The 70036-nt window shown below is 45.2% G+C and overlaps 4 protein-coding genes across 5 annotated transcripts; 1 reads left to right on the top strand and 3 right to left on the bottom strand.

The window, feature by feature from the left end:
- The first annotated feature begins 17623 nt into the window (after positions 1-17623).
- Ilvbl (ilvB acetolactate synthase like) lies at positions 17624-27519 on the top strand. Of its 2 annotated transcripts, none has more exons than XM_051177484.1 (16): positions 17624-17736; positions 18228-18372; positions 19719-19920; positions 20051-20178; positions 20262-20400; positions 20496-20607; positions 22200-22299; positions 22626-22723; positions 22822-22958; positions 24294-24428; positions 26045-26159; positions 26250-26419; positions 26494-26564; positions 26643-26714; positions 26888-26993; positions 27084-27519. In XM_051177484.1, the coding sequence occupies exons 2-16, from the start codon at positions 18238-18240 to the stop codon at positions 27260-27262; spliced, it is 1899 nt and encodes a 632-aa protein (XP_051033441.1). In that variant the 5' UTR covers positions 17624-17736; positions 18228-18237; the 3' UTR covers positions 27263-27519. The 2 variants fall into 2 exon arrangements, with proteins under 2 accessions (XP_051033441.1, XP_051033440.1); XM_051177483.1 differs by having other exon boundaries at positions 17647-17838.
- Positions 27517-34419, bottom strand: Syde1 (synapse defective Rho GTPase homolog 1). Its single transcript, XM_051177479.1, has 8 exons — positions 34245-34419; positions 32362-32703; positions 31593-32237; positions 31184-31398; positions 30349-30475; positions 29978-30138; positions 29096-29321; positions 27517-28896 (listed from the first exon to the last, which is right to left on the bottom strand). The coding sequence occupies exons 1-8, from the start codon at positions 34330-34332 to the stop codon at positions 28493-28495; spliced, it is 2208 nt and encodes a 735-aa protein (XP_051033436.1). The 5' UTR covers positions 34333-34419; the 3' UTR covers positions 27517-28492.
- A 30512-nt stretch (positions 34420-64931) lies between these two features.
- On the bottom strand, positions 64932-66410 carry LOC127216527 (olfactory receptor 1I1). The gene is given in 3 exon segments (XM_051177229.1): positions 64932-65518; positions 65521-65882; positions 66352-66410. Coding segments are annotated over 3 exon segments (1008 nt in total).
- A 479-nt stretch (positions 66411-66889) lies between these two features.
- On the bottom strand, positions 66890-67739 carry LOC127216689 (ribosome biogenesis protein NSA2 homolog). Its single transcript, XM_051177496.1, has one exon. It carries the CDS (start codon positions 67705-67707, stop codon positions 66928-66930), a length of 780 nt encoding a protein of 259 aa, XP_051033453.1. The 5' UTR covers positions 67708-67739; the 3' UTR covers positions 66890-66927.
- Between the last annotated feature and the right edge of the window lie 2297 nt (positions 67740-70036).

Raw genomic sequence — 70036 nt, 5'->3', positions numbered from 1 at the left:
AAGACTCTGAAAAACACAAGTAATCCTCAATTATAATAGCAAAGCTCCAGTCGTCGAAATGCTTGATTCCATTTGGACTAAGAAACCATAGTTACTGCTTGGAATGAGGAAATTAGATGCAAGGTCCACAAATGAAGTTGAACTGTGATGGCCATTAGATCTCAACACATGTACCAAAAGCAAACAAGACGAACTTGTAAGATAAATGGTGCTGGGGAAAACAGGTGGCGACTTGCACAGACCGAAACCAAATTCTTCTCAATTACCCCCATAAAAAGTCAATTTGTAATGGATTAAGGGTTTTCATGGAAGACTGGGAAGTTTGAAATAGCTGGAGTGGGGGGGCACTTTATTATGTCAGCACTAAAGAGGGTTTCCTTAGAGGAGGCCAATAGCTTAAGACATAATAGGAAGAATTGATGAGATTACATGAAATTCAGAAGCTTTGTCCCATCAAGGGGAACTATCAATGGCCAACCAACAAACTACAAAATGAGTAACAAATTTCCTACTGCATACCAGGAAGGGGGTAATATCCTGGGTCTATAATGAGTTAAAATTATAAACATTGGACAATAAATTATTCAACTATTAATTGAGTTAACAAAAAGGTCTCAACAGAGCAAACACCAATGGCGGGTGAACAGTGAAAAAGGTGTAGAACAACCTTAGCTGTCAAAGGAATGCAAACTAAATCTTTTCAAATTCTATCCCAGCCCAGTCAGAGTAGCTAGGAGAACATAATGGGGGCTAGAATGACTATATCTGCCTGCAGATGAGGAGTACAGATAAACACTGTATACTTAACAAATAAATTAAAAAAAAGTAAGTGACTTCAAGTGATAAACCATATATTAGAAATCTATATCAATGCATCCCTACCCCTGGATCAGAGAACATCTCAAATTTGGAGCAGAAAGAAGAGCTAGAGGAGTGGGAAGAATGCTGTGGAATGGAGCAGAACTCTCAACATAATGAAGGCTTAACATAATAAAACAGTAGAGCCGGGCATTTGTGGTGCACGCCTTTAATCCCAGTACTTGGGAGGCAGAGGCACACAGACCTTTGTGAGTTCGAGGCCTGCCTGGTCTACAGAGTTTGTTCTAGGACAGGCCCCAAAGCAATCAGAGAAACCCTGTCTCAAAAAGCCAAAACTAAATAAATAAAATAAAAATAAAACAGTAGAGATGATTCTATATAGGTAACAACTACCCACAACCTCTCTCTAATCTGAAATGAGACAAGAGTTTCCTATTCTACTCTTACTCAATATAGTATTCAAAGACTTACTTAGAACAAAAAGAGAAGAAAAGATCTAAAAGTGACAAAATTTGTAAAGGAAGAAATATTTGCAGGTGCTATGATTCTTTACTTCATTGTCTCTACCAGAAAAGTTTGTATGTGATACATTATTCATTACATTTGCAGAATAAAAAATCAACTAAAAAAGTCCAGTTCTTTATATAAAACGATTGAACTTGCTAAAAAAGAAATTAGCAAAGCCATCTCATTCCTAAAGCCTCTAATAAAAACAGCAAACTACCTAGGATCAAAACTCTCTACAAAGTGAGGCAGTGGTGGCACACGCCTTTAATCCCAGCACTGGGGAGGCAGAGGTTGGTGGATCTTGTGAGTTAGAGGCTAGCCTGGTCTACAGAGTGAGTTCCAGGACAGCCAGAGCTACACAGAGAAACACTATCTTGAAAACTAAACAAAACAAATTGTAGACAATTAAAACCCTTTTTAAAACAGACATGAAGTTGGGGCTAGAAAAGTGAGGGGTGGATATTGGAGGAGCTGGCAGTAAATATTAATGAAATGTATTGCATGATATTCTCAAATAATTAATAAAATCATTTACATTTAAAATGCATGGCCAATGTTGAGTAACAAAAGTAGCTTCATTGTTTCTTTTAAATTATTAGTAGTAAGTTCATATGATTGTTTAAGACAAAAACAAAAGTTAAAAGAAAAAATAATACTCCATAGACAATGACAAAAACAGACCATATTGTCCAATGAAATATAGCAGAAGTCCAAGAAATATACACACACAGGGATGGAAATGTAATATTTGATAAAGATGTCAAAATATTACAATGGGGAAAATAGTCTATTGAACAAATTGTTCTGCCAAATCTGGATAATCATTCATGAGAGAATAGAATTTGATTAATTTCTCTTACACACTGTTCAAATCAATTTAATGAAATGGATCAAAGAGCTTAGTATAAAATATGATATTCTGAAATTGATAAAGGAAAAGTTATGGGGGATAATTAAGAATAAAGGCCACAGTATGAATTTTCTACATAGAACTTCAACAGCACAAGAATTGACAAAAAAAGATTACATGGAATTTAAAGGCTTTTTGCACAGGAAATGACACTTTTGGCAGAGTAGGCAGACAGACCGTAGAATGGGGTATCATTTTTTGCCAGATATTCTTCAGTGAAGAGTTAATATCTAATATAAAGGCTTGCAAAAATTAATACTAAAAATACAAACTACCAACCCATAATTATATCAATAAACTAAAAGACATTTCAAAAGAATTCCAGATATATATATATATGTATATGTATATGTATATGTATGTGTATGTGTATATATATACATATATACATGTACATATATATATATGTTAGTGTCTTCTGTCATCAGGAAATGTAAGTTAAACTCAGTCTCAGATTCTGGGGAGATGACTCTGTTGATAGAGTGTTTTTAAATAAAAAATAGTTAATTGAAAAAGGGTTTAGCTATGCAAGCCTGCCTGAGTTAAAATCCCTTTAATCCTCACAGTAACCTGGCTATCGATCGTTATGAACAAATGTGTGTCCCCCTCACTATGGAGGCAAGGACAAAAAGACTCACAGGGTCATCTAGGATGCCAGTCTCAGTGAAAGGCTGTCTCAAGGGAAAATGGCTAAGTGATAGAGCAGGACACCTGATGTCTTACTGGACATCTGTACTTATGGGTGTGCATATGCACACTTGGACACACACACACACACACACACACACACACACACACACACACAGAGCAATTAAAAGTAAAATCTTATTTTGAGAAATCATCTCACCCAGACACAATGGCTACAACTGTTGTTCTTTTGCTGCACAGCTAATGCCTAAGAAACACAAACATGAGACTCAGCACCCACGTGGAGTTTATTGAGAGAGGGGAGAGAAAGAGGGGGTAGCTGGTGGCCAACTGAAAGCAGGAGAGAGAGAGAGAGAAAGAGAGAGAGAGAGAGAGAGAGAGAGAGAGAGAGAGAGAGAAGCACTTGGCGCACTTGCTTTAAAAGAGGCTGAGTCCTTTGGCCACCAGGTAAAGCTGATGTAGAGATGACACGGCCATGAGCGTCCCGCCCATTGTCGGGGCGGGGGGGGGGGGTCAGCTGGCTGCTGGTTCCTAACAACAACCAAGAATAAATGAAAAGAAATATTGGTGAAGATGCAGAGAAAGGGATCCTGACTCAGGGTTGATGATACAGATGGCAGCAGTGTGGAGGATTCTAAAACTCTCAGAGCTGCCTTCAGAGGCCCCACCACATGAACACAGTTACATACAAAGACACACAGCACGAGAGAGAGAGAGAGAGAGAGAGAGAGAGAGAGAGAGAGAGAGAGAATAAAAGAATGAACAAATAAGCAAAAACCTTTACATGTTTGTTTTTCCATACCATATTCTGTGCATATACCCATTAGACTCTGTATTTGCTGACAAAGGCACTTGCACAATCATGTTTTTAAATTTACTTATTTTTTATTATATATATAAAATGTTCTGTCTGCATATCTGCCTGCAAGCCAGAAGAGGGCACCAGATCTCATGACAGATAGTTGTGAGCCACCATGTGGTTGCTGGGAATTGAACTCAGGACCTCTGGAAGAGCAGCTGGTGTTTTTAACTGCTGAGCCATCTCTGCAGCCCCTCACAACCATGTTTTTTGTTACACTTTTCACAAGAAGAAGGAATCAGTTGAATTACCGTCAAGTGATAAATGGATTGTGAAAACATAGTTTTATACACACTGGGATTGTATTCAGTGGAAAGAGAAAAGACAATAGGAAAATGAAAGGAAAATTAGGAGAACTGTAAAATATTATACTATTTAATAAAGGCTCAGAAAGACAACTTCCAAATATTCTTTCCCAAGCACAGATCCCAGCTTCTAAGTATTGTGTGGGAGCGTGGTGGGAGTGTCGGGGTGGGTAGTGGCCAGGACACAAAGCAGGGACTCACCAGATTGAATGAGATGCTGAAGAGAATGAGAGTGGATAGTAAAACACAAGGCATATGAGAAAGAAATGGGAAGTTATGTAGGAATAAGGAACAGTCAGGGAGCCTGCATGGGACCAGCCTAGGCCCTCTGCATATGTGTGACAGTTGTATAGCTTGGTCTGTTTATAAGGCTCCTAGCAGTGAGACCAGGACCTTTCCCTGGTGCTTAGTTGGCTTTTGGGAACTTGTTTATTCCCCATGCTGGATTACCTCACCCAGCCTTTATGTGGTGGTGGGGGGAGGGGAGAAGCTTGGTCCTACCTCAACTTGCCTGCCCCTTTCTGAATGGAGATGGAAGAGGAGTGAATGAGGAGAAGGGGGGGAGTCAAAAGGAGAGAACTAGAAGAGAGGAGGGAGGGGGAATTGTGGTCAGTATGTAAAATAAATGAAAAGACTGTTAATTAAATAAAGTAAAAATTTTTTAGAATTGCTCTTACCCAATCCCTGAAATAAATAAATAAATAAATAAATAAATAAATAAATAAATAAAATAAAGATAGCCTGGACTACATAGTGAAACTGTGTCTCAAAAAACAAAACAAAACAGCAACAAAATAACTCAGGGGCCTAGAGAGATATTCAGCAGTTAAGAATGCTATCTGTTCTTACAGAGGACCCAGATTTGAGTCCCAATACCCACATGGTGGCTAGCAACCATTTGTAATTACAGTTCCAGGGGATCCAATGAGTTCTTCTGGTCTCTGTGAGCACTGCACACATACAGTGAGCAGACAGACATGCAGATATCACACATATGCATCATAATACTTTTCTAAAATCTTCAAAATAGAAGCCCAGCTCAGTTGATAAGCTGCTTGCTATACGAGCATAAGATCTGAGTCTTAGGCTCAGAATTCAGAATCCGTGAAGAAAAACACAGGTGTAGTGGTATGTGTGCTTAATCCTGTTTCTGTAGAAACAAGAGAAGGGGATTCCTGGGTCTTGCTGGTTAGCCAGCTTCACCTAACTGGCCAATGAAAGACCCTGTCTCAAACCAAAACCAAAACCAAGGTAGATGGTCCCTGAGAAATGACACCAGAAGTTGACCTTTAACCTTCTCTGTCACTTCTGTACTAAGTTAGTGTGCAGTACAAGCTGCTAAAACCAAGAGATCTGTCCTAGTCTCCTTTTTGCTGCTGGGATAAAATACTCAAGAGCAACTAAGCAGAGGTGTCTTAGGCACTGTTGTAACAGGTATGGTCAGCTCCCAAATAATGACACAAAGACTTCTTATTGATTATGAAAGCTCGGCCTTAGCTTAACACTTGTTCCCAACTAGCTCTTATACCATACATACTGCTGTCAAGGATGTTGTTGCTGCATGCATCAGACCCTTGTAGCCTCGACAATCATTATGATTATGAACTTCTGAATTAACTTACTCTGTGAGTTTGAGGCCAGGGTGATCTACATGGCAAGTTCCAGACCTGGTGGAGTTACATAATAAGACCCTTTCTAATAATAATAATAATAATAATAATAATAATAATAATAATAATAAGGAATTATTTAAGAGCACAGATGACTTTGGGCTGACTATCAGCTTAATCTTGCAGGAGTGGTGTCACACTGGACAGGTTTCTAAACTCTCTGAGCCCTAAGGTTTCTCACCAATAAAATGGCAACAGTGATCTTGTTTGAGAGGTGAACAGAAGTGAGGGATTGGCAGCTGTTCACCAGAACCCATTTTGCTCTTCTTTCCTTAGTGATAGAACCCTGGTCTGGGAGTGCATCTCTGCAGTAGAGCACTTGAACAATCAATGTTCAGAAGCAAAAGGTGTCTCTGGGGGGTAGCGTCAGGTGCCTGTGGTTCCAAGGAGGCTGATATAAGGGGGTTATTTTGCCCAGGAGTTCCCTGGCCTGAGCAACACAGAGAGACTGTCAAAACCCAAACAATCAGAAGTTATGTTGAAGGGTTAAAGTAGTGCCTTTACTCAAGATGGTTAGAAAATAATGGAGTCAGCCCTTCCCTGGAAGGCTTCGCAGGACCACTGACCTAGAGAAGCAAACACAAAACCATTTCTAAGAGGTCTTTAGTTTGTTCTCCAGTATCCTTTTCTTTCTGTGTCCTGGCCACTTAGTGACAAGACTGTTACTTTGTAGCTACTGCCGACAACATTGTATCAAACCGCTGTAACTAAAACATCTAGTTACAACCATTGTAACTAAAACCACTGCAATGCCCTTAAGACCACCAGGAAACCCCCTTGGGCTGTGAGCCTGTTCTCAGGGCTGTTTCAAAGGTGGAAGTATATGACGAATACAAAGATGTTGTCATTACTTGTAAAGTGCTTTGTGAAATACACATTTACAGAGTAATAAAGTCAATTCAACACCCTTCTACTCCAATCAACCAATCACACTGACCCACAGGCACTTCATACATGCCTCAGGGCCTGAGTTAGGAGATGGGTATGGTGCCAATGCTGAATCACTGAACTAGACAAGGGGAGCTCTTTCCTTTCTGCCTGTCGTATTGTTTGCTTGATTTCATCATCATCATTTGGTAATTTAGGGAGTGCACCTCACACACATTAGACAGATGCTCATTTTTGTTTTCTGGTTGAGACACCAAGCTGCCCAAGGCTGGCCTTGATTTTACTCTGCAGCCTTGGTTGTCCTTCAACTTGTAATTCTCCTGTCTCAACCTTCTGTGTACTGGGAATGCAAGCAAGCACCACTATATACCCAGGCTGTCTCACTAGTTCCAGAAAGGCAGAATCAGCTTTGACTCTTCCATTCTTTTGAACAGTTTTCAGATCCCATGCTTTCTTGGAAGTTCATAAACATAATGACAGTGTGGCATCAAAAAAGCTTCAGAACTACAAAAAGTTATTCCCATCTCTGGGTCTCCTTCAAGCTATTTCCAGTGGTTGCAGTCTGTTGTTTTCAGGTTCTTGGCTTCTTGGTCAAGGCAGTGAAATAAAAACAAGAAAAAATGTTGAGGAAACTTCACTGAAGCCAAGCTGTAGCACTCGGGAAGCAGAGGAACGACAATCTCTGAGTTGGAGGCCAGACTGGTCTACATAGTTCCAGGACAGACAGGGCTATGCAGAGACCCTGTCTTAAACAAACAAACAAAAATTAAAACAAACAAGCAAACAAACAAACAACCAAAAACCCTTCAAGAGCAATGGGTTACATGAGTGAAGATATTCATGGGTCCCAATTCATGTTTGAGATTCAAGAGAAGTTTGGTCATTAAGAGGGATAGTGAGAGTAGTTCTGTTTATGTTTCTGTTTTTGTTTTTAATCTAAGCAATAGTGCAGAGGCTAACTTAACTGCACTTCCTCTATAATGAGATTGATGACTATCTTAAGTGCCATCATAGAGCCTTCATCCAGTATCTGATGGAAGCAGAAGCAGACACCAACAGTTAAACACTGAGCCAAACTCCTGGAATCCAGTTGTAGAGAGGGAGGAGTGATGAGCAAATGGATCAAGACCATGCTGGGGAAACCCACAGAAACAGCTGATCCAGAAGTGGGAGCCCATTGACTCCAGACTGACAGCTGGGGAACCTGCGTAAGACTGAACTAGAACCCCTGAATGTGGGTGACAGTTGGGGGACTTGGGTAGTTTATAGGGCCGCTGGCAGTGGAACCAGTTTTTATCCCTAGTGCATGAACTGGCTTTTTGGAGCCCATTCCCTATGGAGGGATACCTTGCTCAGCCTAGATACCAGGGGTGGTGGTGGGGTGGGGTGGGGGTGTGGGGGGTTGGTCCTGCCCCAAATGATGTGACAGACTTTGATGATTCCCCATAGGAGGCCTCACCCTCTCTGAGGAGTGGATGGGAGGTGGGGTGGGAAGTTGGTGGAGGGAATGGAAGGATGGGAGGCAGAGGGAACTAGGATTGGCATGTACAATAAGATTGTTTTAAAAATGTGTATTTTATGTGTATGAGTGTTTTACCAGCAGGTATGATTATACACTTCCTGAATGTCTGGTGCTTGAAGAGTCATGAAGATGTCAGATTCCCTGGAAGTAGAATTACAAACGGGTTCAAGTTGTAGAACTATACCCCAGTCCTCTGAAAGAACAGAAGTACCCTTAACCATTAAGCCATCTCTTCAACCCCAAGACTGTCTGCTTTGAATAATATCTACAACCATTTTTTATGATACCATCTCTTCCTACAATTCTGTTGAGTTTAATCATATGCACAGGCACAAGATGGTAAATGGTGGATTCTCCGTAAAAGTTCTCTTGAGGATACAATTTTGCCTTTTTGAGCATGCACCCAAAACCAATTCATACTGGAATCAACTCTTCTGCCATGGGAGACCAGGGTGCATTGGAAGTATGCTTGAGTAGAAACTGCATAAGTTTGGTGATCATTAAGGGTAGGAGAGGGACAGAAGAGGTGGCTCAGAGGTTAAGAGCTCTGGATCATCTTCCAGATGACCAAAGATCTATTCCCAGCACCCACATGGTGGCTCACTATTATCTCTTATTCCAGTTCCAAGGGATCTGACATCCTTTTCTGGCCTTCCAGGGCACTTGGCACACATGTGCTGTATAGACAGACATACATGCAGACAAAACACCCATGCACATGAAATTAAAATAAGTGGAGGAGAAATATATTCAGGTATCCAGGAAGGACCTATATGTCACTCTCAATGGATGAATGCCTAAATACAGGGTTGTAAAAGTGGTAAATAGGAGCTGAGTATGGTGGCACATGCCTTTAGTCCTGCACTTGGGAGGTAGAGGCAGGCAGATTTGTATGAATTTGGAGACCAGCCTGGACTACAAAGAGAGTTCCTGGACAGCTGGGACTGTTACACAGAGAAAGCCCGTCTGGAAAAACAAAATCAAACAAAAAGTAGTAAATAGGGGAAGTCCTTTGCAATCTGCATTAGCGCTGGCAGGAACTGCAACCGGACCACTGTCATATTAACTGCAGGCACCGAAACTGTGAGAACAATGGAAGAGTGCTCATCTGTGGCTTCTGCAACTGAAACTGTGGAGGGCATTTCATCCACAATTTTATAGGCAGAGAAAGAAGGGACTCGAATCAGATACCTGTAACTCACAAGGCAGAAGGAGAGAACTGACTGTCAAATGTTGCTCTCTGTGTGCTATGGCATGTGCTGTGGCATGGGCATGCATGCATGTCCGTGGGCATGTGCCTGTGAATGCTTACATGGGTGTATCTGTATGTGGTCCAGAGGTCACATTGGGTGTCTTTCTTTATTATCGCTCTACTTCTTCCTTATTGTTTAAAACAGTGTCTCTCACTGAACTATTCATGTATTGATCAATTAGTTAGTCTGGCCAGTCAGCCAGCTCTAGGGATCCAAGTGTTACTGTGCTCCAAAGGGGGTATACTCACTCAGTGAAGGCTACATGGAATTTCTTTTTTCTTTTTCTTTTTATTATTATTTATCTATTTTTCTTATTTTACATATTGATCCCAGTTCCCTCTCCCTCCCTCCCTTCCACTCTCCCTAGCCTTCCTCCCTCTCATGCCCCCTGACCACCCTCCCATCCCATTCCCCCTCCCCCACTCCACAGGGAGAGTGATGCCTTCCAGGAGGGATCAACAAAATCTGTCAAGTCATTTGGAGTAGCAACTAGGCCCTCCCTACTGCCTCTAGGCTAAGGGAGTATCCCTCCATGGGGAACGTGCTCCCAAAGTCCTTTTGTGCACCAGGGATACATCCTGGTTCCATTGTCAGAGGTCCCTTAGTCTGCCCAGGCCTTTTAACTGAGACCCATGTTCAGGGGGGTCTGAGTCGGTCCTATGCTGGATTCCCAGCTATCAGTCTGGGGCTACTTGTTCAGGGGCTACATGGAATTTCTAATTACTATCTTTACATTGTTTTCCTGTAAGCCTGAAATCATGCTAGCACAGGAAGTGTTCTATTTTGCTTTCTGTTGCTTTGGGAAACACCATGACCAGGAATGCCCGATGAGAAGAAAGGCTTTACTTTCGCTTATAGATTACACTCCACCATCAAGGGAAACCCAGGCGGGAACCTAGAGACAGGAACTGAAGCAGAAGGCATGGAGGAGCACTGCTCAATGGTTTGCTTCCCATGGCTTGCTCAGCCTGCTTTCTTATACAGCCCAGGACCACCCGTTTAAAAATGTCACCTCTCGAAGTGGGCTGGGCCCAGTACGTTTACCAGCTATCAAGAAAACAGCCCTCCACCCCTGGCTTACCCACAGACCATGATGGTAGCAATTTTTCAATTAAATTAGTTAGACAGAAACTTATTAGCATAGAAAGTTCATGAGAAACAAAAAGAAAGGGAAAACAAGATTTTTTTTTCTTCATGGCTAAGGTTGTGTGTAAAATTCCAACAAGTGATATTTGGGAAATGATGTAGTGGCATGATCTTTGTAGCCCCAGCTACACTGGAGGCTAAAGTGGGAGGCTTATTTGAATCTAGAACTTGAGGCATTTGTGCCCAAATTCTGAACCCCCAAATCACCAAGAGACCAGATCTGATGCAAAAGCAAGGAGTTTTTAATCAATTTATGAGCCAACTGTATTAACTTGAGTCCTCTGTCTGTCTGACACAGTGGGTAGAGCAAGAAGAACCCAGAAGGACTGCGGGACAGTGAATTTATTGGGGTAGAGCAAGAGACGTGACTGGGGTCCATAACAGTCTCAGGATTGGCATACTTTTAGATTTGGGTGACCTAGCACATGTTGATTGGACAACTGGTTGCTATGGCCTATAGGCCCTCCCAGGGTGGTTGCTATGCTCTGCATGCCAGCTAACTTCTGATTGGTTCCTTGCCACATGAAGGGTATCTGGCTTCCTAGTGACTAGAAGGTCGGGCAAGGTCAGTAAAGGTCTTGCTGGGTCATTTGTGCAGCCTGTCATGGCCACTAAAGCAGGGTGTTGGGTGAGGGTCTGGTCTCTTCAAGGCTATCCCTGCAATATAATGAGACCTTGACACATCCATCCACCCAGACAGACAGGCAGAAACAGAAAGGCATAGAAAAATAGAAGAGAGCCACCCAGCCACACAAATGTGCACTCTGCACTCGAGTGTGTGTGCACGAATACACACACACACACACACACACACACACAGAGAGAGAGAGAGAGAGAGAGAGAAAGAGAGAGAGAGAGAGAGAGAGAGAGAGAGAGAGAGAGAGAGAGAGAGAGAGAGAGAGAACTAGCTACTTGGCCAAAAAACTTTCGGGTGTGTGTGTGTGTGTGTGTGGTGGAGGGGTTGTACCTGTGTTGAGGCCAACCTGAGTGGCTTGTCACCTTGCTTCAGTGAGGCTGAAATGGAAACGAGTTACAAATAAGTGTGAACTGAAGGCTTATGACTACAACAGCAAAGTTAGCAGCCTTGCCTTGGATCAAAGAATTTTGCTGGAGAAACATCAGCCATTGTTTGAAAATGCAGTTCTCTGGTTAACAGGCAATGTTTCTGTGCAAGAGGGAGCAGGAAGGGTCAGGAGTTTCCATCCACATCTTTCTTTTGCCACATGCTGGCTGATCCTTGTTGCTGTTTGTGTGGGAGGGCAGGGCAGTTACTCATCTATTCATAGAACCCTATGAATGTGCCTTTGTATTGAGCTCTGTTTTTAAGACAGAGTCTCCCAGATGTTGAGTGAGAAAGTAGCTTGTTTGAAATTCCTATCCCAAATTTGAGGAACCTTGACTGGGGTGCCACAGGTTACCAGTGACATTTAGGTACCCACTTTATGTTCTTGGTGTCATTAGTGAAACAATTTAAGAAGGAAGGTTGAAGACTGTTTATAAGAATCTAAAAGAAAAACAACGGGGTAGGCAAGCTGCCAGGAAGGAGGGAGCAGAGGAAGAGAAGCAGACATGCCTTTTGAATTAGGCTGGCTTGTGTGGAAATGGAGGTCAGCAAACAGCCATAGGCAAATAAGCAGCTGCATGGCAGCAGATGAGGAACTTCAGAGGAAGAGTGAAGAAGCCCAAAGTGTCAGAGAGAATGTGTTCAAGCCACATGGAAGCCAAAACAATAAGATTAATGTTAGAGGGGCCAGTGAAATGGATAGCCGACTCAGTGGTAAAAGTGCCTGCTGTTAAGCCTTGAAGACCTGAGTTCAGTCCCCAGGTCATACATTATGGGGAGTGAGAACAATAGAATTGTCCTCTGACCTCCACTCAAATATAGTGCAATAAAAAAATCTAATGCTTAACAGAAGAAAGAAGTGAGTTTGCAGAGCAAGTCTGGCATGGTGGGCTGCTTATAATTCCAGCCTCAGAGGATCAAGACAGGATTCCCAGAGCAAGACAACGAAGGAGACCAGTTATATTGACAAGCTCTGGGTTTGACTGGGAGATACTACCTCACTGAATAAAGTAGAAGAAAAAGGGAAGATGATTCTGGACCTCAGCCTTGTACCTCCATATGAATGTGCACCCCCACATGCACACCACACACATATAATTGAGAACCTCCAAGTTCCAGCCTCAGGATTTCCTCAGGGTTCAGGCCAGAAGTTAAACAGCAAGTGGGTGGGGATGACTAAAAGAGTCTGAGGGTGAATGAATTAGTACATTTGAGTGTCATTTTCACAGTGAAGTTCTTCCCAACTAGGAAAAAAAAAAAAAAAAAAAAAAAAAAAAAAAAAAAAAAAAAAAAAAAAAACATCCTGAGTGAGGTAACTCAGACTCAGAAGGACAAACAGAGTATGCATCCCCCTATAAGTGGATATTGGATGTAAAGTAAAGGATAATGAGCTTGCAATCCATAGCTCCAGAGAAGCTAGGTAAGAAGGAGAACCCTAAGAGGGACATGTGGATTGACCTGGGAAGGGAAATTAGACCTAGTGGGTAAACTAGGGGGAAGGTGGTAATGGAGAGGGGAGTAGGGATGAGAATATGAGGGAACAAGAGAGTCATTGGGGGAGAGATGCAGTGGGAAGAGCAGTGAAAGAGATATATCAAGAGAGTCACCATGGAGTTAGTTAGGAAGAAACTTGGTACCAGGCAAATTCCCAAGAATCCACAAGGATGAACCCAGCTAAGACTCATAGCAATAATGGAGAGGATGCCTGAACTGGCCTTCTCCTTTTTATCAGATTGGTGAATATACCAACTGTCATCATAGAGCCTTCATCTAGTAATTGATGGAACCAGATGCAGAGATACACAACCAAGCATCAAGCTGAGCTCTGATAATCCAGTTGAACTGAGGGAGGATGGAATGTATGAGCAAGGGAGGTCAAGATTATGATGGAAAAATCTGCTGAGACAGCTGAACCAAGCTAGTGGAAACTTATGAACTCTAGACCAACAGAGACTCCAGGGGACTGAACTAGGTCCTCTGTATGTGGAAGACAGTTGTGAAGCTTGAGGGGTCCCTGATAGTGGGACCATGGTACAAATCTGGTACATGATCTGGCTTGTTGGAGCCCATTTCCTATGGTGAGATGCCATGCTCAGACATGATGCATGGGAGAGGGCTTGGCCTTGCCCCCATCTCTTGTGCCAGATTTTGTTGACTCCTCATGGAAGCCCTTACCCATGAAGAGAAGTGGACTGGGGATGGGCTGGGGGAAGGTAAAGGGGGACAGGAGGAGGGATGGGAGGGAGAACTGTAGTTGGAATGTAAAATGAAATTTAAACAAATAAATTTAAAAAAAATCTTTCCAGTTCTGTCAGATCCCACTAGGTTTCCAGTTTATATACCCACACAGACACAATTAGCAATTCTCTGGCAATAGCAAGGGTACCAGGTATGCATTTCTTAAGGGCAAGAAAACAGATATGATCTGACAAAGTAAGCACCTTAAGTTTCAGAGGGGACATGATTTGTAAAATGTCCCGGCACAGTTTAAGAGGTGGTGAGGTTTAAGGGGCTATGATTTCTAAGATGGGAGATGGGGTTTTAGTATGTAAAACTACATTTGTATGGTTAGTTAAGCTAGAAGTTTCATATATATATATATATATATATATATATATATATATATATATATGAGAAGAGGGGAAGAGATGCACTGGCTTTTGCTTTCACAGCAGCTGGGAACACAGCATTACAGTGGCCATGGCAACCTGCATAAACTGTGGAAGGAAAGCATTTGATCTGCATTAGCATTTTCACCAAATGTTAGCTGATTAAAGGGAACTTCTTAGTGCTATATCAAAGGGAAAAGCTAAAGTTATGTAGTGTGAGGTCCTGATGTTGCTGCTTTCAGCCTGAGGGTAAGCAGTGGGGTGATCTTACCATTGCAGAGTGAGAAGAAATTCCTTTCTCTGGGGGCCTTTTGTAAGAATACAAAGCACCCAGTTATTCTATATATCAAGAGTATACAGCCAAATGAAGTCATCCTCTTGACTTCCACTAGGTACAGACATATGTACCTAGTAGATGGAATGTTTTCATGAGACAAACACACTGAAGCAGTGGGAGTCACCCAAAGCTATCCTTAGGGAGGAGATGAAGTGACTCCATGGCCTTGCCAGGTGGAGCTCCCTTACCATGCATGTGGTGGCTCCACCTGTTGCATATTATTTATCCTGCTGGATTTCTCATGGCCCCTGACAACATATGAAAACGGAAAAAGAAAAGAAGCAAGGAAGAAAGAGAGAGACCAGAGGCCTTTATTTACTTGGGTCTGTTTTAATAGAATGTTCTTGAGAAAAGCCTATGACGTACAAACTGGAATGGCAAGGACTCTAAAGGGCCATATTTCTTGAGCCTGATGTTGGGGCTCTTTCCTCAGCTCTCGGTCCAAATCCCACTTTTGGCAGTGCTCTTTTTCTTTCTTTATAATCTGCCTCCTTTTTGCCTGAGGACATAAAAGTTGGAGCTCAAGTTCAGGACTTAGCACTCCTAGGCATGTGTTGCCCAACACTCTGGCCTTTCTCCCTATTTCTCTTACCTCTATGACCGGCTTAAAAGACATGACTTTTGGCACCTCTCCTGCCAGGATTTTTTTTTTAGCTTGCCTCTGCTGTTTTTTTTTTTTTTTTTTCTCTTCAGTGCTTAATAAAATTATCCTTGGGCTTCCTTTTGAGTCAATCTTAACTCGTTAATGAGACTAAGAACCCTCAAAGGGAAACTAAGTAACTAGTATGTGCCTGGAAAGGCTGTGGGCATAGTAAGTTGACACAGTAACTACTAGTGCCCCCCCCCGTGTGTGTGTGTGTGTGTGTGTGTGTGTGTGTGTGTGTGTGTGTGTTTTACTGGAGATGGAACTCAGGGCCTCAATCTTGAGAAGCAAGGGTCTTGCCATTGAACTGCATTATCCGCCCAAATACTGTCTTCTTATTGGCTCCAGAAAGTAACTGAACCTAGAAATTCCTTTCAGGAAGTATGCAGCCAATCCTTTCAGTTAAAGGCTCTCTAAACAGAGAGGAGTGGCTTCCTATGCTGCACCTAGAAGGAGAGTGGAATTAAGACAGAAGGGAGAAGGACCAATTTAGAGAGAGAATAATCCCAAACACTCTTATAGAGTGGCAGGGAAGACCCTGCTTTGTTTGGTTCAAGAGGATATTGAAGGCATGTTATGATAGTTTGAATGTAATTGGCCACCATAAGGAGTAGGTTATTGGGAGGTGTGGCTTTGTTGGAGTAGGTGTAGCCTTGTTGGAGGAAGTGTGGCACTGGGAGTGGGCTTTGAGGTCTCTTTTGCTTCAACTTTGCTCAGTGTGACACTCAGTCAACTTCCATTTGCCTGTAGGATGTAGGACTCTCATCTACTACTCCAGCCCCATGTCTGCCTGCACCCCACCATGCTCCCAATCATGATGATACAATGAACTGAACCTCTGAGACTCTAAGAGAGCCACCCCAACTAAATGTTTGCTTTATAAGAGTTTCTGTGGTTATGCTGTCTCTTCACAGCAATAAAAACCCTAAAGGAGACACATGCTCACAGTCATAAATAATTCATAGGGTAATTTGGCTAAAAATAGTTTTGTAGCTTTTGTGTGTAAGTGTCTGGGGGAGGGGATTGTAACCATGGCTTTGCCTGTGCTAGGCAAATATTGTATCTTTGAACTATACTTCCAGCTCTGAAAACGGTTTTTAAAATGATGGATAATGAAGGAAAAAAAAAAAAAAAAAGAAAGTAAGAAATGAAAAGGAAAGGACTGCTCCCAGGTTTGGTAGAGGAGAAAGTTTATTGTAGCTATTTGGGACAGTATAGCCAGAGGCAGGGATTATCTGGGACAGTCCAGAGTGGACATGACCAGACTAAGCAGGAGACAGAGGAACCAGGTACAGCAGCCAGGAGACCAAAAGTACAAAAAGGGTTGGGTAACCAAAATGTCTGGATTTTATAGGAAAGAGCCTCTGGGGGACGGGCAGCTCAGCCCCTGGGCTGAAGAGTTCAGGGTAGAGGGTGGAGTATGCCAGCCTTAACCCTGTAACAGGTAGGGACTGAGGGATGACGACAGCCAGGTCCGTTGATATGTTAGTCATGTCAACTGTTTGTCACAGGTCTGAAACTGCTAACATTTGAATATAAGGATGACCAAGAAGATGGTAAGATAATTTCTCCATAAGGAAGAATTCTTAGAGGGAAACCTTGGAAATTGATGGATAGCTCTTTATACTTGTAGACAAATGCTGCTCTCAGCTTTAATTGGAGAAGTTTTCTTTGCAATAAACGGGTAAAAACAGAGCCTATGGTTGCTGATAAGGGATGGCTGAACGCTAAGCTCTAGACAGGGTGTTCATGCCATGGTCTGCAAAGGCCTGAGAACCCTGAAAAAAATAATGGAAGAACCAAAAAAGATGGGGGAAAGGGCTATGGAATCCTATCGAGTGGACGTGACACAGTCAATGCAATTATGATTTTTGCTTGGTCCCTATGCAGTCCTGCCTGTCCTGGAACTTGCTATGTAGACCACACTGGTCTAGGTGTGTTTGTGTATTTACACACGCATGCAGGAACTCAGAGATCCGCCTGTCTCTGCCTTTGGAGTGGTGGAATTAAAGGCATGTGCCAACACATGCAGTTTTACTTTGTTTCTTGTTAAATATCCATTGATAAGCCCAGGCTCCAGGAGATGCTGGTCACACAGATGGCCTTGATTAAACTCGTTAAGTCACAGAAGAAAAAGAGGAAAGGGACTTGTGGGGGAGATCGTAGTGTATAAAAGATGCTGGATATCTGGGTGGCCGAATGAGGCTGGCGTCAAATACTAGGGATTTCTGTAAACATCATGCAAAGCTATTATGGATCAGGCAGGGCCAGGCCGATGGTCCGGGACTGTGCTTGAGTGTGTGTGTGTGTGTGGGGGGGTAGGGGTGGGGGAGCAGTCAGCCAATTGGAAACGAGGGGAGAGAAGCGACCAATGATAACCGGCTCTTACGGGGTGATTCTTCCAGCGAGACTACACTGGGGCGCACGCGCGTCTCTCTGGACTACGGAGTGCTGCTGAACCAAATGGGCGAAAGGGGCATCATCGCGCGCGCCCGAATCACGTGACCCAGAGGTGTCTTAGTTCCTCTGGAGTCAGTGACGTTTCCTATAGGCAAAGGTCATAGGGCCTGGCGGGCAGGGGATGTGTGTTTAGTGGAGTTGGCGGAGCTACCTACTGCAGTGTGGTGACCTCGGCCGAAGGCCAAAGGTCAAGAATTAGGTGGGGGCGTGTCCTGGGCTGCGCGATGCGGTGGGGGTGTGGCCTTACGGCTCCATGAAGTAAGCGTGGGCGGGCTCTTCGCTGAGGCCGAGTGCTGTGATGAGGAGGGCGGGGATCCCCACGGGTTTACTAATAAGTAGTAAGTAGGGACCACAACTCTGTGTCTGTGCTGCTGCGATCGCCTTGGCCTGAGCGGGCATACTTTAGATTGGAGGTGGTGACGTCATGGGGCGGAATTTGCCTCTCTAGGGGCGTGGCCTCAACCCAGACTAGATGCGTCTATGGGCGTGGCGTGGCAGGTCGGGGGCGTGGTTCAGGATGGGACGGACGATCTTGCTTCCGGATTAGATTATAGTGCTCAGGTTCTGGCTGTGCGCTTTCTTACTTAGGTTCCACCTCATGGAGACTCCCGCGGCCGCCGCACCTGCCGGGGGTTTCTTCCCCTCGTTCCTGCTCCTGGCGTTTGGGACACTCGTGGCTGCTGTGCTGGGCACCGCTCACAGACTGGGGCTCTTCTATCAGCTGATGCACAAGGTGCTTAGGGCAGGAGGAGGGCTAGGGGTTAGGAGGAGGGGACTGAAGGCGCTCCTCCAGTTCATCGAAGGTGCAGGTGGAGAAAGCGAGCCCCAACTAGTCCAGAGAGGTTGGGAGATTCTTTACAGAGCCTTGTACCTTTGCCACATAGTATATGGGCCCTGAACTTTATCTAGTACGAGAAAACGGGGAAACTGGCTGTCTGGACAGCACACATTCCGCCTACCTCAGGGGCCTGAATAATTTTAACAGAACAGGCTTTTTAAGCATAATGGGATTGGTGGGCTGAAGGTAGGCAGGGGAGGGCTGAACTCTGATACTAGGTTACACAAAAGGTTCAAAGTTCTTCTGAAGGAGGGGCCTTCTTAACATACCTCTTATCACCTTCACCAAAATAGTTATCTTGTCTGCCCTTGTGCCCACAAGAGGAAACTGATCCACAGAAAACTTTAGTATTTGTTCTAGATGACCAATTTGGAAAGAGCTGAACCCAAAAGTCATTCTCTAAACCATTTGTTCTATTTGAGAAGTTCTTGCCCCCAACCCAGCCCTTTCTCTTGCAGTAGAGCTGACACTGACCTTGAGGTGTGTGGCCATTGGAAGCTGTGAGGCTGCTGAAGCTTGGATGCTCAGGGCAGTCTGTGCCAGGAAGCACTTCCGTGCTAGGCATGTGGCTGCTGGCAGCCTGTCAACTGGACATGAGCCTCATGAGCAGAGAGGGAGGCACTAGGCTGGAATTAGCACTCCAGGTGTGGGGCTCTGCAGGGTTACCAGAAAAAAAAGCAGGCAGGAGGTCAAGCTCGGACCTTCTCCTCTTGCCAAGCTCTCCCAGGTTCTGTAGATCTGCCTTCCTTTCCTCCTCACTGGCTGAGTACCTCTGGAGCAGGCAGTAACATCTACCCAGGCACTTAACCCTGAACATAGGCCCTATGTTAGTCTGCTACTTGGTAGGCTGGGAAAAGATGATCACAGGTTCAAGCTCTGCTTAGGCTACACAAGGGGTTCAAAGGCATTCTGGGAAGCCTAGTGAGGCCTTGTTTCAAACTAAAAAGTAAAAAGACTAATGATGCAGCTCTAACATGTTTAACATGGTCTATGCCTTGGGTTCAATCCCCAGTGCTGTTGCAAAAAGAACGTGGAATCTGTCAGACTCTATCACTTGAGCAAGTTTTGATGTCCTTAGCTTTAGGGAAAGGACAATGGTAAGATTTGCTAAGACAGTGTGCTCTGCTCTGAATATTGGGTATTGTGTGGTATGTCTCTAACCAACATCTAAGTTCTCTGGTCTCCGTCTCTGCTCCTGGGCTGGCCTGTGACTGTCTTGTTCCTCATCTCCCCTGGCCCAGGTGGACAAGACAAGCACCCGGCATGGTGGGGAGAGTGTGGCGGCTGTGCTCAGGGCCCATGGTGTACGCTTTGTCTTCACACTGGTTGGTGGGCACATTTCCCCACTGCTGGTGGCCTGTGAGAAGCTGGGCATCCGTGTGGTAGACACACGACATGAGGTCACTGCTGTGTTTGCTGCTGATGCTGTGGCCCGCCTGACTGGTAAGGGTGCTGTAGAGAGAGACTGGGGGCTGGCAGGACAGTGATATGGGACCTGTGAATGAGAGGCAGGGGGTGGAGATAGGGTGATGGCTGGAAGGGTGGCATCGTTGTCATCAACTCTGTATTCCAGGGACAGTGGGCGTGGCTGCAGTGACAGCTGGCCCTGGTCTCACCAACACAGTGACTGCAGTGAAGAATGCTCAGGTGGCGCAGTCCCCGGTCCTGCTCCTGGGTGGGGCTGCCAGCACCCTGCTGCAGGTGCCTAGTCCTTAAGGGTGGGCAGGGTCCCCAGGAAAGCTTCTTAAACTTGCCTGATAACTGTCCCACCACTTCTCTGCCAGAAACGGGGAGCACTCCAGGCCATTGATCAGATGTCTCTGTTCAGGCCGCTCTGCAAGTTTTGCGCTTCTGTGCGGACAGTACGAGACATTGTACCTACGCTGAGGGCTGCGATGGCTGCTGCCCAGTCAGGCACCCCAGGTAGGTGGAGGAGGGGGCTCAGCAGTAATAATGCCCTGAGGTCCAGCAGTTGCCGCAGCAGGTGCCACAGGCCTGAAGTCTTCCTATCCACACAGGTCCCGTGTTTGTGGAGCTGCCTCTTGACGTGCTGTACCCCTACTTCATGGTCGAGAAGGAGATGGTTCCAGCCAAGTTGCCCAAGGGCCTCATGGGTAGAGTTGTCTTCTGGTGAGTACTGCCACCGCCACTATACACCTCTTCCATCTTCTGCCTCTTTTGTGGTCTTCCCTCCACATGCACCCCTCCTTCTTGGACTCATTCATTGAGTACACTTGAACTCAGAGGAGCCAGTGGTGGGGAGAAATTCCATATAAAAACAGGGCCTGTGTAAAGGTCCTGAGGCAGGAGGGACCTTAGTAGGTTTGGGAGAGCAAGGCATGGCCTCTGTGACCAGGAAGAGAGGGGCAGGCACAGGCTGTGAGATTTTCCTTTTGTGCCCTTTCTGTCTCCTGTTTCTCCACCTCCGTCACCTCCTCATTCTTGAGCTTCTCTGTCTTCATCCTTTGCTTGTTCCTGCCCCTCCTCTCCCAGATACATAGTGGGCCAGATCTCTGTGCAAGATAACAGGATAGGCATTGGATGTCATCATTGGACAAGACATTCAGGTTCCTGTGCTCTGGTGTGTGAGAATTGCTTTGAGGACCAGATCAAGCAAAAGTAATGTTGTTGCTGTTGCTTGCTATGTAACTCATTCTGGCCCAGAGCTCTGTGTAGCTCAGGCTGTTTAATAACCTGAAAATCCTCCCCTCTCAGCCTCCTGAATGCTGGGATCACAGACTAGTGCTCTGTGCCTGTCAGTAGTCTCGTTCTTCAGGCTCCCCGGCCTCCCAGTCATCTTGTCATCTTCTCTCCCTGTCCTTTCTCGGTGTCCCCTGAAAGGCTGGCTCTTTCCCTGCCTCCCCTTTTTATGTATTTGAATTGGTTTTTATGAGATGGAGGAGTTAGCTTTGTGGTCCACGCTGGCTCTCAGGGGTGTCAGCCTTCTTGCTGCAGTACCTCTGTTGCTGGATTGTCTTTCCTTTTTAAACTGTGTCCCCATGGCTTCCCATATTCTTGGCCTCATCTTCACCCCTTGTAGCCTTGGCTCTAGCAGACAAGGCAGGCTTTGGCTCTGCACTCTGAGTGCTTCCTGCAGACGCATGTGTTTGTCCTTAGTGAGATGGAGTGTTCCTTGAGGGCAAGGCCTAAGCAGGATTTCTTTTTGTGTCACAGGGCCTTAGAAACTCATAGCCTGGGGCCCAATTAGTTGGAAGGCAAAGAGGCGCTGTAAGAAGTGAGTGAGTGACAATAACTCCCATGCATTTCGCAAAGTGTTTACCTCCTTCCCTTTTGGTGGTGCTGGAGATGGAACATAAGGCTTCACATACATTAGGCAAGGGATTTACCATTGAGCCACACTCCCAGACCACAACATACTTCATAACCTAAGAGGGCAGCTATAGAAACCTTCCCATTTTACAGAGGAGGAAGCTCAAAATGGTGAAGGAACTGGCCCAAGTCACATAGCTGGAATACTGTGGAGGCAGGGTCTAACCCACAGCTCATTTCTGTGCTGGCATTCTCTGCTCTTGTTACAGGTCTGAGGGCTGTGTCAGATTAGGGTGACTACCTGAAGGGACAAATAAGCAGCTGGTGACACGGCCATCTAGAGTCCCTGTGTCATGATTTATCCTCCCCTATTCCTTTCCTGGCCCCTTGCTTACCTCAGCCTCCAGAATCCTGTATTAACCTTGGTAACTGGTTCCTCCATGTTCTCACAGGTACTTGCAGAACTGCCTGACCAACCTTTTTGTTGGGGCTTGGGAGCCTCGTCCTGAGGGGCCTCTGCCCTTGAACATTCCCCAGGCGTCTCCCCAGCAGGTGAGTCAACTCTTTCCTGGCTTAAGACTCCTACTTGGCAAAGGCCTTCCAGATCTTCTCTCTGGGCCAGTGCTGGGGCCTAAAACTTGTGGGCTGGTGGGGACCCCAAGATGGCCCTTTAAATTTTTTAAAGCAACCGATGTGTGTTTGTGCATTGTGTGTATGTACCACTGCTTGCATGTGGAGATCAGAGTACAACTTTGTGGAGTTGATTTTCTCCACATGAGATCTGGGGACTCAACTCAGGCTTTCCAGGCAAGTGCTATGACCTGTTGGCTGTCCTGGCAGACTGTGGGACAGCCCTTTGACCTCTACCTGTCACCCAGATCCAGCGCTGTGTGGAGATCCTGAGCCGGGCCAAGAGACCCCTGCTGGTGCTTGGGAGCCAGGCCCTGCTGCCTCCAACCCCTGCCACCAAGCTTAGGTGAGGAGTTCCCACCCTGTCTTAGAAGCATGGTCTTGGTCCCTGGTGTTCCAGTGGCCTTGGTCATACTAATATCTGCTCTACCTGGGTGCCCTCAGGGCTGCTGTGGAGACCCTAGGTGTCCCCTGCTTCCTAGGGGGGATGTCTCGGGGGCTGCTGGGCCGCAACCACCCTCTCCACATCCGGCAGAACCGCAGTGCTGCGCTGAAGAAGGCAGATGTTGTTGTCCTTGCAGGTGGGCTCAGGCTCTTAGCCTTCCTTTTGTCTCCAACCTTGCCCATCCTCATCTCTAGCACTCTTCCATCATGATTGTAGTGAGATATCCCCCACCCCCTGCACCTGTAGTGCTGACCACGCCCATTTGGGCATGGTCACAGGTACAGAGTGATTGATGATAAGGATTAGGTTTGTGGCTCGGAGCTCTCTCTTGCTTCCTGCCCCAGTTGCAAAGAGCATCTGGGTGGCAGGGTTGGCGTCCTTGGAGCAGGAACCCATGGCAGTTAATCTGTTTCCTGAGTAAGTACATTTTCCCAGAATAAACTTCATCTCACCTGTACAGAGTCTAGTAATCTTGATTCCCACACCCATATTTGGCACCCAACGCCTAGACTTCTTCCTCTGCACCTACCCCTTTCCCTTCTAAAGGCCTTTGAACAAGCCTGGATACACAAGTCAGCAAACTTACCCCAGGCTGCAGCTTTGTGCTGTGACCTGGCTTCCCCCCAGAGGAAGCATATGCTGTGGGCACTTGATATGTCTTACACAAACGATTTTGTATCCCATCAGTCATGGGACAGGTATACCCTGTTGGGTCTTGCTCTGTACTGCTTGGTGACAGAATGCATTCAGGGAAATGTGTCACTGAGTGGTTTCCTTGTGTGGATTTTGAGTGTGCACACACAGTTCAATAGATGGCTGGGAAACTATTGGGCCATTGTCATTCACAAGACCATAGTTGTGTGTGTGACCTGTCACTGACTGAAACATTGATTGGGTTACCATGCACTATAATGGTAACCTATAAGTAACCATGTCTCACCAGCAGGTTAGGTAGGAATTCTCTGATTGGCTGGGCTCATACATGAGCCAAGGGACGGTGAGGAGTGGGAGGTCTTTTCAGTGGCTGATCTAGGTCTCAGGTTGGGTAATTGAGTCTCCACCTGTGCCCCTCACACCACTCCTCAGGGATCCTCAACCCTCATGACCTCTTGAACCCTTGTCTCACTGTGGCATACTGTTGCTTTTGCCATAGTTTCTTGATCAGAGCCATTCAAAAGGCCTGCCCAGAATCAAGAACTGCCAAGTCATACTGGCTAGATGGCTTAGTGGGTAAAAGTGCTTGTTGCTAAGCCTGATAACCTGAGTTTGATTTCTGGAGAAAACCCACCGCCGCAAGTTGTCTTTTGTCATGGTGTGTGTAACTCTCTGCACCCTGCCCCAGTAAATGTAAACAGCTGTGGGTCCCTGCAAGCTGCACAGATGTAGGGGCAGTGAGGAATGGGAACTGTTGTACATTCGGTGTGCCACAGGAGTGAGATAGTGTCCACTGATGCCATGCCTATCATCCCAGGAGCCGTGTGTGATTTCCGCCTGTCATATGGTCGTGTCCTTAACCGCAAGAGCAAAATCATCATTGTCAATCGGAATCGGGATGATATGTTGCTCAACTCAGATGTCTTCTGGAAGCCCCAGGAGGCGGTGCAGGGTAAGCATACCTCAAGAGTCCCCACCATGTGCATGGCCTGTTTTCATCTTGCTTGTCTTGGAGCTGGCTTGAACTGAATGTCAGGTCTGGACCCTGCACCAGAGGACACTTGGGCAACCTGAAGCACATCTGGCTTGAGACTGATGGGTATTTCTGAAGGAACAGAGGGAGGGTGGGTGCAGAGGGAGGTTTTGCATATGATCAACTCCTGAGCTTTCAGCTGACCCTCTCTGTTACTCTAATAACCCTCCTGATTTTTGCCCCGTTCCCATGCCATATTCTTGCCCACTGTTCTAAGGACACAGCCTGTCCTGTAGCATAAGCAACAGAATCCTTTGGATTTAGCCAGAGAATTGGTGTCACCCTGTGTTGGGCAAGTTCCCTCCCAGAAGTTGGTGAGGAGCAGGCAGAAGTGGGCATGCTGAGGCAGGGAGGCACTGAAAAAGGAGCTGCACAATCTGGGGATGATTCTGCATGCCTGTGATTCCAGCTGCTTGGTGGGAGGGAGTTGAGACCTGTGTAACTACTTAGCAAGACCTATCTCAAAATAAGGTCACACATGGTAGTGCACACTTGGGTTTTGTTTGTTTGTTTGGAAACAGGTCTTACTATGTAGCTCTGCTGTCTTGGAACTTACTATGTAGATCAGGCTGGACTTGAACTCAGAGGGCGGATCTCTGTGAGTTCAAGACCAACCTGATCTACAAGAATGAGTTCCAGGACAGGCTCCAAAGCTACACAGAGAAACCCTGTCTCGAAAAACCAAAAGAAACAACCCCCCCAAACAAACAAACAAACAAACAAAAAACCCACAACAAACAAAAAAACAAAAAAGCAAAGCAAAATAAACAAGGAAATAAGAAATCTCCACCAAAATAGGACTGACAAGCTGTTAAGAAGGTAAAGGCACTTACTGCCAACCTGATGCCCTGAATTTGAGCCCCACAACCCACACAGTAGAAAGAAAGACCTCCACACTCTCAATGTTGCTTCCTCATTCCCCAATATACATACACAGTAAGTAAATAATGTAACACTTTTTTTTTTTTTTTTAAAGTGCTGGAGTGTTTACCTGGGATGCTGTAGACCCTGGGTTTGGTTCCTGGTATTACAAATGTAATAGGCTGGGTTTGGAGGCAGGACAAATTACATGACCATTGGTATGGGGACAGGCTAGGTGAGAAGCCACATCTCTGAATGCATGTCTGCTCATTTCTCGAGAGAGATGGTGTGAACAAATGCCATCACCCATCCAGTGCTTGTGTGAGCACCCATGTGCTTCGGGTAACATATTTTGGAGGCAGACTTCACAGGATTTTGTACCTCTTGGGTATGAGGGGCAGGGAGATAACAAGGCCAGCTTAGTTTGCAACTTCCTTACATCTCATTTCCAAGGTCTTGCCTTCCATCTTGCCAAGACACCCTTGCCAGTTCTTAAAGGCTCTTGGAGCACTTTATTACCGGCTTTGTCCTAAACACCTCTGGTCCATTTTCCCGCTTTTCTCCAAGATGCTGCTGTTGGCTTCTTGTTATATTTGGCTCTCTGGTGCTGGAAGGACAGGAGGAAGCTGCCGCCCTGCAGCTGGTCCTACAGCTGTGCTTTCTTCCTTTTCTAGGAGATGTGGGTTCCTTCATACTCAAGCTGGTGGAAGGCCTTCAGGGCCAGATGTGGGCCTCAGATTGGGGTGAGGAGCTTCGGAAAGCTGACCAGCAGAAAGAGCAAACTTATCGGTCAGTCTGGGTAGAGTGGACATGGCAAGTGTAACGAGTGGAGGGGGCTGTTGCCAGCCAGCTGTATTGACTTCCACTGTTCTGTTGCAGGGACAAGGCTGGAATGCCTGTATCTCAGCACCTGAACCCAGTATGGGTGTTACAGCAGGTGGAGGAAATGCTGCCTGACAATGCTCTCCTTGTGGTTGATGGTGGGGACTTTGTGGCCACTGCCGCCTATTTGGTACAGCCCCGAGGGCCCCTGCGCTGGCTTGATCCTGGTAAGGAAAGGCCCACACCTGAGGCGGCTTGCACTGCATGAAACCTTCACAGCAATTTGCTCTTATCTTCCTAGGAGCCTTTGGGACTCTGGGAGTTGGTGCAGGTTTTGCACTTGGGGCTAAGCTGTGTCAGCCGGATGCCGAGGTGAGGCATTTGATGTGGGAGACTAGCTGCTTTCTTGGCTGTGAACTACCCTAACTGCCCTGGGTCCCCCCTTACCAGGTCTGGTGCCTGTTTGGGGATGGAGCCTTTGGCTACAGCCTCATCGAGTTTGACACGTTCGTCAGACACAAGGTGACTGGGTTGCCCTGAGGGAAGCTTATGCCCAGGATTCTGGGATATGTCAATGGGGGGATGTTAAGGGGTGGAGGGCATTTCCTCAGTGGGTCACAGGCCCTGTCTTGTGGCTGGACAGACCTTTGGACTGATGGCTGTTGCATGGCTTTTTTTTTTTTTTTTTTCCCTAGATACCAGTAATGGCCTTGATAGGAAATGATGCAGGTTGGACCCAGATTTCCCGGGAACAGGTGCCCAGGTTGGGCAGTGACATAGCCTGTGGCCTGGCTTACACTGGTAAGGGATCAGAATTTTCTAGGCCCAGTTGGGCTTCTGTTATTCTCCTTGGTGGGCCCTCGGCTACTGTCTTGACTTATTTTCTTTTAGATTATCACAAGGCAGCCATAGGCCTGGGGGCCCAGGGATTGATGCTGTCACGAGACAATGAGGATCAAGTAGTCAAAGTACTTCATGAAGGCCAGCAGCTGTGCCAGGCGGGCCATGCAGTCGTGGTCAACATCCTGATCGGGAGGACAGATTTCAGAGATGGCTCCATTTCTGTATAGGGCCTATGTGTGGGTTCGTGTGCTTGCCTCTCTCCTTGGACTATGCCCAGCCTGTCTAGTTTCCTCCTCATCCTCTCTGAGCTCAGTCTCACAAGGTCCAACAACTGTACAACCTTCCGATCAGGGAATGAAGAGATCAAAGCTCTAAAGAGGCACCCAAGTGGCAGCTCACTCCATAGCCCAGCTGTATACCTTTCTCCCTCTTACAGACTGAATAAACCTCTTGGCTGCATGAGCCCAAGGACTCAGTCACATAACGTGTATACTGGTTTATTTATTGTCCACAAAGATGGAAGGAGTGGAAAGAAGCGCGAGACCACAAGGGGACCTACTTCTCCCATTTGATCACTGGGGACTGGGGGCACCTGGGAATGGCAAACGCTGTCCCCTCTATGGTCCCTGAAAGAGTTCCACATGCCCACTCCAGACAGGCCAGTGCACACGAGTCCTCACACAGACACACACATGCATGGAAACAATAAATATTTTCCGTACCAAAAGTGCCCCCAGCCTGATACCTCAGGTGGGGCCCCTCCAAAGGGGAGGGGTTAAGTGCTCAGTTTTTCAGGGGTGGGAATGGGCTTCTGGGGAAAGGAAGGGTCAGACTGTCTCCATTTGCTGGTTGGAGGTTCATCTTGGGGGTCTTCCCCAGAAGAGAGGGTTGGGGAAAATCCCAAGCTGCCCTTTCACAGATGGAGGCCAAATCTGGCAGAATCTCATGATTGTCCTTAGATACTTCAATGGAGGGGGAGACAGAGTGTAGTGCTCAATGCTAATACTGGTTTGGTTGGCAGCAGCAAGGGGGTTGACTAGGGATGTCTCAATACCCCAGGGTGATGCTCACAGTAATTGGTGTTCCCCGACAAAGGGGAGGCAAGAGAGGCCAGCCTAGCAAGCAGTACTGTCTCTGACAGCAAAGAGAAGCCCTGGGTGCTCAGGAGAGGGGCCATGGCATCAGTGCTTAGAATGCCAAGAGCCTGATCTTCGCAGCTAGGGCCCAAACAATGGCACTAGAAGCTGGGAATGATTCTTAGCACAGGAGACTGGTCCCTTGGCAACTCCTTAGCAACCAGGAGCTCAGCCTGAGTAACTCTGGTCAGGTCCTTTTAGGTAGTCAGGGAACTCACTGCCTTAGCGAGTTGGGACCCAGTCACCAATAACCAGAGCCTGGTCCTTAGCAACCAGGAATTAATTCCTTATTAACCAGAGTCCAGCACCTGCTTCGAGGGCTCAGAGACACACATTGATCTGCTTGGAGAGTTCTCTCTCCAGATCCAGGATGAGGGCATCAAAGTCTTTGAGATTCAGGTGTGGGTTGAAGGGTGCATCAAACTCATCTTCAAAGTCAGTGGTGCCCCTCTGCTCTCCGGTCTCATCATCATCTTCCTCACTGTCACTGCCTGTCACGTGGTCATAGTCAGGCCCGGACAGGAAGTCCCGCCCACGCGGTAGTAAGTCTCTTCCACACACTGTCCAGTCTCCCGCATAGCGGTTGCTTGGGGGACTTTCGGGGCCTCCGCGACCTCGGGGCCGAGTCACTACTTCAGGGCCTGCCAGTGGCAAGTGCAGCGGCGGCTGTCGCTTGGGCCGCAAATAAGGAGCGACGTCCGGGGCCTCTGGGGGCCGACGGGTATCTGCGGGGTTCACAGGGACAGCTATGAGATGTGGTGCACGGAAGTGGCACCTAGGCCCCCGATTGGCCTTCTAAGAGGCAAGCTTACAAATTTAGCCCCCCCCAATGGGTGTGGCTTTCCTTGGATTCCGGCCAATGATTGGCCAGTAGGGAAATAAATACAACGTCAGGGAGGCTGACAAGGATGGGCGGGTGTTCACCTGGCCAAGACTGTAGTAGGTAATGCAGGACTTCGATGTGGCGCTTGAAGTCCACGGCGCTGGAGACGCCTGGGCCTGAGCTACGGAGCCGCGGTCGAGCGGGGGTCTGTCTCGCTGGCAGCAGCACCGGGCCGAAGCACACTGCCAAGTTCTGCGGGGTCATGCGGTTGTGGGTGTGGAAGGAGGAAACGAGGCGCAGGTGGTCCAGGAGAAGCGTCAGTGTGGCCTGTGGAGAGGGTTGCCAGAGTGTGCACAAGCCGGGCAAACCTGAGCCCGTTGTACTTAGGGACACTTAGGGGTGGCTTAGAGTGGAGAAACTTCCGTTCAAGTTCTCATAGCCATAAGGAGGTGTTAGTGTTTAGCAATGTATTTTGCTGAAGTTCAAATTAAGGCCAAGGGCAATTTTAGCTTTGGAATGGAAGGGCTTGAACTCTAACCCACTCCATGTTAGGCAATATTAGCATGGATTTTATTTTATAGATGAACAGAAGCACAGTTTCAAGGACTCTTCTGAGATCCCAAAGCCAGGAATTTCCCTTGTGTTACGTAGAAAGACCTGTTTTCTCTGTTTGCTACACAGCCGAGGCTGCCTTGGAACTAGCTATGTAGCTAAGGCTAGCCTCCAACTTGAAATCCTCTTGCCTTTGACTTTTGAGTGCTAGGAACAGAGACATATAACACTATGTCTGCCAAGAATGGCTGTTTGACATTGGGCAAATCACTAAACCGAGTCTTGATTCCCTAACCCAGGAATTATGAGATGAACATGTACTTTGTTGGGACATAACTGTCCTGTGTGAGTCTTACATCTCAGGCATGGTTAAAATACTTCACTGTTGTCACCTGCTCTATGTCCCAGTCTTCCCAGCAGGGCCAACTTACTCTTTCCACATCTGGCAGGCAGCTGAGGAGCCCTCTGGTGCCCTCAGGACCCAGGGAAGCCCTGCCTGGGTGTCCTTGGGCCATGGCCTCCAGCACCACCTGATACAGAGGCTGGGTGATGAGTGGAGTAGGCAGCTCCCGAAGATAATCCTTGAGGATGCCTGTAGACAGAGAAAGAGTTCCCTCTGATTAAAGCACCCGTGCTTCTGAAGCCAGAGGGGTCATTGGGCTGACAGTAGTGTGAAGAGGGCGGGTATAAGAAATGAAAACAAGATCAGACAGGAGGGAGGAGGTTTTACTGGGGCCTTCGGGCTGGCCTGGAGGTAAGAATTGGAGGGAATGAGCAGGCAGGGGAGAGGGGCTATGCTGACCTGTGATGACATTGATATCGGGGTATACATCTTCAGAGAGGCACACAGCCGCACTGTCCTGCTCAAAGGCATCCCGAAGCTCTTTCTTCACTGCAGCTGAGCCACACAGACGGTACAGCCCCACTACCTGGGAATACAGACAGAGCAAGGATGACTTCCTGTAGCTACGGGCATCAAGAACTGTCGGGTTGGGGCTGGATGTCTGGACAAGGATGACAGTGGCTGTTTTGGCCTGAGAGGGTGGGGCCATCCATATGCATCTTCACTGGCTGCCTTCCAATTCTATAACAACTGTCACAAGTGCCCCTGAGCCAGGCCTGGTAGTAATTCAGTATTCTGAGGCCAAGGTGGAAGGATTACCTGGGCTATAGGCTATAGAGTGTGTTCAAAGCCAGTCTGGCTCCTTGGTGAAATCTGTGGCTGGGAGAACAGCTCAATAGGAGGGTGTTTGCCGGGCATGTATGAGCTTCAACCCTCCAGTACCAGTCAGAAAACAAAACCCCAGACATATAACACCTCAATGTGGACCACTTCCTCCGACTTCACAGTTCGCATCTTCCAGGACTAACTCAAGCAAGTCAAGGCAAGCTTTAAACTGTTCAGACCCCTCCCCCTTTCGGAGTTTTGTTTTGAGAGTCTCACTGTGTTTCTCAGCTGCCCTTGGATTCTCCATTTTGCTTTAGCGTTTCTAATGCTAGAGTATGTGCCAACATGCTAGGCTACCTCCTTTCTTAACTACCCTCCCAACTACAGTTTGACATTTGTTGGCCATCAGGCTGGTGAAGGGGTTCCCGCGAGTAGGTCTAAGATAGCAGGGGTGGGTACAGGGCCTCACCCGCAGCCCTCGGCATTCGATCTGCCCCACACACTTTTGGATGATGAGCGGCACCTGGCCTGGGGACTGTTCACGTTCTACCAGGAGGTGCAGAGGGAGCCCAAAGACACGGGGCTCCACTGTGGCAGGGGCTTCTTGCTGTTCCGACAGTGTTAGCTTGGCATAAAGAAGTCCCTGGGGCTCCAGACGAACGGCCAATTGTTGGGCCTGGCACCCTAAAGACACAAGAAGGACTGAGCCAGTTTTGTCTCAAAGGTTCTTGTGTCCTGTCTGGCTCCCCTCATATAGGCCACCTCTCACTTGTGAAGCTTAGTCTCCCCCACTCCGACCCTGGGTGCTGTGGGAGAACAGGATGCCCCGAGCTCGGTCTTGTGTCTTGCTTTTCCTTCTTGGAAGTCCCATGTCTTACCTCGAAAAATGGTTGGCAGTAACACAGTGCCCTGGGCACAGGGCCGGTGCCGCCTCACACCAGGGTCCCATGCAAGTACCAGGGCCCGCAACAGCCGAGCAGCCTCCAGCTCCAAGTGGAAGGTGTGGTCAAGCCTCAGGAAGTCGGGTCCTCCTCGAAGTGGCCCTGTTCGAGCCTGAGCTACCCCATCCACTTGGAGAAGGCAGCAGAGATCTCGAGGAGTGGCCCCCGGAGTTGGCCGCAGACCCCCCAGCCCATACAGGTGCAGGCTGAGACGCCCCCAGAGTGCAGCTGGAGGCGCCCGAGCTGATGGGCCAACCTCATAGGGCCGGAAGGCAGTCGGTGATGGGGGTCCCCCAGGACGCTCCGGGGAATCACCATCGCTGAGGTACCCACCCCTTGGGCTCCTAGTGCCTCCAGCCACTGATGCTTGCCCAGAAGTCCCTACACTGCTGTCCAGGTGGTAACGGCTGATGACAGAGCCTGCTGGGGCGGTTCTCTCTCGTTCCCGGCCAGTGCGGGTACCTCTTAGGCTCAGGCGGCGCCGCAACTCTGGCAGCTTCTTCATCTTCATAGAGAGGCGCCTGGCAGGGCCAGGGGACTTGGTACGGGAGGTTTTGGTAGGGGGGCTGGTAGGGACTGCACCTGTAGGGAGAGTAAATCTCAGGGGCCAGGACCAGGGGTATGATGCTTGTGGTCCTTAGGAGGCTGGGTATGAGACTTGGGCACACCTGGTCTGAGGTGTGAGTATAAAACACTTTGCAACTACCTTGAATGACTGAGCCTTCTGGATCAGTGGAGGGTGGCTTTGATCCCAAGGGCGAAGGTGCTGGTGGTCTGGGGTCTTCTTCAGGGATGGGGTTGTACCAAATCTCACCAGCAGGCTCCCCACTGCTAGGTGTCCCAGGCCCCAAAGATATCTCCTCCGGTGGCTTGGCCCCACCTAGCACCCACCGGCGGCTGCTGGGCTCCAGGCTTTGCAGGTAAGCTCCCCGAGCTGGGCTCCGCGGTGCCTCGGGGCTTGGAGGTCCCTCTGCTCCAGCCTGGGGCCCTTCAAGGATCTGAGGCTCTGGTTCTGGGGGATTGGGCTCTGAGCGCTGGGCTGGGCGGCCTGGTGGAAGATGAAGTTAAGACCCAACTCTCAAGTCTGGTCCACAGCAGCAGTCCAGCTAATTGGCTTCAGTCCTCACTTCATACAGCTGACAGCAAGGAAGCCCTTTACCATCCCAAGCCTAAGTCACTGCCCCTGGGGACCTGCTGTTTGTTTGGTGTTAGCAACTCCTTAATGCCTTCTCAGTCTCTAGTTTGGAGGTCACCTGTCTCCAGGCCCCTAGCATTCCAAGGGGGAACTGTAACCAGTCTCGAGTCCAGGTCAGATATGCTTGGGACCTCAGGTCATTTTAGCCCTGTCTCCCCTCTCAAGACCTCTCATTATTCCTGGTGTGGAGTCTGATGCTTGTCACTTCTCATTGAGTGACCTTGAGCAAGTCATTTTCCCGAGGCTCCATGTCTTGTTTATGAGCTTATGTGTGTTCCCCCCAACCAAGGCTTGATTGAGGGAGCTCTCAATGTGAGAAGCAGTTTTAAACAAAAGTGTTGGCAGCCCCAGTAGATGCTGCAGGATTGAAGGCAGGCCGTGAAATAGGACATGGGGTGCTGGTTTCTTTTTCCTTCTGCCATTTTCCAAATTTTGCCCCAAGGACCTTGCTCCTCAGCCCAGGCCAGATTTCTGCATTCAGTGCCCCATACAACCCCCCTGCCATACCCCCCTCCCCCGTCTTGGCTCCATCCTCTCCCTGACATCATGGTTGATTTCCTGTGTGTGTTTATGTGTGGGCACCCGGGTCCCTTCTCTGGCCCTGGGAACCTTGGGACTCACTGGGAAAAGCCAGGGAGGAGGAGTCAGGCCCATGGTGTGGTGACCTCCCTCCTTTGACTGGTTCCTTCCCAGGCCCCCTACACCATATAGCTCTCATTTCTTTAAGGTCTTGTCCTGCTGTCCGTAGTCCCCCAGATCTAAGTGCCTCCTGTTTCCACCCTCTAGCACTCTGCTTCAGGTCCCTGTCATCAGCATCATAGTTCAAAGGATTGTTTAAAATCAGTTTACAGGCCCTGGACAAATCACCCAACAGTGACATGCCTCAGTTTCTCTATATGAATCAAGAGGTCAGTTTCTTGGGACTGCCCACGGTAGGTGCGGCTGCACCCTCTGGTGCGATGCTGGCACGGAGGTGGTGAAAGCCTGCAATAATAGATACAACCCGCAGTACCTTTCTTGGGTACAGGAGTGCGTCCCTCACCTCTCATCCTTTATAGTGCCCAGTGCCCACCGCTTGGCCGCGCAGTGTCCGTGCGGCACAGCGTGTCCTCCAGCCACCCTCGAAGCTCCCCGTCGAGGCCCCATTTCCTGTCAGGGGCGAGGCCCCCCCTGCCGGGCCTCACAAGTAACCCGTGGGGCTGGAATCTCACACTAGCCGCACATAACGGTCCGCGGCCCCCTGCCATGCAAAGACCTGGTCCACATTCCTCTACTGCAGCAGGGCTCGGTCCTGGTTTTCCCCCCAGGTTCCTCTGCGTATCCTACGGGGGATCTGGGGACCCGGGGCCGGGCGGGGCTCCCATCTCCTCCTTCCCGCGAGTCCCCGCACTCACCGCGCTCCTTCGCATCTGACTTTTTCCGGGGAAGTTTCTCCCGGCCCCGAAGGCGGGAGAAGGTCTTCCTGAGCAGCGGCTCGGCCATGCTGGGGCCGCGGCCCGGCCGAGTGCGCGCCCCGGGGCTGCGGCCGCCCGCCCCGCCCGGCCCGGCTCGCCCGCCCCCCGGCCCGCGCCAGCAGGAAGCGCATTCCGGGAATGCTTGGCCTTAACTTTTTTTTTTTTTTTTTCTTTTCCCTTCCCGCGGCCCGAGCAGGCGATGCTGGGAGATGTAGTCGTCTGGGGCCAGGAGGGGACATGATGGGGTGCTGGGCCGATCAGGCCCCTTTTCAACTACGAATGTCGTGCGTGGCATAGGCTGGGCCTTAACCTTCCCCCTGTATGATGGCATGCAGCAGATTCTGTCTAGTCTCCAAAAAACGCATTCAAAGTACATATAATTCCACGTCTTTCCTCACATACATGGAGCCCTCAACATCACTCATTACTTCTCCCATGAGTTTTTGGTCACCCCAATGCCATTCCTTGCCCCTTTCACCTGACCCAATTCTCTCACGCCTCAACTTTAATTACTACTGCTGTTTAACAAACCATCCTCAAATTTAGTGGTGTCAGATAGCTGTGATGCTTGCCTTTGCTCCAGGTCAGGAATATGGACCTGGCAGAGTCACCTTTCTTAGTGGATGAAGACAGGTCAAGGGAAGCTTGTCCAGGTGGCTGTAGCAGGAGAGACTGGTGATGCAGTATTATGAAAAGATCTCTTACCTTCTAAGAGACTGGAACTTTTGCTGGACCTCACAGCCAGAGTTAATAATACACCTTGGTCACTTAAGACTGCTATCCTCCTGTGTACTCAGACTGTTTGTTTAACTTACCTTAAGAGAACAATGTAACAATCGACTTGACTTGGCTGGGTGTCCCATGTAATCAACTTTTACACCCTTGGGTAATACATAGTTGTAGTCTTAAATTATGTACTCTTCATGCTCCTGACTGACAATACATGTAAATCCTTTGCTGAAAGCAGCAAATATAGAAGTTGTAAGCAGCTTCCTCTAATCTACCAAAAAGGTTGGAAGCAACCATTTATGGATATTAGTTGATACACAGTGATGTTTGTTATCGGGGTCATTTAGGATCAGATGGAGCAAGCAACTTCATCTCTTGTAAAGCTCTGGTAGAGATTTCTGTAAAGTGTCCCATCCCTTCCCCTGTTCAATAAAGACAGGTGCAAACACACACACACACACACACACACACACACACACACACACACACACGAGAGAGAGAGAGAGAGAGAGAGAGAGAGAGAGAGAGAGGGAGGGAGAGAGAGGGAGGGAGAGGGAGGGAGAGAGCTCTACAACACAGAGACACAGGAAGGATACAGATACAGATGTTGGTACAAATTCAGACTCCTACAGCAGATAGAGGACAGAAGACAAAGGAAGCATGAGGCAGAGAAGTCAAATCTGGACTTGCTCTTGGTTCCATGACTCTAAGGAGAAGTGTTTTTGTTTCTTTATTGTGTAACACTGATGCATCATTGGTAACTGAGAATGAATCACTGATGTGTCTAATCCTGGCAGGAGATAGTGTGGCAACCTTGAGGAACGAAACCTGCTTCACGCCCATGTTCTGTGTTCCATGCAGGGCCTACGGTGGACTTTGAACTCAGATTAGGGCACGTTCCTGATGAAAGTTTTTTCACTACTGCTCACCCCACCCCACCTGGAATAAGATCTACATTGCCACTGTCACCTACATGAATCCTCTGGTCCCACCAAAGTTGTTGGTAGAAACATTTTCCTATTTCCAACCAAGTTCTTGTCCCACCCACATCTAAGAAACGAACATAAGCAGGAAGGGGTATTTAATCGTCCATTTGGGATTAATAACTTTAAATGGAATAAATTTTTACAAATCAGGGATTAAAATGACACAGGTTTGAGCTCTTGGTAGCACTAACCAAGAGCAGCCTTTTTCAGAAAACATCTGCAAATGGCTGGCAGGAACTCTCAAGTCTGGAGCCACAGATCTGCAATTGCAGGTTTAGAAGTCTGGAGCCACTGGTCTTAGGAATGGTGGGTCTTGGAGCAGCTGCAGGGAAGAATCCCCTTCTGGAGGCTGTCTGAGTGAAACGTCTCGAAGGCTGAATCAGGAACAAATCTGTCTGCTGGCAATGGCTGAATCCTGGAGGTTGGCTTGAGAGCAGAAGCTTCAAGCATAGGGAGTTGCTGACCAGTTTATCCAGGTGAGGAAAACCTTGAAGTCTTTCTTCAGGTTTCTTCCTCTGAAGAGATCCTGAACATCTGGGGCTGGGCTCTGAAGTCTTTTCTCTCTCCTTTCTCCATGGTTTTCTGCCGATTTGCAGTTCCCAAATGCCCAGACTTATAGAGGTGCCAGCTGGGCCCTGATTGGCCAAATGTGGTATGCACATAAGATGAAAGAAATAGGACTAACTAGGGAAAAGCTGTCCAAGTGGTGGGGGGAGGTGAGGAACCCCGAGTCAGCCAAAAGTTGCCAGAGTTTCATGGTCAGGTAGCAGGTCTGTGTATCTGCAAAGGCAGAGAAACCACAAAGAAAGTTTCTGCCCATCCCTGATTAGTACTTTGACCTTTGCAGGCAGCCTGATGCTTTTGTAGGAGCCTACTTCCTTCAGCAGGTATTTCCTTCTACCAGTTTTTTGTTTGTTTGCTTGTTTGGTGTGTTTGTGTGTGTTTTGAAGGCATTGCTGCTACTACAGATAGCAGTTTCTCTGGCCTGTAGACTCAAGCCTGCCAGCTGTCAGAAAGCTGTTTATCAGGGGGGTCCTACCTATCCCTAACGCTATCTCTCTGGGTAGCCTTAATTTACTATGACTTCAATTTGGGTCTTCCAGTTGTGTCTCTATTTCTTGCAAATTGAATTTTCTGGGAGTCAAACTAGTTAAGACTCAGGAAGCAAACACACTCATGTCGAGAAATTCTCGAAACATAGGATTCACTAGGCCTCTCCCCTGGGGTTATATAAGCAGTAACAGTAGCCAGGATGGGGTTTCCTAAGTAAAGTCTTTGTTTTCGATATTGCACTTGTGTCTCTGTGTGTGCTGTTGTTGTTGCTGTCATTTTTTTTTTTAAATAGGGTTTTTCTTTATACTCCTGGCTGCCTGGCTGTCCTGAACTCACTCTGTAAATCAGACTGGCCTCAAATTCACAGAGACCCACCTGCCTTCTCCTACTGAGACTGGGATTAAAGGTGTGCACGACCACTGTCTGGTAATGAGCTTTTCTCCAGGATGGAACAGATGTAGCAGAGTGCTTGCCTAGTATGGGCAAAAACCTGGATCTGATCCTAAGCACTTCAAAAATAAACTGTTAAGTTTTGTGAATCTCTCTCTATTGTGCCATCAAACATGTTCTGTGGGACTTCTAATCACACAGATTCATGTAGATGATGAGATCTCCCCTATTCTGTGGAGTTTCCAGGAAAATGGACATTTGGCTGTTAGAACATCTACATCAACCTTTAGTGCACTAGTCTTTGAGTGTGCCGGAAGTGGCTTTGTGGCCACTCCCATCAGCTTGTCTCTCAGTTTTGGATCTCTCCCTCCTAGGCTATCCCTGGGCTATCCCAAGGTACAGATGTTAGCCATATCAGTAGCTGCCAACCTTGTGATGAGTAGGGTGTGTGTGTGTGTTCACATGAACCTGAATCGGAAGCCTCTGCCTTTGATCTGGCACAGTCTTGGGACAGTCACTTTAGCGTTGTGAGGGCAGTGAGACCAAGATGGTGGTTACTCAGTGAAATCCCACAAGGGGTGGGTTGTGTAGTAGTTTCTGTTGTGTTGAAGTATTACATCCTGTAGAGAAGTTCAGCAAGGCTCAGGAAGTAGACAGTTCATAAATTTCAGGAAGTAGCTGAAACCTACCAGGTGCACAAGGCTTCTGCCTCCCCCAAGATTATTTAAGAGTAATCTGCCTGTAATTCATGCAGAGAGCTCTAGGGTTGTGGCTCTTTGAGTCATCACCCATGCTAGGGTGGACTTTTCAGTGGTGCCTCGAAGTTGTCCATGTTCTTGTAAGCATCACTTATACCACACTCCTGTTATTAACTCCAATAAACTTAATGGCTCATCACATTAGATTTTAGTGGTGTTATTAGTCTGGTCTGTCATCAGTTCCCCATCTGGGACGAGTAGATGTTTATTGTTCATGCCTCTCTAGAAATAGTGTCACACAACAGTGAGAAAAATATTCCTTTACTATAATGCTGGACATGATCAATCTGTTTCTTCAAATCTATTGAAAACTTGCTGAATCCTTCCTTAAATCACTACTGAGGGTCTGGAGAAATTCCAGTTTGCTTCTCACAGTCCTCTGTTACTGAGATGTTAGCTCTACCATGTGCCATCTAGTCTCGCTCTTGAGGATGGAGCATTCTTGAGTATCCCTTGACATCAGCAGAAATCCACAGAAGGTACCTGGATCTGGAACAGACTTTACAGAAGGTGAGGGGGGTCAGAGGAGGTGGATACATCTCAAATTGCCCAGTTTAAGTGTGACTATTGTCTTAGTGCATTTTCTGCTGCTGTAACACAACAACAAAGACCAATAAAGAAAGTAAGTTTATTTTAACTCACAGTTTTGTTTTGTTTTGAGGCTGAAAGTTCAAGTTTGAGTAATGACATTAACTGTTCAGACTATGGTTAAGACTCCCTTGGTTAGGTCATAGCCTGAAGGTGGCCTCTCTCTCTCTTTGAGTGTGTGTGTATGTGTGTGTGTATGTGTGTGTGTGTGTGTGTGTGTGTGTGAGTGAGAGAGAGAGAGAGGATAGGAAGCAAGGACTGTGAAGAATCCAGCCTCCTTCTGTAACAACTCATTCTCTTGTGAACTAATTTACTCCAGGAGACCAGCATTACTTCCAAGAGTGATGTCCCTAACAGCTTAATTCTGTTCCAATAGGCTATATCTCTTAAAGGTCCCACTGCATTCCAATCCAGCCACACTGGGGACCAAGCCTTGTAACAGACAAATGATCACACACACACACACACACACACACACACACACACACACACACTGTTTATCCCAAGCTGGCCTTGAACTCAGAGATCTACATGCCTCTGCCTCCTGAGTACTGGGATTAAAAGAGTGAACCACCATGCCTAGCATCCTACACTTAGATTTTGAGAGGGGCTAGTGTACTAAGCATAGGCATTCAGACTTGGGCCTCATAAGATAATACAAAGGATCTGCTCTCAGTGTCAAGATGACATTGAATATTTGTACAAGCAAATACATGTGGTAGCTTTCTGTGACTTTATCAAACTGAAGGGACGGTAGCCGACCTAAGTGTGGCAAACATGGCTCTGGCGGGCCTTGCCCTTCTCCCTCATTCCCTCTGCCTTGCTAAAAACCTAAATAGATTTCATTCTTAAAGCTAGCTACCAAGGTCCGTTCCCTTATTTGGCCACTTTCTCCTCCAAGGTCCAGCTATCAAAGTATTGAAGTCCAGCAATCAAAAGCCCCCTTTGGTTCACCTAATAAACATACCCAATTAAAATTAAACACCTCATCTTAACATGGGGTTTCCCATTTTACCTTTATAGCTCCCATTTTCCTATGTGCTACATCTCCAGGGGTAGTACCCCAGCCCCCTTTCCCTTGTTCCCTTCCCTTTCTCCCTGTCCTCTGTCTCCTGTCTTTGTCTCTTATTCCCTGCCCTGTGTCCCTCTGGGGCAAATCAGCTTCCTTTGTGCCGAGAACTTGGCCTTGGAGTTCTGAACTGATACTGTTCTCTTACAGACACAGATAGATGGCTTGTAGAGAGGGCAGTTTTGTTTGGGCTGACAGCCTGCTTGACTGGCCCCTTTGCCTTTGGAACTGTCACAGTGGAAAGCAAAGGTATAGTGAAGCTGTTCATTTCATGGCTGGGCCGTGAAAAGAAGCAGAAGGAAGCAGTAGTCCCCTTCAAGGGCACATCCCCAGTGTCTTAATGTTCCTTGTTAGGCCTTTCCTCTAAAAAGGTTCTACCAGTTCCCAATAGCTCCATGGACTAGTTTGTGACTTCTGTTGTCCCATGTGAAAGAATGGCTGCTCATACCAGGCAGGACACTGATACCAGATAAAAGAAACAGTCTTACCAAAATTCATCTTGGAGGGCTAATGAGCTCACTGGGGCTTCTTACAGACTCAGAGGCAAAGCCCATTGCAGCATGGGTGACAGTTTAAGAATGCTGTAACCCTGAAGCTTTCTCTGCACAGCCTGTAGGCAGCAAGGTCCTGGCAGTCCTTACTGCCTATGGGAACTTGGGAAGGAAGTGAGCATTGTGAATCTTGTAAGTTTCAGGGACCTCTTGAGGTTTCCTGAATGCTAGCTCTGTCTAGGATGTTTGACTTAGGAGGATATTCTTACATAAGCGAGCAAGGAGCAACCCTCTAACACAGGGGCAGTTGGGTAACACTATTCAAAACAAAACGAAGCAATATAAATGCACTGTGATGATGACAATAAGGGCACAGGGACCAAATCAGGTTGATGTGACTGCAGTAGTAGATGCAGATACGAGGAAGTAGGGTCAATGTTGAGATCTTAAATCCAGGAGAGCGTTAACCCTGGGAGGTAGTGGGATGTGGAAATAGCACAGGTAGGTGTCCTTGTAAGGAGTAATGTTTTTTCTGCCCGCCGCCTGGTCTTGTCCCGCTGCCGTGCCAGCCCCAATTAACACACTGAGACTCTGTATTTGATATAATGCTGTTGGCCAGGTACTAGTTTCTTATCGGCTAGCTCTGTGTTAAGTATTAACCCATTTTTGCTAATCTATGTATTTCCACATGGTCTCCTCTTACCCTCGGAGAACCAGCTGGCGTCCAGCTCTCTCCAGACTCTCCATCTTGACTCCTCCTTACTACTTCCTTTTTCCTCCTTGTCTCCTAGTCCCTCCTATCTTGCTTTCCTATTGGCCAACAGTGCTTTATTCATTAACCAGTATGAGAAACATATATACATAATGGCATCTCCCATCCTCTCCTCTTTTCTGTCTAAATAAAAAGAAGGGTTTTAACCTTAACATAGCAAAATATATAACACAACAGTTATCAAGTAAGAATCACAGTTAACAATATTTAGTCCATTAACATTTAGCAAGATTAAAAGAAACTATTCTATCATCTATCCTATATTTGTGAGTCTAAAATCCTATATGTAACTTATCTTTAAGCTTAATTAAGGAAAACTATAACTGTAACTATCTGTCTTTAACTCCTTCAAAGACCATAGAAGGATAGTATATAAACTTTAGAAATAACAGAGATAATTCACTGCCTGGTCAGTCACCTGAAGTTCTTCTGTAATCTTCCATCTTCAGCCCATAAGCCATCGTGTGTCTGGAAGACTCTTCAGCAAAGCAGGAAACTTTAAACTGTCTTCTTGTACTGGCAGTTTGTCAGTCATTTTTCTCTGTGTCCTGCGGAATGTCTGGCAGACTCTTCCATGAAGCAGGAACCCTGTAGCAATGTCCATCTTGAGTCAGCAGTCACTTTTCTGTGGGTCCTGCATGTCCACAGCACAAAGTCAAACAGTCCAGACAAGAGCAGTATCTTGTCCAAATGGCTAGTCTTGCCATATTGGAGGCAAACTCCATAACGTGTTTCTTTAATGTCCACCTGCTCTGCTGGTGGTATTTAGTGTGTGGTGTTTCTTTGGTCCTCCTTGATTTCTGTTTCTTCTCACTCCTGTTACTTGTGTAGCTTTTCCCCCTGAATAGAAACATTTATAAGGCTCAGGAATTAATTAAAACATATAAGGCCCAGGAAGCTTCTGAAAGTGAGGAGACTTAGGAACCCCCCCCCCCCCAGGTTATGTACCAGAAACACTTGTTGGAAGTGGTTTCCTGTAACCTGTGGCAGGGGCTTCAGGGAGTTGTCACTAAGATAGAGTGGGCCATTGAGTCACCTTGCTTCTGTGAGGAACCCAGTGACTTTACTAGTTCTCTAAGCTAGACTTTGGTCTGTTGTTGGTACACCAGCTAGGGTGAGCAGATGTTTATGTCTCTCCCAGAGAAGTCCTACACCTACCCCATGATTGGTAAATGATGGCCCTCCAGAATGTGACAACTAACGTTATGTTGATGGCTAACGTTATGTTTAAAGTTATAAAAGTTACTGTGCTTGAGAGAACTACAAAGCAAAATTGGACCTCCAAAAGTTAAAGGCTGTTTTCGTAATTGTTTGGTTTTGTATAACAGCTTTAACAAAACTGCTGTTTACCCAAGAGGGTGATTCACAACTCCTGTTCCTGGGGTTCAAGTGCCCTCTTTTGGCTACTGCAGGTACTGCATGCATGTGGTGTATTTGCATGTAGGCAAAATAAAACAGAAAAAGTAGAGCCTGAATGCCAAGTTTACATTTATTTGTTTGTTTGTTTTTCTTTTTTAAGATTTATTTATTAATTATGCATACAGTATTCTGCCTGTAGGCTGGAAAAGGACACCTGTACTCATCACAGATAGTTGTGAGCCACTACATGGTTGCTGGGAATTGAACTCAAGACCTTTAGAAAAACAGCCAGCACTCTTAACCTCTGAGTCATCTCTCCAGACCTGTTTCTTTGTTTTTCAAGACAGGGTTTCTCTGTGTAGCCTTGGCTGTCCTGAAACTTATTCCGTAGACCAAGCTGGCCTCGAACTCACAGATATCTGCCTGCATCTGCCTCCCAAATCCTGGGATTAAAGGGGATTAATCACCACCGCCTGGCTGATTTTATTTATTTATTTCAGATAAGACCCAGCTATGTAGCACAAGCTGACCTCAAACTCCGGATTCTCTTGCCTTGCGTAGTCTTTGCTCCCAGCTTCTGTGCCCGTGTCTGTGGCCTGTATTGTTTCCCTGGATTTCTGTTCTGATATTTTTCGCACAGCCTTTTCACCCAGCATTCCAACCAGGACTTTTCACCCAGTTTTGTGCCAGATGTTTTGCCAAGATTTTGCTTTGGGCTTTGTTTCCTTATTTTTTTGCCTGAATTTTTCTGCTAGATTTTTGGCAGTGCTGTTAGCCCCAGCATTTTTATCTGACCTCAGTGCCAAACATTTTACCTTGAGTTTGACCACAAGATGTGCTCTGATTCTCGGCAAGGGTCTGGAACTTGAAGTCAGCCTGTGCTACACAGCTGCTTCAAAAATTAATTATTTAAATTTAAAAAATCAATCTACCAAACAACTAACCCATCCATCAACCCTGCCCATAAAATATCTATCTGTGTTTCCCAGTCTTCTAGGGACCCTGGACAGGGTACTCAAACTTTAAGGATCATCTGAATCCCTTACTGAAGTTTAGTATCTGGTAGTTGGGTTGGAGGCAGAGCTTTTCTTCCTGACAGGCTGCCCTGATGCTGCTTTCCTGGTGAGCACTTGGCATTCAGTCTCTACTTTCTCTGTAACTTTGTTGTAACTCCCCCCCCCCCAGCATTGCGTTATTAAACCCAGAGGGTTGTGCATGCTAGGGAGCATTGGGAAAAGAATAATCCCTGTGTGAAAGGAACACATGAACAAAGTGAAAGGGATTCAGCAGGGTGAATGATTTTTGCCAAAAGAGTTCACTAGAACCCAAACTGGAGTGGCAAACACACTGGCCAAAATGGCTCTGTCTTTTGTCACTGGCATAGATGGTGACTGTGTCCCATTCTGCTAAGAGCTCAAATCTTCAGGATGATGAGATTTGGTAAGGTAAAAGGAGAGGGGGAGGTTAAGAAATATGGGTCCTTGTTGGGTATACTATCTTTAATGGGGGGGGGAGGGGACAAAAAACCCCTAAAACCAACTTTCAAATTCTTTACTTTTTCTTTCTTTCTTTTTTCTTCCTACTTCTTTTTTTTCTTTCTTTCTTTCTTCATAGAATTGATAGACTGTTCTGTGAGGCATTTCCCGGGGAGAAACAGCATACAACCCCCCCCCCACACCAATTCACTGAAGATAGAGAATCCACAACAGACCAAAGTATGATTGCACGAATGTCCAACTTGGGGAACCAATAAGTTTATTAGCAGGAGTATGGGCGAGAGGTTGCTTACGCCATCAAAGACAGCTACATCATTAAAAGTCTGCTCTTAGAAAGCCACAACACTGGTGCTTTCTGCAAGATTTGCAGGCAGCTGGAGAGGCATCAGAAGCCTTCCTGGAGAAGTCCTCTGGTCATGGGCTCCTCCCCAGCAGTAAGTGTCCATAACCTGGCGGAGTAGCCAGCCCTGGATGACCTTGTGAACATCAGCTTTTCAGATTTGTGAGGTTTGTTTACTTCCAAGACTCAGGAGACTCCTCATGGAGGCAATGTTTCGACTCCAAGGTAATCTCAAAGATGAGAGGAGAAAGACCTTGGGTCCAAATCTTCATGGCCAAATTAATTCAAGCAAGCTTTTCTATTGTGTACAATGGGGCTGCCCTCCCCCCAAGAGGAGTTGGGGAGGTCAGCATTGGATGTGATGAAGATGATAATCAGAGGTAGGGGATTTTCAAATGTGGGTTTGGCTGGCAAAATAGGCAGGGTTACAGGAACAAAACATAAGCATTAGGGGTTAGTCCTAATGACCTCCTGAAACAAAGACATTGTTACAACATGGGCATAACAAGGTAGTCATAGCAACAGGTAGTCATAGGTGGTCATACAAGCTTTTGAAATAATGGTAGGGTTGCAAGATGATTATAAACATCTTTCTGAAACAAAGACATGATTCCACCACACCTAGTATGGTGGTCCATGACTTTAGTCCCAGCACTCAAGAAGCAGAGGCAGTGGATCTCTGTGAGTTTGAGGCTAGCTTGGTCTACAAAGCTAGTTCCAGGACAACCAGGGCTACACAGAAAAATCTTGTCTCATGGGAAAAAAATTAAGGGCTGGAGAGATGGCTCAGTGGTTACAAGCACTGACTGCTCTTCCAGAGGACCTGGGTTCAGTACCAGGCACCCACATAGCAGCTCACAACTGTCTGTAATTCCAGTTCCAGGGGATTGTGCTGTCATATGATTCCATACTGGACCTTGGTGGGTGAGGCACAAACATGCCATGCAGACAAAACTTACGTGGCAAGTTTCATTGGGGGAAGGGAAGGGAATGGAGAGAGGGGAGGAGGGAGGGAGGGAGAGAGAAAAACCTGCCTGCCTCTTCAGAGGAACAGTGGTTAAGAGAAAGGAAGTAGGCGGAGCTTGTCTCTTACAGGGACCTTTTGCAGCTGGCTGAATACAGGAGTGATAACTCTGCCAGGTCCCCAAGGGGCAGGGCCAGGTGTGTCTGGATGATAACAAATACAACATCTTTACACAGACAAATGTGTGCATAAAAAAATATTGAAAAAAAAAAAAACCCAGATGATTGCCATTACTAGAAAAGGCAGTGCAGAACCATTTGTAGTTAAAGGTAGGGTACAGCGCAATCCTGGAGAAACAGAGGTGTAATCATAAGCAGGAATGAACCTAGTTTGTCTTTACTGTAAGATGTTTTTTAAGCCTCAGATGAAGGCATGCTGGTTCTTCAAGTCATCTAGGGTTATTTTAGACCTCGTGTGTAAGACCTCTGAGATAGCTCAGTTCTGGGTTTGGAAAGCTGAAGGAAGTCATAGAGAATGTGTAAACACATGCGTGTTGTGGTATTTGGGTAGAATTGTATGGGCTTTAGAATTTTATATAATCGGAGCAGACATGTTCTTATTGTTTTCATTTTTCCCCCTCACAATTAAAACAAAGCAGAACATAAGAATGGGGACCCAGGTGGTGGAACACAACTGATCCTTCAGCACTTAGAGGCAGAAGGTGGAACACAACTGATCCTTCAGCACTTAGAGGCAGAAGGTGGAACACAACTGATCCTTCAGCACTTAGTGGCAGGTGGTGGAACACAACTGATACTTCAGCACTTAGAGGCAGAAGCAGGAGGATTTCAAATCTGGGAAGAGCCTGCTACTTGTAGTGAGACACCAAAATGCATGCCTTTAATCCCAGCACTGGGGGTGGGGGTGAGTGGGTGGGTAGGGGGGGAGAGGCAGGTGGATCTCTGTGAGTTCAAGGCCAGCCGGGTTGACAGAGTGAGTTCCAGGACAGCCGGAGCTGTTACACAGAGAAACCCTATAGACCAAGCTGACCTGGAATTCATAGAGATCTTCTTGCTTCTGCCTCCTGAGTGCTGGAATTAGGTGTGTGTCATCACTGCCTGACAAAAGAAAAACAAAAACCACCTGAACATGTGTCTCAGATAGAAGACCTGAGCAGTCTAAGGGACCTCGGACAGTGGAACCAGGATGTATCCACCATGGAGGGATACTCCCTTAACCTAGAGACAGGAGAGAAGGCCTAGTCCCTACTCCAAATGACTTGACAGATTTAGATGACCCCTTCTGGAGGGCATCACCCTACATGTGGAGTGGGAGGGGGGAGATGGGAGGGGAGGGTGGTCGGGGTGCATGTGAGGGTGGGAGAGAGGGAAAGAGGGAGAGGGAACTGGATCGATATGTAAAATAAAAATAAAAAATAAATTGATAAAAAATAAAAAGAAAAACAAAGTAAATCTTAAAAACAAGAAAAAACCAACAAACAAAAAAACAAAGAATACAAAATCTCAAAGAACAGACATAAAAACAAATTAAACACAGAGAAAATTAAAAGCCACCCCTGAAATGGGTAAACTAATAAAGGGACCAGACCCTCACTCACCCCCTGCTTTAGCAGCCATGACGGGCTACAGAAAAGACATGTAGGCCTCTGACTCAGTACATGACACAAAGAAACTCCAGATCCCCTGGCCTATTGGAGCCTAGGGCCAAAACTGAGCACAAAGAATCTCCAGACGCCCCCAGCCTCCTAGATACTTGGTTCCTGGGAACTAACCTCCCCTGTAGTCTCCACCATACAATTCTGAAAACTACAGGCCACCAGCAAGTAACAAGACAAAGCCATAGAAACCACAGAATGTTCCCTCTCAGCATTGACCAATGAGAATAATTGGTACACCAACCCATACCTACTAGCCTTTAAAAACCAGACAGCAGATAGGGAACTCACTTCCTCTGGTGGCTTCTGCGTCAGCCAGCTAGACAAGGTTCCTGTCATTGTTGGATGAACAATAAACAATATGCATTTGTATCAATGGGTCTGTCTCTTCCTGGTGGTCTTTGGGGATCCTCATGACTTGGGCACAACAACCCCCAACTTGTCAGCTATACCAAACCAAACTGTGGGTTGTGTTTGCCTTCCGAGCTGCAGCTTGTAGACCCTGCTCTATAATACATCTAGAGCCATCCTATGTCTTATCAAGACTAGGAACAAGGGGCCACTTTACTTACTTTGCAGGGATATTGTTTAAAACGTGATAACTTGCCTAGTATGGTGGGACATACCTTTAATCTTAGCACTTGGTAGTTAGAGGCAGATAGATGTCTATGTGTTCAAGGCCACCCTAGTCTGCATAGGGAGTTCAAGGTGAGCCAGGGCTACATAGAGAAACTGTGTCTCAAAAAACGATAAATGTAATGACTGGTAGATAAAATGAGTTTCATACTTAGCTGATGGTAAATCCTGGCTTTCAGCACCTTGTTTGTTTGTTTGTATTTTTGCTTGTTGTTTGTTTTAAGCCAATACCGAGCAAACCTGTCAGTGAAACTATTTATTTATTTAATTTATTGTTCTCACAATACATCCTGACCCAAATCCCCTCCCCCCCCTCCCCACTTCCCATCTCCACCTAGATCCACACTTCCTCCATTTCCCTTCAGAAAAGAGCAGGCCTCCCAGGGATCTCAACCAAATATGGCATAACAAGATACAATAAGACTAGATACAAGCCCTCATATCAGGTCTGGATGAAGCAACCCAGTAGAAGGAAAAGACTCCCAAAAACAGACAAAAGAAAAAAAATAGTCACTTCACCTGATACTTACTTTTTTCACTTTTTAAAATTTAAATTAGAACCGATTTTAGCTGGGTGTTGGTGGCACACACTTTTAGTCTCTGACTAGGGAGGCAGGCAGATCTCTGTGAGTTCGAGGCCAGCCTGATCTACAGAGCAAGTTCCAGGACAGGCTCCAAAGCCACAGATAAACTATGCTTCGGGAAGGAAAAAAAAAAAAATTTCAAAAAAACCAAACCAACAAACCAAACAACCAAACCAAACAAAACAAAAAAAACCCCAAAACAAAAACCAATCTTATTTTACATATCAATCCCATTTCCCTCTCCCTTCTGTCCTCCTACTCCCCCCACCCTCTCCCCATCCCACCCCCTATCCATTCCTCAGAGAGGGTTAGGCCTTCCATGGGGAATCATTTGGGGCAAGGTATCCTTCCACAGGGAATGGGCTTCAAAAAGCCTGTTCTGCACCAGGGCTAAATCCTGGTTCCACTGCTACCAGGCCCATAGACTGCCCAAGCCCCCCAACTGACAACCATGTTCAGGGGATCTAGTTCAGTCTTATGTAGGTTCCCCAACTGTCATTCTAGAGTCCTTGAGCTCCTCCTTGCTCAGGTCAGCTGTTTCTGTGGGCTTCCCCACATGGTCTTGACCCCTTTGCTCATCTCTCCTCCCTCTCTACAACTGGATTCCAGGAGTTCAGCTCAGTGCTTAGCTGTTGTTGTGCCCAAACTCTGAACCACCCAAATCACCAAGAGACCTGATCTGATACAAAAGCAAAGTCTTTAATTTTACAGGGTAACTGTATTAACTCTGGTCTTCCGTCCGTCTGACACAGCAGGTGAGGCAAGAAGGACCTTGAGCAGCAGAGGGGCAGGGCATGTATTGGGGTAGAGGAAGGGGGGTTGTCTGGGGATCGCTAGTTATATAGCAACAGTCTCAGGATTGGCACACCTCTGGGCATGGGCAACCTGTCCTGTGTTGATTGGTCAGCTGCAGCTGCAGGAAGGCAAAGTCGGGAACACAGTACATGTTGTTGAGTTGGGGCCTATGTCTTACTGGGTCCTTTTTGCAGCTTGTCATGGCTGCCAAAGCAGGGAGCTGGGTGAGGGTCTGAGCCCTTCATTCCCCACTTCTACAAGTACTGATGACAGGACCCAATCATGGGTCATGCCTGCTAGGGGCTCAAAGGGGTGGTAACAGGCCCTGTGAGCCATTAGCTGACAGATTTTTCTAGGGAAGTGACATTTGTATCTATTGCCATTTTTGTCCCCTATGTAATGGTGTTTCCTTTTGACTTAGCATCTTAACCAGGGAACAAAGGATGATGTATTGTTTTCTATGACTACTTCCAGTTGACTTTTGGGCATTGTTGTCAAGGGCTCAAGCAGGCTGAAGTGCTAATCAAAAGCAAGAAGGGAATCCAGGCAATGGGGTGTTTACCAGAAGCATTTGGATTGCAGACTCTGCTGAAGAGATGGAGTGTTCACATCGGCTGGTCTGGCCCACATCAGAAGCAAGTGCAGAGCTCACAGTCTTTAGGAGCAGGTTGTAGTCAGCAACTGATGCTTGGATGTGTCTGCCAGAAGTGGAAACCTGTTGAGACACATTTAAACTAGGAACAGAAGTTAAAATTTATGTACTTAGTTGGACTTTTTAGGCCCATAGTATTAGTAATTGGGAAGAGCAGGAGTCACCAGACCAGGAGAGAAAATCTCATCCTCAGGAATAGACAGGTGGGAAAACAGGCTGTACTTATCTGGAGTCCTTTTGACCTGTGAGAAGTGGATCCAAGCTTTATGACTTTTGATCCCCTAAAGTCTATATGAACTTTATTTTACAAAAAGATGTAAAAATTTTAGATATATTAGTATTACCAATCTGTATTGAAATCCATATTGTAGAAAAAAGCAGGCATTTGGGTATCTGTAAAACAGCAGGAATAGACTCATACCTTTGAGTCAGTGTGAATCTCTGCTTCTGCTTCTATCAGCTAGTGGATGAATGCTCTATGATAGCATTTAAGGTAGCCATCAATATCATTATAGGGGACGGGCATTTAAGGTAGACTATCCACTTTGCTTAGATACTTAGTTGGGGTCATGGTTGTGGTGATCACTGGAGATTTTCCTAGTGCCAGGTTTCTCGTTAAGCCCATAATGGCTCCCTCTATCAAGGTATCTCTTTCCTTGCTCCCTCTGTCTGCCCTTCTCCCAAGTTGAAATTCTTGATCCCTCATGTTCCCCTCCCTCATCCCCTTATTCCCTCTTCTCTCTCCTCCATCCCTCCCCTCCGCTTATCTGTGTAGCTTTGGAACCTGTCCTGGAACTCGCTCTGTAGACCAGGCTGGCCTAGAACTCACAGAGATCCACCTGCTTCTGCCTCCTGAGTGCTGGGACTAAAGGCAGGTGCCACCAACACCCAGATTACTCAGGAGATCTTGACCCTTCTCGGGGGTCCATGCATGCTTTTCTTAGGGTCCTCCTTGTTTCCTAGCTTCTCTGGGATTGTGGGTTGTAGGCTGGTTATACTTTGCTCTATGTCTAATACCCACTTATGAGAGAGTACATACCATGTTTGTCTTTCTGTGACTGGGTTACTTCACTCAAAATGGATTCTTCTAGTTCCATCCATTTGCCTGCAAATTTCAAGATGTCATTGTTTTTAACTTCGAGTAGTACTCCATTCTTTTGTTGAGGGGCATCTAGGTTGCTTCTAGATTCTGGCTATTAAAAATAATGCTGCTATGAACATAGTTGAACAGATGTCCATGTGGTGTGAGTGTGCATCCTCTGGGTATATGCCCAAGAGTGGTATTGCTGGGTCTTGAGGTAGATCGCTTCCCACTTTCTGAGAAACTGTCATACTGATTTCCAAATTAGATTGTTTTTGTTAAGATGGCCATTTTTACTATGCTTTTCCTACTTATCCAAGAGCATGGGAGATCTTTCCATTTTAATATATCTTTTGTAATTTCATTTTTTTAAAAAAAATATATTTTATCTTATTTTACATATCAATCCCAGTTCCCTCTCCCTCCCATGCCCCACATTGACCCCCTCATTCCATTCCCCATCCACTCCCCAGGGAGGGTGAAGCCTTCCATGTCTGATTATCAAAATATGTCAAGTTATTTGGGGTAGGGCCTAGGCCCTCCCCCCATGTATCTTGGCTGAGATGGGCTCCTGAAGTCCGTTCCTGCACTAGGGATACATTGTGATTTCACTGTCAGAGGTCCCTTAGACTGCCCAGTCCTCCTAGCTGACACCCATGCTCATGGGGGTCTGGTCTGGTCCTATGTTGGTTCCCAAGCTGTTAAACTGAGGTCCATGAGTTCCCACCTGCTCAGGTCAGCTGTTTGTGTGGATTTTCCCAGTGTGGTCTTGACCCCTTTGTCACTCCTCACCTCCTTCCCTCTCTGAAACTGGATTCCAGGAGTTTGGCTCAGTGTTTAGCTGTGGATCTCTGTATCTGTTTTCAACAGCTACTGGATGAAGGCTCTAATATAGCATTTAAGGTAGACATCATTCTCATTATAGGGGAAGGGCATTTAAGGGAGCCTTTCCACTATTGTTTAGATCCCTAGTTGGGGTCATCCTTGTGGGTCTCTGTATAATTCCCTGGTGCCAGATTTCTCTTTAAACCCTGTACTGATGTGTCTCTTTTCTTGCTCTCCTCTATTCATCTCCCCATTCAATCTTCCTGATCCCTCATGTTCTCCTTCTCCCCTCTTCTCTTTCCTCTTTCTCCTCCCTCCCTCCCTCACCCCTTGTTTCCAATTTGTTCAGGGGCTCTTGTCCCTTTTCCTTTACTGGGGGACCATGTATGTCTCTCTTTGGGTCCTCCTTGTTTCCTAGCTTCCATGGAGGTATGGATTGTAATCTGGTAATCTTTTGCTCTATGTCTAATATGTGTATATAAGTCAGTACAGATCATGTTTTTCTTTCTGTAACTGGGTTACCTCACCTAGGATGGTTTCTTCTAGGTCCACCCATTTGCCTGTGAATTTCAAGATTCCATTGTTTTTTCCACTGAGTAGTACTCCATTGTGTAAATGTGCCACATTTTCTGTATCCATTCTTTGGTTGAGGGACATCTAGGTTACTTCCAGGTTCTGGCTACTAAAAATAATGTTGCTATGGACATAGTTGAACAGATGTCCTTGTTGTATGAATGTGTATACTTTGGGTATATGCCTAGGAGTGAAATTGCTGGATCTTGAGGTAGACTGGTTCCCATTTTTGGGAGAAACTGCCATACTAACTTCCAAAGTGGCTATACTAGTTTGTACTCCCACAAGCAGTGGAGGATCCTTTTCTCCACATTCTCTCCAGCATAAACTGTTGTTTTTGGTTTTCATTTTAGCCATTCTGACAGGTATAAAATGGTATCTCAGAGTTGTTTTGATTTGCATTTCCCTGATGGCTAAGGATGTTGAACAATTTCTTAAGTGTCTTTCAGCCATTTTAGATTCCTCTATTGATAATTCTCTGTTTAGTTCTGTACCCCATTTTTCAATGGAATTATTTGGTGTTTTGGTGACTAGGTTCTTGAGTTTTTTGTATATTTTGGAAATTAGCCCTCTGTCAGATGTGGGATTGGTGAATATTTTTTCCCATTCTATGGGCTGCTGTTTTTTCTTATTGACTGTGTCTTTTTGCCTTACAGAAGCTTCTCAGTTTCAGAAGGTCCCATTTATTAATTGTTGATCTCAGTGTCTGTGCTACTGGCATTACATTCAGTCTCCTGTGCCTTTTCGTTCAAAGGTACCTCCTACTTTCTCTTCTGAGAAGTTCAGTGTGGTTGGATTTATGTTGAGGTCTTTGATCCATTTGGACTTAAGTTTTGTGCATGGAGATAGATATGGATCTATCTGCAGTCTTCTACATGTCAGCATCCAGTTACGACAGCACCATTTGTTGAAGATGCTTTCTTTTTTCCATTGTATAGTTTCTTTGTCAAAAATAGTGTTCATAGGGTTGTGGATTAATATCAGGGTCTTCATTCAGCTTCTTTGATCTACCTGTCTGTTTTTGTGCCAATACCAGGCTGTTCTCATTACTATAGCTCTATAGTAGAGCTTGAAATCATGGATGGTGATGCCTCCAGAAGTACAGGGTTGTTTTAGCTATCTTGGTTCTTTTGTTTTTTTCATATAAAGTTGAATATTGTCCTTTCAAGGTCTGTGAAGAATTGTGCTGGGATTTTGATGGGGATTGCATTGAATCTGTAGATTGCTTTTGTTAAGATTGGCATTTTTACTAAGTTGCTCCTACTTATCCAAGAGCATAGGCGATCTTTCCATTTTCTGGTATCTTCTTTTATTTCTGTCTTTAATTACTCACAGTTCTTGTCATTCAGGTGTTTCAATGGTTTGGTTAGAGTTACCCCAAGATACTTTATGTTGTTTGTGGCTATTGTAAAGGGTGATGTTTTTCTGATTTCTTTCTCAGCCCCTTTATTGTCTATATATAGTAGAGCTACTGATTTTTTTTGTATTTTACATATTGACCCTAGTTCCCTCTACCTCCCTCCCTCTTTCCATCTCTCTGACCCTCCCATACCCCCCTCCCCTCCCATTCCCCCCACTCCACATATAGGGAGATGCCTTCCAGGAAGTGTCATCTAAATCTGTCAAGTGGTTTGGAGTAGGGACTAGGCCTTCTCTTCTGCTTCTAGGCTAAGGGAGTATCCCTCCATGGGGAATGTGCACCCCAAAGTCCTTTTGTGCACCAGGATACATCCTGGTTCCACTGTCTGAGGTCCCTTAGACTGCCCAGGCCTTCTAACTGAGACCCATGTCTGAGGGTTTGAGTCAGTACCATGCTGGCTTCCCAGTTATCAATCTGGGGGCCCATTAGCTCCTCCTTGTTCAGGTCAGCTGTCTCTATGTGTTTCTGTAGCCTAGTTTTGTCCTCTGTCTCCACATTTGGATTCCAGTTCAGCTCAATGTTTAGTTGTGGGTGTCTGCTTTTGTTTCTGTTTCCATCAGCTACTAAATGAGGGCTCTATGATGGTGGATAAATTAGTCATCGATCTCATCAGGGAGGGGCATTTATGGTAGCCTTTTCACTGTTGCTCAAATTGTTAGTTGGGTTCAGTCTTGTAGGTCTCTGGACATTTTTCTAGATTCAGTTTTCTCTTCAAACCTATAATGGCTCCCTATTTTATGGTCTCTCTCTCCTCTCGTCTATTCCTCTCCTGACTCAATCTTCCTAGTCCCACCCACATGCTTTTCTCTCCTCCCCTTCTCTTTCTCCTAGTTCCCTCTCTCCTCACTGCCCCTCCACTTCCCATGTACTCTGGAGAACCTGTCCATTTCCCCTTCTGTGAGGGACCTTATATGAATCTCTTAGGATCCTCCTTGTATCCTAGTTCCTCTGGCAGTGTGAATTATAGGCTGGTGATCCTTTGCTCTAGGGTTAAAATCCATATATGAGTGTGTACATACCATGTTCCTCTTTTTGTGACTGAGTTACCTCACTCAGGATAGTTTCTTCAAGTGCCATCCACTTGCCTGTGAATTTCAAGATTCCATTCCCACCCCCCCCCCCCCCCCCGCAGTTCATTCCATTCTTCAGTTGAGGGGCATCTAAGTTGCTTCCAGGTTCTTGCTATTACAAACAATGCTGCCATGAACATAGTTGAGCACATGTCTTTGTTGCATGGATGTGGATCATTTGGGTATATGCCTAAGAGGGGGATTGCCGGGTCCTGTGGTAGACTGATTCCCATTTTCCTGAGGAACCGCCATACTGATCTCCAAAATGGCTGTACGAGGAGTTTGCACTCCCACCAGCAGTGGAGGAGTGTTCCACTTTCTCCACATCCTCTGCAGCATAAGCTGTCATTGGTGTTTCTAATGTTAGCCATTCTGGCAGGAGTAAGATGGTATCTCAAACTTGTTTTGGTTTGCATTTCCCTGATAGCTAAGGATATTGAGCATTTTCTTAAGTGTCTTTCAGCCTTTTTGATTTCCTCTATTGAGAATTCTCTCTTCAGTTCTGTACCCCATTTTAAAAATAGGGTTATTTGGTATTTTGTTGACTAGCTTCTTGAGTTCTTTGTATATTTTGGATTTGAGCCCTCTGTCAGATGTAGGACTTGTGAAGATCTTTTCCCAGTCTGTGGGCTGCTGCTTGGTCTTGTCAACTGTGTCCTTTGCCTTACAGAAGCTTCTGAGTTTGAGGAGGTTCCATTTATTAATTGTCGATCTCAGTGTCTGTGCTACTGGAGTTATATTCAGGAAGCGGTCTCCTGTACCAATTTGTTCAAGGGTACCTCCCACTTTCTCTTCTAAAAGGTTCAGTGTGGCTAGATTTATGTTGAGGTCTTTGATCCATTTGGACTTGAGTTTTGTGCATGGCGATAGATATCTGCAGTCTTCTACACACCATTATCCAGTTGTGCCAGCACCATTTGTTGAAGATGCTTTCCTCCTTCCATTGTATATTTTAGCTGTTTTAGGTGTTGGTAGGTGTGTGGGTTAATAGGATTTTCGATTCCATTTCATTGGTCTATCTGTCTATTATTGTGCCAATACGAGCAGGACTATAGCTTTGTAGTAGAGCTTTAAGTTGGGCATGGTAATGCCTCCTGAAGTTCCCTTATTGTACAGGATTGTTTTGGCTATCCTGGGTCTTTTGTTTTTCCATATAAAGTTGATTATTATTCTTTCAAGGTCAGTGAAGAATTGTGCTGGGATTTTAATGGAGATTGCATTGAATCTGTAGATTGCTTTTGGCAAGATGGCCATTTTTCTGGTATCTTATTTAATTTCTTTCTTTAAAGACACAAAGTTATTATTATACAGGTCTTTTACTTGTTTGGTAAGCATTACCCAAGATACTTTATGTTGTTTGTGGCTATTGTAAAGGGTGATGTTTTTCTGATCTCTTTCTCAGCCCCTTTGTCGTCTGAATAAAGTAGGTCTACTGATTTTTTTTGAGTTTATTTGTATCCTGCTAGTTTGCTGAAGGAGTCTACCAGTAGTAGGAGTTCCCTGGTAGAGTTTTTTGGGTCACTTATGTAAACTATCATATCATCTGCAAATAGTGAAAGTTTGACTTCTTCCTTTCCAATTTGAATCCCCTTGATTCTTGTTGTCTTATAGTTTCAGCTAGAACTTCAAGTACAATATTGAAGAGATATGGAGAGTGAGGGCAGCCTTGTCTTGTTCCTGATTTGAGAGGAATCGCCTTAAGCTTTTCTCCATTCAGTTTGATGTTGGCTGTTGGTTTATTGTATTGGCTTTTATTATGTTTAGGTATGTTCCTGTTATCCCTGATCTCTCAAAGACCTTTATCATGAAAGGGTGTTGAATTTTGTCGAAGGCTTTTTCCGCATCTAGGGAGATAATCATATGGTTTTTCTTTTTCAGTTTGTTTATATGGTAGATCATGTTGATAGATTTTATAATGTTGAACCATTCCTGCAAACCAGGGATGAAGCCTACTTGGTCATGGTGAATGATTTCTCTGATGTATTCTTTCATTTGGTTTGTCAGCAATTTATTGAGTATTTTTGCATCAATGTTCATGAGGGATAATGGTATGTAGTTTTCTTTTCTTAGTTGTGTCTCTGTGTGGCTTGGGTGATTGTGGCCTTGTAAAAAGAGTTTGGTAATGGACCTTCTGTTTCTACTGTGTGGAACAATTTGAGGAGTATTGGTATTAGATGTTCCTTGAATTTCTGGTAGAATTCTGTACTGAACCCATCTGGCCCAGGGCTTTTTTTGGTTGGAAGGCTTTTGATGACTGCTTCTATTTCATGAGGGGTTATAGGTTTATTTAAATTGTTTATCTGTTGTTGATTTAATTTTGGTAAGTGATGGTTATCCAGAAATTTATCTATTTCCTTTGAATTTTCAATTTTGTAGAGTACAGGTTTTCAAAGTATGACTGAAAGTTGTCTGGATTTTCTTAGTGTCCTTTATTTTGTCCTCCTTTTTTGTTTCTGATTTTGTTAATTTGCATGTTCTTTCTCTGCTTTTTGGTTAGTTTGGATAAGGGTTTGTCTATCTTGTTGATTTTCTCTAAAAACCAACTCTTTGTTGCATTGATTATTTTTATATTGTTTTCCTGGTTTCTACTTTATTGATTTCAGCCCTCAAATTGATTATTTCCTACTATCTACTCCTCCAGGGTGAGTTTGCTTGTTTTTGTTCTAAGGCTTTCAGTTGTGTTGTTAATTCTCTAGTGCGACTATGACTATTCTCTGTTTTCTTCTTATGGGCACTTAGTGCAATGAACTTACCTGGTAGCACTGCTTTCAAGGTGTCCCATAAGTTCGGGTATGTTGTGTCCTCATTCTCATTGAATTTTAGGAAGTCCTTAATTTCTTTCTTTATTTCTTCTTTGACCCAGGTATGGTGCAATTGCACATTGTTCAGTTTCCATGAGTTTGTTTGGTTTCTGCAATTTGTGTTGTTGTTGAATTCCAATTTTAAAGCATGGTGGTATGATAAGATACAGGGGACTATTCCATTTTTTTTTTAATCTGTTGAGGTTTGTTATGTTGTCTAGTATGTGGTCAATTTTAGAGAAGGTTCCATGTGGAGCAGAGAAGAAGGTATATTGTTTTGTGTTTGGATGGAATGTTCTATTAAATGTTCAATTGAGACATAACTTCTGCTAATTATTTTGTTTCTTTGTTAAGTTCCTGACTGGTGGTTCTGTCTAGAGGTGAGAATGGGGTGTTGAAGTCTCCCACTCTGAGTGTGTGAAGTTTTATGTGAGCTTTGGTTTTTGTAGTGTTTCTTTTACGAATGCGGGTGCCTTTGTATTGGGGCATAGATGTCCAAAATTGAGATTTTGTGTTGATGGATTTCTTCTGTGATGAATACGAAATGACTGTCTTTATTTCTTTGATTGATTTTGGTTTGAAGTCTAATTTGTTAGATATTAGGATAGCCACACCTGCTTGCTTCTTGGGTCCATTTGATTGGAAGATGTTTTCCCAACCCTTTACCCTGAGGTAATGTCTTTGAAGTTTAGATGTGTTTCTTGTAGGCAGCAGAAGGATGGATTCTGTCTTCGTATTCACTCTGTTAGCCTGTGTCTTTTTTATAGGCGAGTTAAGACCATTACTGTTGAGGAAAAGTAAGGACCAGTGATTGTTAATGCTTGTTTTAGATTTGTTGTTGTTGTTGGTATTGTGAATATATTTGCCCTGCTTTACCCTTGGGTTCTGTGGACGTGGGGTTAACTATTGTGTTTGTCTTTGTGAGCATAGTTAATGTACCTGGGTTGTAGTTTTCCTTCCAGAACTTTCTGTAGGGCTGGATTTGTAGATACGTATTGTAAAAATCTGGCTTTGTGCTTAAATATCTTGTTTTCTCTGTCTATAGTGATTGAAAGTTTTGTTGGGCATAGTATCCTGGGCTGGCATCTGTGGACTCTTAGTACTTGTAGCACATCTATCCAGGATCTTCTGCCCTTGAGAGTTTCCATGGAGAAGTCAGATGTAATTTTGATAAGTCGGCCTTTATATGTTACCTGGCCTTTTTCTTTCACTATTCTTAATATTCTTTCTTTATTCTGTATGTTAGGTGTTTTTATTATCATCTGTCGAGGGGTCTTTTTTCTTTGGTTCAGTCTATTTGGTGTTTGGTATGCTTCTTGTACTTTAATGGGCATGTCCTTCTTCAGATTGGAAAAGTTTTCTTTAATGATTTTGTTGAATATGTTTTCTGTACCTTTGAGCTGAGCTTCTTCTATGCCTATTATTCTAAAGTTTGGCCTTTTCACAGTGTTCCACATTTCCTGGATTTTTTCGTTAAGGATTTGTTGGATTTAAGATTTTCTTTGGTCGATGAATCTATTTCCTCTAGTTTACCTTTAACGCCTGAGATTCTCTCTTCCATCTCTTGTATTCTGTTAGTTATGCTTGTGACTGTAGTTCCCAATCCTTTGCTCAGTTTTCTATTTCCAGCATTCCTTCAGCTTGTGTTTTCTTTATTGTATCTATTTCATTTTTCAAGTCTTGAACTGTTTTCTTCACGTGTTTAATTGTTTGTTCTTGGCATCCTTACTTTCTTTAAGAGATTTGTTCATTTCTTCCATTTTTTGTTTGTTTTTTTCTTCCATTTCTTTAAGGGATTCTCTCATATCATCTTTGAAGGCCTCTATCATTTTTATGAAGATAGTTTTTAAGTCGGTCTCTTTTGGTTCATCTAATTTGGGGTGTTCCGTTCTAGTTGGTGTAGAGTCCCTAGATTCTGGTGGTGTTATGCTTGTCTTTCTATTGTTAGGTGTTTTCTTGTATTGCCATCTTCCCATCGCTTCTTCCTTGGGTGTAGGTGGGGTCTCTCTCTCTATGCTACTTCCCTGATGGGCTTATGGTGGTCAGAAGTTTGATGTCTGTAGGTCTAGGTGGTCCAAACTCTCTAGGAGGTCTCTCCTCAGGCAGGGGACGGGCGATGGGGAGTCCAAGACCAGGCTCCAGTAGAGGTCTGGCAATGGGGGTCAAAGATCCGGCAGGCAGGCAGGGACTCAGGATGTTCCCATGGGGATAGGGGGATCTGTGGGTGAGGCCTGGAGCTCTGGCAGTGGACTGGGGACTGGGGACTGGCAGCGGTGGGGATCAGAGCGAGCTACTGATTTTTTGAGTTAATCTTGTATCCTGCCATTTTGCTAAAGATGTTTTAAGAGTTCCCTGGTAGAATTCTTTGGGTCACTTATGTAAACTATCATATCATCTTCAAATAGTGAAAGTTTTACTTCTTTCTTCCCAATTTGTATCCCCTTGATCTCCTTTTGTTGTCTTATTTCTCTAGCTAGAACTTCAAGTACAATATTGAAGAGGTATGGAGAGACTAGATAATCTTTCCTTGTTCCTGATTTTAGAGGAATCACATTGAGTTTCTCTCCATTTAGTTGATGTTGGCTATCAGTTTGCTGTCTATTGCCTTTATTATGTTTAGGTATGTTCCTGTTATCCCTGATCTCTCCAAGACCTTTATCATGATGGGAAGTTGAATTTTCTTTACGGCTTTTTCAGCATCTAGTGAGATGATCATGTGTTTTTTCTTTTTTAGGTTGTTTATGTGGTAGATACATTGATGGATTTTTGTATGTTGAACCATCCTTGTATCCCTGGGATGAAGCCTACTTGATCATGGTGGATGATTTTTGTAATGTATTCTTGGATTTGATTTGCTTGTATTTAGCATTTTTGCATCAATGTTCATAAGGGAGATTGATCTGTAGTTCTATCTTAGTTGTGTCATTGTGTGTTTTGGGTATCAAGGTAATTGTAACCTCATAAAAAGACTTGGAAATGAGCCTTCTGCTTCTATTGTGTGGAACATTTTGAGGAGTATTGTCATTAGCTCTTCTTTGAATTTCTGGTAGAATTCTGTACTGAAACCATCTGGGCCTGGGCTTCTTTTGGTTAAGAGACTTTTGATAATTACTTCTATTTCATTAGGTGTTATAGGTCTATTTAAATTGTTTATCTGCTCTTCTTTTAATTTTGGGGGTGTGATACCTATCCAAAAAATTGTCCATTTCCTTTAAAATTTCCAATTTTGTAAAGTACAGGTTTTTGAAGTATGACTTGATGATCATCTGAATTTCCTCAGTGTCATTTGTTATATTCCTCTTTTCATTTCTGATTGTGTTAATTTGGATATTCTCTCTCTGCCTTTTGGTTGGTTTGGGTAAAGGTTTGTCTATCTTGTTGATTTTCTGGAGGAACCAACTTTTTGTCTTGTTGATTCTTTGTATTGTTTATTTGTTTCTATTTCATTGATTTCAGCCCTCAATTTGATTATTTGCTGGAGTCTTATCCACCTGGGTGAGTTTGCTTCTTTTTGTTCTATAGCTTTCAGGTGTGCTGTTAAAGTCATTAGTGTGGAGTTCTCCAGTTTCTTTATGTAGGCACTTAGTGCTATGAACTTTCCTCTTAGCACTGCTTTCAAAGTGTCCCATAAGTTTGGTTGTTGTGCATTCATTTTCATTGCATTCTAGAAGTCTTTAATTTCTTTCTTTAGTTCTTCCTTTTCTCAGGGATGATGTAATTGAATACTGTTCAATTTCCACGAGTTTGTATGCTTTCTGCAGTTTGTGTTGTTGTTGAGTTCTAACTTTTAAACTATGGTGATCTGATAAGATACAGGGGATTATTCCAATTTTTTTTGTATCTGTTGAAGTTTCCTTTTTGTTACTAAGTATGTGGCTGATTTTAGAGAAGGTTCCATGGAGTGCTGAGAAGAAAATATTTTTGTGTGTGTGTGTGTGTTTACATGGAATGTTCTATAGATGTCTGTTAAAGCCAACTTCTATTAGTTCGTTTATTTCTCTGTTAAGTTTCTGTCTGGTAGTCCTGTCCAGTGGTGACAGTGGAGTCTTGAAGTCTCCTACTATTAGTATGTGGGGTTTTGATGTGTGATTTAAGTTTTTCTTTAATAATTTACTTTATTTCTTTTGCATTGGTATTTTGCCTGCATGGATGTCTATGTAAGGGTGTCAGATCTTGGAGTTACAGACATGTGTGAGCTGTAATGTGGGTGCTGGGAATTGAACCAAAAGAAGAACAGCCAGTGCTCTTATCTCTGCTAAGCTATCTCTACAGCAAGGTGATTTAAGTTTAAGTAATGTCTGTTTTACAATGTGGGTGCCCTTGTCTTTGGGGTATAGGTTCAGAATTGAAGCTTCATCTTGATGGGTTTTTCCTGTGATGAATATGAACTGCTCTTCATCATCTCCTTTGATTAATTTTTGTTTGAAGTCTAATTTGTTAGATATTAGGATAGCTATACCAGATTGTTTCTTAGGTCCATTTGATTGGAAAAATTTTTCCTAACCTTGTACTCTGAGGTAATGTCTGTCTTTGTAGTTGAAGTCTGTTCCTTGTATGCAGCAGAAGGATGGATTCTGTCTTTGTATTCATTCTGTTTGCCTCTGTTTTTTTTAAATAGGAGAATTGAGACTGTTGATATTAAAAGATATTAAAGACCATTGGTTGTTGATTTTTGTTATTTTTGGATTTGTTGTTGTTGGTTTTGTGTGTTTGTGTTTCCCCCTTTTTGTGGGGGGGGGTTGGCAATGTGTGATTATCTATTGCCTATGTGTTTTTGGTTGTAGCTAACTTCCTTGTGTTGGAGTTTTCCTTCTAGTACTTTCTGTAGGGCTGGATTTGTGAATATATATTACTTAAACCCGGTTTTGTCATGAAATATCTTATTTTCTCCAAATATAGTGATTAAGAGCTTTGCTGGGTACAGTAGTCTGGGCTGGCATCCATGGTCTCTTAGTGTCTGTAGAACATCTATCTGTAGTGATATATTAATTATGATTTATTAAAGTTTGACTGAGGAATCAGAAAAGCAAAGGAAGCTACAAGCCATAGGAGCCAAGCACACCCTTTAATCTCAGCAGTCAGAAACTAGGAGGTGGTGGTAACACCTCCTAGGACTCAGGATTAAGAGATAGACCCATCTCTGTGAGTCCAAGACCACCAAGATCTACATAAGAGTGAATCAATCTAAAAGGGAATTCTAACTCACACCTTTAATCCCAACATTAGGGATGTATATAAGATAGAAGCAAGGTCAGTATGAGGCATTTGTTCTACAGCCACACTGAGGAGAGGCAGCAATTTGAGACTTGGTGGAAAGCTTGTGTGGGGATCAGCTTTTTCAGCCTGCCTGAGCTACAGGTGAGAGCTAGTGGCTGACTGCTTTGCTTCTCTTACCTTCAGCTTGAACCCCAATATCAGTCTCTGGATCATTTATTTTTCATGTTACATCCATCCAGGACCTTCTGGCTTTCAGATTTCTATTGAGAAGTCAGGTGTAATTCTGATAAGTCTACCATTATATGTTACTTGTTTTTTTTCCTTTGCAGCTCTTAATATTCTTTGTTTATTCTGTATGTTTAATGTTTTGATTATTATGTGGCTAAGGGACTTTTTTTTTTTTTTTTTTTTTTAAAGCTTTTGTTACTTTTATAGGCATTTCCTTCTTTAGGTTGGGAAAGTTTTCTTCTATGATTTTGTTGAATATGTTTTCTGTGCCTTTGAGCTGGACTTCTTTTCCTTTTTCTATCCCTATTATTCTTAGGTTTGGTCTTTTCTGGGTGTCCCAGATTTCCTGGATATTTTGTTCTAAGAATTTGTTGGATTTAACATTGTCTTTGAAGGATAAATCTCTTTCCTCTGATATATCTTTAACACCCGAGATTCTGTCTTCCATCTCTTGTATTTTGTTGTTTATGCTTGTGTCTGTAGTTCCTGATCGTTTATCCAGATTTTCCATTTCTGGAGTTCCCTTGGTTTGTGTTCTCTTTATTGCCTCTATTTCAGTTTTTGTGTCTTGAACTGTTTCAATTGTTTTCTTCACCTGTTTGATTTTTTTCTTGGCTTTCCTTGCTTTCTTTAAGAGATTTGTTGATTTCTTGCACTTTTTTTTTGTTTGTCTTTTCCTCTATTTTTTCCATTTTTGTTTGTCTTTTTCTCCATTTCTTTAAGGGAGTTTTTTTATTTCCTCTTTAAGGGCCTCTATAATCTTCCTATAGTTATTTTTAAGGTCATTTTCTTCTGCTTCATCTGAGCTGCACATGTCTTGCTGGTGTAGAACCCCTAGTCTCTGGCGGTGTCATGTTACTCTTTATGTTGTTGAATGTGTTTTCATACTGATGTCTACACATCTTTTTCTTTAGTGGGTGCAGGTGGGGCCTGTGGCTTAGGTGGTTCCTCTACCTCTCCAGGAAGGGGGGGCAGGACCAAGGTTCCAATGGAGACAGATGCTGGATGATTTGGGTGTGTTGAGGCTGTCCCCAAGTCTCAGGGGCTTCAGTGGGCTGGGATGAGAAAAGCAATATGCCCCTAATGATTAGGATTTAGGGATTAGGGGTGTGTATGTGGGGGAGGATATAGGAGTGGGGCTCTGGCACTCACCTCTACCAGGTGGGGGTGGGGCCAAGGGTCTGATGGAGGCAGATGAGGTGCCATGTTGAGAGGCTGCCCCCAGGTCTCTGGTGCTTCAGTGGGCAGGATGGGGCAAGTGCTCTGGCAATTAGGGCCTAGAGGTTAAGGGCCTCCAGCCAGGGGTAGGGTTGGGGGTCACCCAGTACTTACCTCTCCTGGTGGGGGCATGGCCAAGGCTTTAATGGCGTCAGATGCAGTCCTGGATGGTTTGGGGTATGAGGAGGCTGCCCCAGTGGGCAGGAGTAAGGAGCACAATTTGCTTCCAGAGATTAGGGCCTAGGGGTTAGAGGGCTGGGGGAGGGCAAGGGCCCAGGTACTTACCTTTCCTGGTGGGGGTGAGGCCAAGGCCCACAAAAGAAATTTTTTTTAATATCTTTTGTTTTTTTCTCTTTTTTTTAAATTTAATTTTATATAACAAAGTCCAATTAAATGAAAACAAACATTTATACACAATATTTGGGAATTTGGGCATCGTTCACAAAAGAAATTTTAATCCTTCCTGTGTTTTTCCTGGATATAGGATGGGCCATGAACCGGACATATTTAGGCATAATCTACAAGTCACTAATTCTTCCCAAATGATCCATAGAGGTTTTCTAGTGCTGACACTTCCCCATTTGGATGTTGCACATCCCAACACTCAGGAGGTTGAGACACTGAACTTGGGGTCCTTGTAAGAGCACAATACTGAGTTTTCTTAACTTCTGAGCCATCTCTCCAGAAGGGTCATTTCTTTATGACACACTGACTACATCGTACTTCAAGGTGTTATTAAGTGGCTGTATTCTATGCTAGACTTTGCACAACTTCAGAACAGGACTAGGGTTAGTTCCTCTATCTTAAGCACCTAACAATGGTCCAGAACACTGTGGGCACCTTGTTTCTGTTCTGCCCTATGGCTGGGATGAGACAGCTTTGCTGCCAAGCTTCCTCAGGGCTGCCTTCATGTCCTTGTTCCTTAGGCTGTAGATAAAGGGGTTCAATGTAGGGATGATCACCCCACACATTAATGCAGCCATCTTGTCTTTTTGGGAGGAGGTGGGGGATGCTGGCTGTAAGTACACAGAAAAGATGGTCTCATAGAACAGTGATACCACAGTGAGGTGTGAGCCACAAGTAGAGAAGGCTTTCCACTTGCCCTGAGCAGAAGGGATCTGGAAGACTGCCCTGAAAATGCAGATGTAGGAGACTAGGATGCAGGACAGTGGGCTGAGGCCCATGATGATGCTGAAAGTGGAGGCGACCAGCTCATTGGTGTGTGTGTCTGAGCAGGAGAGTTTCAAGAGGGGCATGAGGTCACAGAAGAAGTGAGGGATTTCTGACCCTGCACAGAATGTCAGTTGGGCCATGAGGCAAGTGTGTACCAGGGACTGGAGATTAGTGACCACCTATGGACTACCCACCAGTAGTGCACAGGTATGTGGGCTCATGATCACTGAGTAGCGCAGTGGGTAGGCAATAGCCACGAGCCGGTCAATGGCATCACTGCCAGGAGGAAGCTATCCATAGTTCCAAAGAGGTGGAAAGCATACATTTGGGCAAGGCAGCCCGTGAAAGGGATGGCTGTGCTCTAGGTCTGGATGTTCACCAGCATCTTGGGGACAGTGGTGGAGGAGAAAAAGATGTCAACGAGGAATAGGTTGCAGAGGAAGAAGTACATGGGTGTGTGCAGGTGAGAGTCTGAGATGATGGCCAGGATGATGAGCAGGTTCCCAAGGACAGTGATCAGATACATGGACAGAAAGAGTCCAAAGAGGATGGGCTGCAGGTCTGGATTCTCTGAGAGTCCCATGAGATGGAATTCCAAGACTGTTTGGTTTTTTAGTTCTATGGAGAGCTTGTGACTATTGGAACAGAAGGTAATGGGAGCGACATAGAGCTGGAGTCAGAGATGGGGCTCTAGCTCTGTGGAAACCTTTGAAGTTCTGTGAAAATGTATCTACTGCTTGGGGGAATTTCTTTAAGCCATTTTCAGTGGGTTTTGTTTCTCCAAGATGTCCAAGTCTGAGGAAATTAGTGTCTCAAATCCCTAACTGAGGTACATGATCAATCTGGATGTTGTCTAAGGTGGGTGACCTTTGCCTATAGATCAGTTCTGGAAAGTTCCACAAATACCCATTTGGTAAAAGCTCAGATGGCTAGCCTGTTTCTGGGGCAGGAGAGATGGCCTAGCATTTGAGAGGATTTGCTGTTCTTGTAGAGGACCTGAGTTTGATTCCTAGCATTCCTTTTGTGTGGCCATCTGACCATTGAATAGATATCCACCATGCTCTTCTATGGTAGTATAACAGGCCAACTGACAACAGACCAAACCTCTGAAACCCTGCACCAAAATGAACCTTCCCTTCTTTTATGTTGATTATCTCAGGCATCTTGGGACAGTATCTGAAAGCTGACTAACATGCATCAAATCTCAACTCAAAACATCTGCAGTAAAAGGAAACTGGCATCTCCTTTTCTTTCTTTTTTTTTTTTTTTGAATTTTCAGTATAATTCTTTTAATGTAATATTTTATAAATTTAAACCTGTGCTTAAAATGCTCCATTGTTTAGGATTAATGGCAATGAGATGGAAATGTATTTGAACAGATCTAAATTTCCTAGCCCACCCAATAAATAAGTGGTCAGTAACCTTACGGGTACTTAAAACTATACTGGTGGCTTTTCCATTGCTGCATACACTTCCTAGTTCACAGACATCTATTTGTATGCTTGCTACTCAGTCACATCAAAACATAAGTCTTAGGCCCCAAACTAAAGACTAACTGTAAAACTGAGCAGTTTTTCTTTTTCTTTTTCTTTACAATTATGGGTAAGGCAGCTTGGTAATATTCAGAAAGATCACAGTGATGTTTTCCAAAGGATGTGTAGTCTTCAGTGGAAGTCACTATCAAACCAGCAAGACAGCATTTATGCACCCATCATTTTCAGGATTGTTAGTAACTTGGGCATACTTTCCCCAGATAACCTTGCCTCCTTGTGTCACCAGGCCCAATTCATTCATATTCACTTCAACAACCGTGCCTTTGGTGATTACACCCAGAGTTGTATATAATGGGGATGATGGGTTCTTTTTCACACCAAATATTGGCAGGCAAAAAGTAGCTTTCAGCTCAGGATGTGTGACATGGGCTTTTTTGAAGCGCAGGCCCATTGGCCTAATGAACCTTTCATATTTAGGTGGTTTTCTTGTAAAGCCATCACCAACAAAGCAGACTTTAGTAACCATCCTCTTCCATGCCTTCTTTTTTCTTTTTCCTGTTCGAATAACTTTCAATACTTCTGTTTCTCCTTGGGCACGGACTTTGGGTAGAGGGACTTTCCATTTTCCCGCCTTCTCTTTTCGTTTCTGCTTAATCATGTTGGAGAGTACTTTTGCTCTAGACTGTCCCTCTCTGTCCAGCAGATAGGCGGGTACTGCTCCTTGTGGGGTCTTCTCATCATCCTTTTGTTTGGTGTTTCTCTTTTCATGCATCTTAATAGTCTTCATTTGTATTTTCTCAGCATGGCGCTGTTTATGGTAGAGCTTAGCCTTCAGGCCAATCATTTTTTTGGCCTTCTTTGAACGTTCGTGGGCCTCCCGGCTTTCTTTCTTTCTCTTTTTCTCATGGTAATCCAAACGATACCCATAGCGTTTGTGGTGTAATTCAATATATTCATTTTGTGGCATGATGACAGCCGCGGAACAGCCTTCCGCGATCTCCCGGGCCTCTTCTGGGTCTCACTGGTCCACGAGCCCACTTCCCTCCTTTTATTTCTTTCCCCAGACCTCTCTCACTCTCTTCCTCCTCCCCTTTTATCTTTCTGCCAAAAAGAAATAATTTTAAGGCTAGACAGATATTTATTAAAAGTACCTGCTACTCAGCCAGGCACATGCCTTTAATCCCAGCACTGAGGAGGAAGAGGCAGACAGATCTCTGAGTTTGAGGCTAGCCTGGTCTACCCAACCAGTTCCAGCACAGCCAGGGCTACACGGAAACTGTCTTGAAAAACAAAACACTAGTGAAAAGTACTGTTCTGGTTTAATAAGAATGCCCCACCCCCAAGGCTCCTATATTTGAATGCTTGGTCATTAGGGAGTGGTGTTAATTGAGAGGGATTAGGAGGTGTGGCTTTGTTGGAGTAGGTGGGGCTCTGTTGGAGGAAGTGTGCACTTGGAATGGTCTTGAGGGTTTCCAATGCTCAAGCCAGGCTCAGTGTCTCTCTTTCCCTGTTGCCTGCTGATGGAGATGTAGAATCATTAGCTCCTTCTCTAGTACCATGTCTGCCTGCACACGGCCATGCTTCCCACCATCCTGACTGTCTTAGGATGTCTATTGCTGTGAAGAGACACCATGGCTATGGCAACTCTTATAAAGGAAAAAAAAAATCTAATTGAGTGGCTTACAGTTCAGAGGTTCAGCCCATTAACATTATTGTGAGACATGGCAGCACACAGGCAGACATGGTGCTGGAGAAGGAGCTGAGAGTTCTACATCTTGATCTGCAGGCAACACAAAGTGAACTGAGATACTGGGAGTATTTTGAGCATAGATCTGACACTCCTACAGTGACAGAGTTCCTCCAACAAAGCCACACCTAAATAATGCCACTCCCAATGAGCTTATGGGGGCCAATTACATTCAAACTACACACTGATAATGGACTAGACTGATGTGGGATGTCTCTCTGTATGCTGTGAATATGTTTTATTACCACTGGCTAATAAAGAGGCTGATTTGGACAATAGCCACGTAGTAAAGAGAGAGTGGGAAATTCAAGTAGAGATACAGGAGAAGTAGGTCGGGGTCTGAGAGACACCAGCCAACCACCAAAGAAATAAGACATTCAGAAAACGAGGTAACACCACGACCACATGGTAAAATATAGAATAATAAAAATGGGTTAATTTAAGTTGTAAGAACTAGTTAAAAGTAAGCCTAAACTAATAGGCCAAACAGTTTGTAATTAATATTAAACCTCGGAGTGGTTATTCGGGAACTGGTGGGCAGGAGAGAAAGCAATCCCTCTGGATAGAGCAGGACAGAAGAAAAACTTGTGACTACACCAAACCTCTGAACCAGCCCCAGTTAAATGTTTTCTTTATAAGAGTTGCTGTGGTCATGTTTTTAAAACCCTTTTTTAAGCTTTTGTTAAATTTTAAGTGTAAGTTCTTATAGCCACGTTGGGCGCCATTTGTAAGAAGTATGGTTTTTCCGCCCGCCGCCGCCTGGTCTTGTCCTGCCGCCATGCCGCCAGCCCCAAATAATGTACAGAGACTCTGTATTTGATATTATGCTGTTGGCCAGGTACTTGTTTCTTATCGGCTAGCTCTGTCTTAATTATTAACCCATTTCTATGTATTTCCACGTGGTCTTACCGAGAGCGGAGGGATCGCGGTTCTGTTCTCTCCAGACTCTCCATCTTGACTCCTCCTTACTACTTCCTATTTCCTCCTTGTCTCCTAGTCCCTCCTATCTTCCTTTCCTATTGGCCAACAGTGCTTTATTTATTAACCAGTATGAGAAACATATATACATAATGACATCTCCCATCACCATGGTGTGCATGGTGAGGTCAGAGGGTGACTAGGGGAAGTTGGTCCTCCTCGTCTACTTCTTGGGGCTGGAGGATTCTGGAAATTGAACTCAGGCACTCAGGCTTGATGGCAAGCACCGTTACCTGCTGAGCTGTTGCCCCGAAACTCACTCTTTCTTTAAAGTTTGTGTATAGCTCTCACAACTTTTGAGGTGGTTGAGGCTGAACGGAATCATTCGTGTGTGTGTGTCTGTGTGTGTGTGTCTATGTGTGTGTGTATGTGGTGAGTGTGTGTGTATGTGTGTATGTGTGGTGAGTGTGTGTATGTGTGGTGAGTGTGTATGTGTGGTGTGTGTGTGTGTGGTGTGAGTGTATGTGGTATGGTGAGTGTGTGTGTGTGGTGAGTGTGTGTGTATGTGTGGTGAGTATGTGTGTATGTGTGTATGTGTGTATGTGTGGTGAGTGTGTGTGTGTGTGTGTGT

The sequence above is a fragment of the Phodopus roborovskii genome, unplaced genomic scaffold, assembly GCF_943737965.1.
Source record: "Phodopus roborovskii unplaced genomic scaffold, PHOROB, whole genome shotgun sequence".
Lineage (NCBI taxonomy): Eukaryota > Metazoa > Chordata > Mammalia > Rodentia > Cricetidae > Phodopus > Phodopus roborovskii.
The sequence above is the reverse complement of the archived record's forward strand: the minus strand, read 5'-3'. Positions and strand labels throughout refer to the sequence as shown.

What these genes read in the sequence shown, in the direction of transcription:
- LOC127216689 (XM_051177496.1), bottom strand. Translation starts at nt 67,707, where the DNA reads ATGCCACAAAATGAATATATTGAATTACACCACAAACGCTATGGGTAT.
- Ilvbl (XM_051177484.1), top strand. Translation starts at nt 18,238, where the DNA reads ATGGAGACTCCCGCGGCCGCCGCACCTGCCGGGGGTTTCTTCCCCTCG. An exon ending in TGCTGTGGCCCGCCTGACTG is followed by an intron (nt 19,921 to 20,050) that starts GTAAGGGTGCTG and finishes TCTGTATTCCAG; the next exon opens with GGACAGTGGGCGTGGCTGCA. An exon ending in ATGGGTAGAGTTGTCTTCTG is followed by an intron (nt 20,608 to 22,199) that starts GTGAGTACTGCC and finishes ATGTTCTCACAG; the next exon opens with GTACTTGCAGAACTGCCTGA.
- Syde1 (XM_051177479.1), bottom strand. Translation starts at nt 34,332, where the DNA reads ATGGCCGAGCCGCTGCTCAGGAAGACCTTCTCCCGCCTTCGGGGCCGG. An exon ending in GTCAGATGCGAAGGAGCGCG is followed by an intron (nt 32,704 to 34,244) that starts GTGAGTGCGGGG and finishes ATCTTCCACCAG; the next exon opens with GCCGCCCAGCCCAGCGCTCA. An exon ending in TCGAATGCCGAGGGCTGCGG is followed by an intron (nt 30,476 to 31,183) that starts GTGAGGCCCTGT and finishes CTGTATTCCCAG; the next exon opens with GTAGTGGGGCTGTACCGTCT.